At 55.5% G+C, this 65430-nt stretch overlaps 6 protein-coding genes across 6 annotated transcripts; 4 read left to right on the top strand and 2 right to left on the bottom strand.

The window, feature by feature from the left end:
* The first annotated feature begins 11638 nt into the window (after positions 1–11638).
* Positions 11639–14934, top strand: TMPRSS5 (transmembrane serine protease 5). The gene is made up of 9 exons (XM_054395557.1): positions 11639–11784; positions 12099–12212; positions 12353–12396; positions 12547–12709; positions 12809–12987; positions 13343–13441; positions 13563–13705; positions 14588–14740; positions 14926–14934. The coding sequence occupies exons 1-9, from the start codon at positions 11639–11641 to the stop codon at positions 14932–14934; spliced, it is 1050 nt and encodes a 349-aa protein (XP_054251532.1).
* A 1721-nt stretch (positions 14935–16655) lies between these two features.
* On the bottom strand, positions 16656–28735 carry ZW10 (zw10 kinetochore protein). Its single transcript, XM_054395522.1, has 16 exons — positions 28619–28735; positions 28211–28345; positions 27186–27287; positions 26995–27072; positions 26256–26415; positions 25202–25351; positions 24416–24607; positions 23685–23848; positions 22694–22876; positions 21538–21776; positions 20843–20914; positions 20073–20242; positions 19032–19162; positions 17988–18119; positions 17635–17837; positions 16656–16776 (listed from the first exon to the last, which is right to left on the bottom strand). The coding sequence occupies exons 1-16, from the start codon at positions 28733–28735 to the stop codon at positions 16656–16658; spliced, it is 2349 nt and encodes a 782-aa protein (XP_054251497.1).
* Positions 28736–29459: 724 nt separating this feature from the next.
* Positions 29460–32164, top strand: LOC128977842 (T-cell surface glycoprotein CD3 gamma chain-like). Its single transcript, XM_054395528.1, has 5 exons — positions 29460–29532; positions 30025–30234; positions 30843–30974; positions 31712–31755; positions 32102–32164. Exons 1-5 carry the CDS (start codon positions 29460–29462, stop codon positions 32162–32164), a joined length of 522 nt encoding a protein of 173 aa, XP_054251503.1.
* A 2152-nt stretch (positions 32165–34316) lies between these two features.
* Positions 34317–39538, bottom strand: LOC128977843 (T-cell surface glycoprotein CD3 epsilon chain). Its single transcript, XM_054395529.1, has 6 exons — positions 39490–39538; positions 37351–37371; positions 35929–36138; positions 35153–35305; positions 34646–34692; positions 34317–34373 (listed from the first exon to the last, which is right to left on the bottom strand). The coding sequence occupies exons 1-6, from the start codon at positions 39536–39538 to the stop codon at positions 34317–34319; spliced, it is 537 nt and encodes a 178-aa protein (XP_054251504.1).
* Positions 39539–41661: 2123 nt separating this feature from the next.
* Positions 41662–48407, top strand: MPZL2 (myelin protein zero like 2). Its single transcript, XM_054395526.1, has 5 exons — positions 41662–41716; positions 45072–45238; positions 46340–46550; positions 47304–47448; positions 48347–48407. Exons 1-5 carry the CDS (start codon positions 41662–41664, stop codon positions 48405–48407), a joined length of 639 nt encoding a protein of 212 aa, XP_054251501.1.
* A 3026-nt stretch (positions 48408–51433) lies between these two features.
* Positions 51434–58725, top strand: LOC128977865 (myelin protein zero-like protein 3). Its single transcript, XM_054395556.1, has 6 exons — positions 51434–51521; positions 52759–52925; positions 54051–54261; positions 55590–55746; positions 56845–56908; positions 58699–58725. The coding sequence occupies exons 1-6, from the start codon at positions 51434–51436 to the stop codon at positions 58723–58725; spliced, it is 714 nt and encodes a 237-aa protein (XP_054251531.1).
* Positions 58726–65430: the final 6705 nt, after the last annotated feature.

Below are 65430 nucleotides of genomic sequence, written 5' to 3'. Positions count from 1 at the left end.
ATTTTTCCTTCTCCTCAGTCCAGCTTTTCTTATTGCCTTGGTAGCACAGCAGCATCCAGACCCTTCCAGAGTGCAGCAGGGCAGAATTTCTTCATGCAGCCTAATACTGTTCTGAGAGTGCTTGGAACCAGGACTGACCTAAGCAATGCCCAGCTGGGACATCAGACAGCAGAGCAGAGCCAGAGGCATCACTGCAGCAGGCAGCACCTGCTCCTCAAACCCACTGCAGTGTACCAGGAGCCCTTCCATGTCCTCTGCCCCACTTTGCCCCAGGCCACTCATTCTCTGCTGGCATTCAGCTCTTGCTGCTTTGCATTAGGTTTATCTTCCAAAACATTTTCTTGGTGAGACACTGGCACAAGTTGCCCAGGGAGGTGGTGGAAGCCTCATCCCTGGAGGTTTTTGCAGCCAGGCTGGATGTGGCTGTGAGCATCCTGCTGTAGTGTGAGGTGTCCCTGTCCATGGCAGGAGGTTGGAACTGGATGATCCTTGTGGTCCCTTCCAGCCCTGACAGTTCTATGATTCTATGAAAGCAGCCTGGGTCACTTCTGTGCAGCTTCTGGGGCAACTTCTGCAGCACTTTGGGGCAAATTAGGATCTTTTAAACCAATGTTCTGTGATTCTCTGATGTTTACTCAACCAGATTAAAGGGCAATGAGAAGCTGCAGTGAGGAGTCACCCTCAGCTTCCCTCCTGCTTAGTCCATTTGCTTCTTTTCTTCCCAGTCTTTGCAGGAAGAGCACTCCCCTGAGTTCAGATTCTGGGGAGAGGCAATGAGCACACAGCCTCCCTCCCTTAGGAGAGGGCAGGGACTCCAGCTGGCAGGAGAAATCCAGGCTGAGAGCTGCCTTAGGGCTTTCCTGGAGATTTGGAGGAATTAGAGAAGGGAAAAAAACCCTGATCTCCATACTTGGAAATGTCAGGCAGTGTTTATCTGAAATTCTTCCCAGCTAAGGGGAAATGAAAGAAGATGGAGGAATAAAAAACACAAAAAGGAGGAATGTCAAACCTGGTGGCCTGGAAATGCTTTGGGTTTTAGCCATGAGCAACATCCAGCCCTCAGCAATGCCCCCACAGAGGACCAGCAGCAGGCAGAGAGGATGTGGCTCAGACACCACCAATGGGTTTTGGTGCCATGATTACCTGAAGGCACTTCAGATGCTGCTGTGCTCTGCTCCAGGAGGGCACCTCTGGGAGATGGCTGTGTCCCTAGCACAGGCACTTGGAGAAAGCCTCCTTGGCTGCTTTAACAGGGCCAGGAAATCCAAACTGCCACAAACAAATGCTGCAGGTTAGGGTCCTGCTCTTGTTCTCTTTCATGTGAGTGAGCAGCAGATGGAGAGAGCTGATCCTGCCCCTCTGCTCTGCTGAGACCTCACCTGGAGTGCTGGGTCCAGTTCTGGGGCCCTAAACACAGGAGGGACCTGGAGCTGCTGGAGAGGGTCTAGAGGAGACCCCCTGATGATCCGAGGGCTGGAGAACCTCTGCTGTGGAGGCAGGCTGAGAGAGTTGAGGCTGTTCAGCCTGGAGAAGGCTCCAGGGAGACCTTGGAGCTGCATCTCAATGTCTGAGGGGGACCTGCAGGAAGGTTGGAGAGGGACTGGTCAGAAGGGCTTGGAGTGATAGGACAAGAAGCAATGGTTTGAAACTGGATCAGGGCAGAGTCAGGTTGGCCATCAGGAGGAAGTTCTGCACAGTGAGGCTGGTGAGACACTGGCACAGGCTGCCCAGGGCTGTGCTTGAGGCCCCATCCTTGGAGACATTCAGGATCAGCCTGGATGTGTCCCTGTGCAGCCTGCTCTGGCTGGAGCTGTCCCTGCTGCCTGCAGGGGGGTGGCCAAGATGCTCTTGGAGGCTCCCTTCCAGCCCAATGCAATCTGTGAAGCTGTTGGAAACCTTTCTCCCATCCTCCCTCACCTTGTCCTCTGCCCACAGCACCTGCAGCCAACTGCAGCAGAGAATATTTTTTTGGTCTTCTCAGCACTTTTCTACTTTGTGCTGCTAAAAACTTTTGGAAGGTTTTTTGTCCTTAAGCACTTGGAATTCATCCTCTGCAGGAGCACAATCAGTCATTATCAGCAGCAGTTTCAGGCTCTAATCATAAAAGTGTGATTTCTGCTTAATCCTCACCATGCTAAACACTCATTTGGGTTTTAATCTCCTGGTACCTGCCCTTGTTGTGCTGCTGCTGCTGTTATTATTGTTGTTATTTGACACAGTGAGAGCCCAGCTCTGCAGTAATCACAGCATTATTTATTTACCTGGGCCTCCCTCCCTGTCTCAGAGAATCATGGAATGGGTTGGGTTGGAAGGGACCTCAAAAATCATCCAGTTGCAGCCCCCTGCCATGGGCAGGGACACCTCCCACCATCCCAGGCTGCTCAAGGGCTCCTCCAGCCTGGCCTGGAACACCTCCAGGGAGGAGGCATCCACAAAACCTCCCTGGGCAACCTGTTCCAGTGCCTTTCCACCCTCACTCTAAAGAATTTCTTCCTTATCTCCAGTCTCAATCTGCCCTCCTCCAGCTTCAATCCATTCCTTTTCATCCTGTCCTGAGTGGAGGGAACCCAAAAGAGCATCCTGGGCATACAGAGGAGTTGGGAGGACTCCTAACCCAAGGAGCAGGGTGAGACTTGCAAGGAAAGAGGCTGGCAGCAAAGGGGAGGGTCCAGGCATGTGGCCCCACAGCACTGCACCCCCAGAGCTCTAGTGAAGCAGAGGGCTGTGGGCACAGTGTCCAGAGGTGAGCCTGCAGCTCCTGCCCCCCAGCAGCCAGGTGTGGGTGCAGTGTCCAGAGGTGAAGCTGCAGCTCCTGCCCCCCAGCAGCCAGGTGTGGGTGCAGTGTCCAGAGGTGAAGCTGCAGCTCCTGCCCCCCAGCAGCCAGGTGTGGGTGCAGTGTCCAGAGGTGAAGCTGCAGCTCCTGCCCCCCAGCAGCCAGGTGTGTGCCCTGCAGGCTGTGTGCCAGGTCTGGCACTCACACAGAGTTATGCAGAGGTGCAGGTTGTGCCAGCAGTGCTGCAAGCCTGGGCCCTGAGCAGTAAATGGAGCCAGCCTGAGTCTTGCAGGCATCAGCTCCCTTGGGGTGAGTTCTTCTGTAACCTTTTGTGATGTGATTCTATGGGAGGGGATTTCTGATCCAGAGCAGGAGCAGCCCTCATTCCCCAGCACTAAATGGTGACTGTAGGACTTTGAAAGCTTAATCATCTTCCTTCCACAATGCCTTCTGGCTTGCAGGTAGTTGGGGGCTTGTTGCTTTTTCTGTGTTCCCTCATTTTGCTGTCAGTTCCAGCTTCATGTCATTAAAATTGCTCTGGTTGCCTCTGCTTAAAATTCCCCAGCTGCAGTGTGGTGGCTTGCTGGGGGTTTGGGGTTGTTTTTTAGAGAGAAGGGAGCAGTAAATTTCTTTCTCCTGTTTCTTATCTGTCTTTTATGGTTCCTTAGATGAGCACCTTTGGAATTGCCAGCAGGAAATGGGAGCCTGGTGTTAGGAAGAGGCTTGGAGAAATCAGTGGACAGCAGCTCTGCAGGTTCAGGGTGGTGCTGGGTCTCCAGGCTGGGCAGCTGATCTCCTCTCAGGACAAATCCACTCCAGAGATGTGTGAGGAGATGTTCCTGAGGAGATGGCACAGGCAGCAGTGGGTTGGAGACTGCATCCTGCAGCCTCTCTCCTGGCACAGTGATGGTCAGAGGCTTTTGCTCTCTGTTAGATGAAGGTGAAATCCTCACCTGAACCTCCCCTGCCTTGCCCAGGGGCTGTCTGTGTGCCACTGCCAGGGTGCGGTGAGCTCCTCCTGTGCCCCAGCCAAAGGCTGGACTCCCCTGAAGGAGCCTGGCTGGGCCCCTGTGGGGTCTGTGTCCTGGCAGCATAGATGGTGAGGGGTGTGGAGAAGAGGGCTGGGGAGGAGTAGCTGAGGGAGCTGGGGGTGGTTAGTGTAGAGGAGGCTGAGGGAGACCTCATTGCTCTCTGAAAGGAGGCTGCAGTGAGGTGGAGGTTGGGCTCTGCTCCCTAGTCTCAGGTGATAGAGGAAATGGCCTGAAACTGTGCCAGGGGAGGGTTAGGTTGGAGAGGAGGAAAAATTTCTTTGCTGCAAGAGTGGTCAGGGATTGGCACAGGCTGCCCAGGGAGGTGGTGGAGTCCCCATCCCTGGGGGTGCTCCAGAACCCTGTGGCCATGGCACTTGGGGCTGAGGTTTGGTGGCCATGGTGGGGTTGGGTTGCTGCTTGGACTCAATGATCTCTGAGGGCTTTGCCAACCCAAACAGTTCTGTGACTCACTGGGGCCAGGGGTGAGCCTCTGTGGAGGGCAGAAGATGCTCCAAAGCTTTCATCAGTGCCAAATGGAAAAGACAGAAAGCAGCAGGAACCTCCTTGGCAGCCCAGCCCTTCCCTGTCAGGGGGCAGAAGTGACTTTGCAGGACCCTGTGGCTGTAGGCTGTGTGGTTCCTGGCCTCAGGGCAATGTCTTCTCTGGGGGGCTGAGGATAACAGCAGTGCTGTCACACCAGCTGCTCCCCCTGCCCCGGGCTGTCAAAAAGCATGAGGCATGGCAGCAGCAGCCCTTGGGAGAGGAGAGGGAAGCAAGGAACAAAGATTGACAACTGGCTGGAATGAGAAGGGAGGAGGAGCAGCAGCCCTGGACCTGGCTGAGCACAGAGCTGGAGCTGCCCCGAGGCGCTCAGAGGCTTGGGTGGCGAAGGCTCTGAGCTCCATCTGGGCAGCTGCCTCCCTGCTGCCTGCGGGCACGGGGAAAAAGCAGTTCCCCAAAGCGCTGGGAAGTGCAGGCAGAGAACTTCTTTGCTTCCTCGCCTGCGACCGTGTGGCTGACTCAGAATCCTGCAGCCGGCAGCGGCAGAACTCTCCCTGGTGCTGGGAAGAGAGATGATGGCTTGGGAGTGCAAAGCATCTCCCGGGGGGTGTTCAGGGAGAGCAAAAGGTGTTCAGGCTAGAAGAACAGCAAATTTGTTGCACTGTTCTGAGAGGGGGGACTTGTTGGCAGCTGCTTTCCAAAAGGCTGCCTTTGAGTGAGGTAAAAGTGAGGGCTGGAGAGCAGCCTGGAGGAGAAGGACTTGAGGTGAGCCAGCAATGGTCCCTGGCAGCCCAGAGCCAGCAAGGTGCTGAGCTGCATCCAGAACAGGGAGAGCAGCAGCACGGGGAGGGGATTCTGCCCCTCTGCTCTGCTCAGACCTCACCTGCAGCACTGCCTCCACTTCTGGAGCCCTCAGCACAAGGAGGACCTGGAGCTGCTGGAGAGGCTCCAGAGGAGACCACAAAGATGATCAGAGGGCTGCAGATGATCCAGTGGGGACAGGCTGGGAGAGCTGGGGCTGTTCAGCCTGGAGAAAGCTCCAGGGAGACCTTAGAGCAGCTTTCTAGTACATGAGGGGCTCCAGGAGAGCTGGGGAGGGACTTTTGACAAGGGCTGGGAGTGATAGGATGAGATGGAATGGATTGAAGCTGGAGGAGGACAGATTGAGATTGGAGATTGGGAAGAAATTCTTTCCAAGGAGGGTAGGGAGACACTGGAGCAGGCTGCCCAGGGAGGCTGTGGATGTCCCCTCCCTGGAGGTGTTCAGGACCAGGCTGGATGAGGCCCTGAGCAAGCTGGGCTGGTGGGAGGTGTCCCTGCTCACGGCAAGGGCTTGGAACTGGATGAGCTTTGAGGTCCCTTCCAACCCAACCCCTTCTGTGTCTCTCTGAAATGCAGTAGCAGTGCTCAGGGTGCAGCAGGAGTCTGGGTTTGCACCCTCCTGCTGTGGCTGAGTCCCTTGCAGGCCAAGCAGCACTTCTTGTGCTGAAGTGGTCACAATCCTGCCCCCCCCTCGTGCCTGCTTCAGCTGAGAGGCAGCTCTGCTGAGGAGCTGCTAAACGTTGGAGCAGGGAGAAGCTGCTGTGCCTGGGCTGTGGGTGCTGGCTAGAGCAGCCCAGGGACTGACAGGCTTGGCTTGCAACACTTTAGCCTGGGGTTCATTAGCGTTTAATTAGGCACTAGCAGAGCAGCACCGCGCTGGGGTGAGCTTGAGTCACATCCCCTGAACTGCTGTGCAGCTGAAGTGCTGGGGAAGCTGAGGTGGGAGCTGTCAGCCAGCACTCAGCCCTGCCTGCAGCACAGCTCCCCTTCCAGACATCCCCCCCTCCCCCCCTCCCAGCTCCCCTTCCAGACATTCCCCCGCCCCCCCCCTTTCCTAGCTCCCCTTCGGGACCCCCCCCCCCCCTTTCCTAGCTCCCCTTCGGGACCACCCCCCCCCCCCCCCCTTTCCTAGCTCCCCTTCGGGACCCCCCCCCCCCCCCCCCCCCTTTCCTAGCTCCCCTTCGGGACCCCCCCCCCCCCCCCCTTTCCTAGCTCCCCTTCGGGACTCCCCCTCAGGATTCCCCCCCCCTCTTAGCTCCCCTTCGGGACCACCCCCCCCCTCTTAGCTCCCCTTCGGGACCACCCCCCCCCCCCTTAGCTCCCCTTCGGGACCCCCCCTCCCCTTCTTAGCTCCCCTTCAGGACCCCACTCCTGCTCCTCACTGCTTCTTTCTTCCCACGATGTCCCTCGGGCTGCCCCTTCCCCGTGGGTCTCTTTGGTGTTTTCTGGCTTGCTGAGTGGATTGGACCTGGCCAGAAGGCTTCTTGGAAGGGAGTTTTTCTTCAGCTGCATCTATACTTCCCTAACAGCTTCTCATGATCCTCTAATTGCTGTCAGCAAGTTTATTTACACAAGCAGGGGCTGTGATTGCAGTTAATTAAAATGTATAATTAGTTAATTAGGATCCATAATGTGGACTGGATAAGAGTGCTGGATGAGGGAGCTTCAAGGCAGAAGTGGTTGGGGAACAGCACTGGCCAGGACTTTGTGGCTGTGTGGAGGGGGAGAAAACCACCCTGAGCACACAGCCAGGAGGAATGAGGCTGCTGCTGCCTGGGGGAAGCTTTTGTTCCTCCTCCCCTTCCTCTAGAGGAGGTTGATTTTCAGTAGCCTCCACCTTAAGCATCTTGCAAGGCAAGGGTGGCAGCAATGTCCTCCTCCTCCTCCTCCTCCTGCTGCAGACTCCTTTTGCTTGCTGAGTGAGCAGCTGCTGAGCTGAGCAGTGGCAGAGTTGGATGCAGCACTGCCAAGTGAAGTGCACAGCAATGTGGAAGCTCCCCCTGAGTGCAGGGAGCTCACCTCATCAGGGGCTCAGCAGGCTCTGGTGAGAGCCAAGGACCTGTCTACCCTCACAGGTGGATCACTCCCTGGCAGCTGGGATCACTTTGCCTGCAGCTGGGTTTTGTACCCTCCAACCCCAGAGCCCTGCCAAGGATCTGTCCCCAGGGAAGAACACAACGTGAGGAGGTTCTGCAGATGAACACTTCTCTCCTTGGCCTTTAGAAAGAGCCAGAAAGGGAAAATTCTGCTGCCTCTGGCATGGACTTCAGTGACCTTCTGGGAGCTGGAAAGAGGAGTGAAAATTCAGGACAGGTAGAGGCCATGCCCTGCAGATACAGCTAGGAGCTGTCTGGGTGCTGCAGAGGGTGAGGAAGGTGAGGTGGGCACAGCCTAGCTCCAAAGAAGCCCCTGGCAGAGAGCTACCTCTGGGAGAAAGCAGAAGCAGCACTTGTTTGACAGCAGGGACTGTGCCACAGCTGAGGTGCTGGGAGCAGCCCCCTCCCCAGCTGAGAGGCTCAGGGGGGGTAAGAGACCTCATTGAGTGTTGTGCCAGAAAGCAAAGTGTCCCTGGTGGTGTCCCTGTGGTGCTCTTGGATTGCTCCAGGGGAGGATGTCCCTGCTGACTGCAGGGGGGTTGGACTTGATGACCTTTGGGGGTCCCTTCCAACCCATCCTCTGGAGAGCTGCTCTCCAGGGGACTTTCACACCTCTGGGGCTCCTCTTCCATTGCCTTCTGCCAGCCTTGGCAGGGCACAAGGTGAGAACTCCCTGCATGCTCCCTTGGTGCACCTCAGGCCACTCAAAGTCTAAGGAGCTGCTGGGAACTTCAGCGCTGGGCTGGTTTCTGTCCTAGGGTTGTTTTGTTGTTGTTGCTGGGGGAAGGAGTGGCTGAGGAGAGGCTCAGCTCCCTGCCTGTGCCCCAGCAGGCCAGACCCAGCAGCCCTTCTGCCACCATGACATCAGCTGGTGACTTCATCTGGGCTGGCAGAAGGAGCAAGTGGGCACCGTATATCCCAGCAGCCTGGCAGGCTGCCTGTCTGCAGCCACTGCTGGCACATGAGGCCAGCCCAGGGCACAGCTTGGCTCTGCCCAGGCTCCTCCTGCTCCTCTCCCTGTGTCAGCTGCAGTGGCAAATCCTCCAGCTGGCAGGTAGGGGCTGGGCCACTCCCCAGGGAAGGTGAGGACCTCATAGCTCTGCAGGTACCTGAAAGGAGGTGGGAGTGAGGTGGGGGTTGAGCTACTGGTATCAGGTGGTAGGATGAGAGGAAATGGCCTGGAGTTGTGCCAGGGGAGGGTTAGGTTGGAGAGGAGGAAAAATTTTCTTAGCTGCAAGAGTGGTCAGGGGTTGGAAGAGGCTGCCTGGGGAGGTGGGGGAGTCCCCATCCCTGGAGGGGCCCCAGAAGCCTGTGGCCATGGTGGTGCTGGGTTGCTGGTTGGACTCAGATGATCTCAGAGGCCTTTTCCAACCCAAACACTTCTGTGATTCTATGAACTGTGCTGCTTTGTCCTTCTCCTTCCACAGCCCCATGCTTGCCCTCTGGGTTCTGCTGCTCACAGCCAGGCTGCTTGCAGTGTCCTGACTGTGGTCTCAGCCTGTGTCCTCCTCTCACTCCTGTGGAGTTTGGCTTTCCAGCAGCCCCCAGCCATGCTTGGAGGGGAGATGACCTGAGCTGGTCCTGCAGTGACCTTGGGCTGCTGCTTGGCCGCAGGAGGAGAGCCCTGGGGGAGTCCTTCCCTGGGCTCTGAGCCCCAGGACATGGCAGCTGCCACCAAGGGATGCTCAGGCTGCTTTCTGCACACCCTGGCCGTTGGCACTCTTCCCACTGCTGCTCCCTAGTCCTCCAGCACCATCTAGAGTCTTTTGTAGACTCAGGAAACACTCAGGAGGTGCCACCAGGTGTTCCCTGTCCAGTGCAGCATGCCAGCTGGGGACTGGCAGCACCCAGTGACCTCGGCTGTGCCAAGTGCAGGAGCATCTGCAGGGAGCAGAAAGCACAGAGGGAGTAGCAGCAGCTTCTGCTCCTCCTCTGCCATGAGAGCTCTGCATGGGTAAGAGAAGTGTCTTGTGCCCCACATGGGGCAGCTGGCACCTAAGGCACAGGTCACAAAGTCTTCCAGCAGGGTGCCAGGCAGGAATCTTGCAGCAGCAAGGAATTACATGGGGGGAAAATCAGAGCTGAGAGCTGCTGCTTGACCTTCACTGCTCTCTGTGTGCTACATCCAGAGCACCACAGGGAAGATCCAGCACCTGGGGAGGTGGAAGCTGTGTCTCTGGAGGTCTCTGTGGTGAGGAGGAGCCTTGCTGAGCAATGGGAGCCCAGCAGCCCTTGCCAGCACATCCCTAACACAGCTGGCAGGCAGGAAAATTGTCCTTTACCCATCCCAGCAGGCAGGTGCTGGAGTCTCCTTCTCTGGAGACTTTCAAGCCCCATCTGGATGTGTTCCTGTGCTGGATCCTGTGGCCCTGCCCTTGTGTTGGACTCAGTGACCTCCTGAGGTACCTTCCACCCCCTGACACCCTGGGAGCCTGTGCTTGGCTGGAGAGCTGAGGGTGGTCAGAGCAGCTGCAGGCTCCTTCCTGCTCTTTTCCCAGCTCAGAACATTTCCTTGCTCCAGGTCTTGCCTCCCTGAGCACAGCTCTCAGGGGGTGGTTGCTCAGCTCGGTGCTTCTCATGTGGCAGGTGAGGGGGGAGGCAGAGGGCAGCAGGTGGAAGATGTGCTTGGGAGCTGAGACAGCTCAGCTGGGCTGCTGATCTCCCTTGGCACAGCACCAAGCAGAGCATTCCCCAGAGGAGCAGGGGCAGGGAGGGGGCAGCTGAGCAGCAGGAGGGGAGCCCAGAACAAGGAAGCTCCTTCAGCACTACCAGGAGCGTGCGGAGGGAACCTGAGCCTCACCCCCAGGAGCTTTGTGCTCAGCCCCAGCAGCTGCCCTGCTCCCTGCTGCCATGGTGAGAAGGGCTCCTGGCTGTGCCAGCCTGGGCACTGCTGCCATGGCCTCTTCCCTGAGACCTGGCCTCTGCTGCTGAACTGCTCCTGGACTCCTTTCCCTCACCTAGAGCCCAGCTTTCACCCAGCAGTTTCCTGCCCACCCAGCCCCTGCTGAGGACACCTTGGGAAGCTACAGGAGCCCAGCAGCAGAGCCTAGCAGGGAAGCAAGGAGGGCACAGAGCTCCTCAGGACACGGTGGGTGAGCTGCTTACTGCCTCTGGGAACAGGGAGGGGGGCTCTGAGTCTTGACCTCCTGCAGAACCCATGGCCTTATCTCACCTCCTCCTGTCTTGAGGGGGGAAAGGATGGGGTGAGCCCTAGAAATGGGCATTCAGTGCCCTGGGGGCTTCACCAGGGGCTTGATGGTGCTGGGAGGGACAGACAAGACCAAACAATCCTCTCTCCTTTCCTAAAGATTCTGCTGCTGCCTCTCTCCAAATCCTCTGCACCACCAGGAGGCTGCTCCTGCTGCTTGGGGTCGCTGGGCTGCTGGTGGGGACAGCGTCTGGGGCATGGCTCCTGGGTCAGTGCCTGCTCTGGGACAGCCCAGGCACCAAACTGGCAAGCTTTGGGGTGCCAGCAGCAGGGGTAGTGGGGATGGGAGGACTTTGCTGGGAAAACTGGGAATGGGGGAATGTGGCTGCTTGGGGCTCTGCTGCTGGTTGCTGAGGTCCCAGCAGCAAGCTGCAGCTGTGCCTCCTTGAGGCTCTTCAGTGGGCACTGCAGGATTGTTCCCTGCCTTGTGGTGAAATCCTGGCACAGGCTGCCCAGGTGTCTGCTTCAGGTCCCATCCCTGGAGACATTCAGGGTCAGCCTGGCTGTGTCCCTGTGCAGCCTGCTCTGGCTGGAGCTGTCCCTGCTGCCTGCAGGGGCTTGGACAGGATGCCCTTGGAGGGTCCCTGATGCAATCTGGGGAGCTGTGCACCTCTGGATGCTGCCCAGGCTGTGTGAATCCATCTCCAGCCTCTTCTCTTTTCTGAAGTGAAGCACCTGAGGAAGCCTCACCCAGAGCAGGGCCTGACGCCAGCTGTGCCCCCAGCCTGCAGCGACTGGGAAGAGGAGGAGCCTGTGGTCCGTGGGGCTCCCAGCCGAGGTTCAGATCTTTGCTGCCACGGAGGGTGGGGAGGGGAGGGGGCTGTGGGGTGCAGGGCAATGCCTGCCAAGCCCAGCAAGGGTAGAGAAGCTGCTCTCTAACAAGAAATATCTCCTGCTGGTCCAGCAGCTCCTTCCAGCTGCTTTTTGGGGGGTGCCTTGCTTGCCTTTGCAGCCCTGTCCCACCCCCCAGCAGTGATCCTACAGCCAAAAGGCAACTCTGGCAGGGCTCCTTGGCATGGAGGCACCCCGAGGTGCCAGGCAGGCACTGAGAATAAGCAGCTGGGGTTGTGTATGGTTTGCAATTGCTTCCAAAGGCTTTTCCTGATGTTTTTTCGGTTTTATCTTTTTTTTTTTTTTTTTTTTTTGCATGGTTGGCTCTGCACAAAGCACTGCAAGGAAGGGAACCTGCAGGTTGTCTCCAATGGGAATGGCTTCAGTGTCTTTCAGGATAAAGGCAGCAGACTCCTTGCTGGAGGCACAGGTGGAAGGCCACCCTGGATGGCTCCTGGCATGCTACGAGCGCTGGAGTCCTTCCCTGGGCACTCTGCTCTGTCAGCAGCTCGGGTACCTCAGGTGGGCACAGCAGAGGCAGCCACTGGCACCCACTTGCCCTTTTCCAAGGGGGGGTGATCTTGGCAAACAGTTGCCTGAAGGCTGGGAGGTTTGCCAGGGCAGCAGTGCCAGAGCAGGGAGTTCAGGGTGGGACATGGCACTGGGGCTGGCACAGGGACCTGTGAGAGGAGCTGCAGAAGATCCTGCCCAGGAGGTTCATTTCTGGCTGCCAGGGCAGCAGGGCTGTGGAGCATGGTTCCCAGGGCAGGGCTGCATTCCTGGTGCCCTCTCAGGCCCCCAGCCCCTTCCTGGGACGTTTGCTGTTGCTCCTGCAGGATGATCCACCAGAAAGCAGTGAACCTGAGGGACGTGAGGGTGCCTGGCACACAGGAGTTCCTGCAGCTGACAGCACCCCCGGAGGGCAGCCTGGAAGACAGGTGGCAGGTCAGGTAAGGACGGTCCTGGGGCACGCAGGGGCTGCTGGTGGGGCTGGGACAGAGACATTGTCAGGGTTAATACTGCCCTGGTCTGGGGCAGGAGCGTGGGGAGGTTGTTCCTGTGTGCCCTGAGCAGAGGCTGCACTGTGCAGGAGCAGCTGTGACTCGGGGCACGTCGTGGCTCTGCAGTGCTCAGGTGGGTGCCTCCCTCCTCCCCAACCCCCAGGAGCTCTGCTTGGCTCTGGCAGCCTTTCTGCTCCCCATCCCACCCCCTTCCTTCACGCCCCGGCACCGGGGGCTGGCAGCCAGGGCCGTGCCCGACGCCTGCTCCCCGGCTGCCCGGCAGAGTGCGGGCAGCGCCCCGGCGCTGCGCGGGTGGTCGGGGGCAGGGACGTGCCCGTGGGGCGCTGGCCCTGGCAGGTCAGTCTGTACCAGGGCTCCCAGCACCACTGCGGAGGCTCCGTGCTGGCCCCGGAGTGGATCGTGACGGCAGCTCACTGCGTGCACAGGTAGCTGGGGGCTGGCCCCTGCCCAGCCTCGCAGGCGCCGGGCACCTGCCGCCGGTGCCAGGCGCCCTGCCGCCCGTGCCAGGCTGTGTCTCTGCTCAGTTACAGGCAGCTGCCAGCCTCCCCCTGGCTGGTTGTCGCGGGGGTTGTGTCGCACAGCTCAGCCCCGCGGGAGGCTGGGGTGTCCGTGCAGAAAGTCGTCTCCCACCCCCTCTACAACGCCAGCAGCCTGGACTATGACATCGCCCTGCTGAAGCTCCAGGTCCCCCTGCACTTCTCAGGTCAGATGCTGCTGTGCTGTCCTGTCCTGTGCTGCTCCCGTCTCTGGAGCTGCCAGCCTTGTCCTGCAGTCAGGAGATGGCCAAGCACAGCCTCTTCTGAACCTGCCCCTCCAGAGCAGCTCTTTCAGGACAGCCTGGCTGGCAGCTGGCACAGCAGTGCTGCCCTCTGAGCTGTGCCAGAGCTGTGAGCTGCTGGGAAGGTGGCTGTGGGAGCTGAGGTCTCTAGAGAGCTTTTTTCAGCGTGCCAGGCAGAGTGGCTTTGCAGGCTGGGGGCTCCATGCCCCTTCCTTGGCTGCCCCCCAGCCTGAAGCTGTCCCTGCTGGCCTGGCACTTGCCCCTCTCACCTCCTCACCAGATGCCATCCGAGCTGTCTGTCTGCCACCCTTCCACCAGAACCTCTTCCAGGGCACACAGTGCTGGGTCTCTGGCTGGGGCTACACCAGGCCAGGCCAAGGTAAGCTCCCATCTTGTCCCTGCTGCTCAGCACCCTCTGGAGCCCTTTCCCTTTCTTACTGGCCCCATCCAGCCCTTTCCTTGTGAGCTGCTTCTTCCTGGCTTCTCTTTCCCCCTCCCAGGGCAGGTTGCTGGGACTCTGAAGGAAGCACTGGTTCCCTTAATTGGCACCAAGAGGTGCAACAGCTCCTGCATGTACCAGGGAGAGCTCACTGCCAGGATGCTGTGTGCTGGGCACCCCCATGGCAGGATTGATGCATGCCAGGTAGGGCAGGGAGCAGGTGCTGCCTGCTGAGGGTGCACAGAAGGTGTGGAAGAGGCTGGTGGGATCCATGTCCCTGCCATGCTGCAGCAGGTGCTGGGATTTGTGGCAATGCTGGCAGCAAACAGCCTGTGCAGGGCAGTGCTGGTCCCACTGTGCCCTGCCCTGCAGTGTGGAGCCTGCAGTGCATTGGTATTGAATCAGAATTGGTTGGGAGGGAAAAGACCTCCCAGAGCTTCAAGTCCAACCTTCAACCCAACCCCCACGTGGCTCCAAGTGCCATGGCCACAGGTTTCTGGAACACCTCCAGGGATGGGGACTCCACCACCTCCCTGGGCAGCCTGTGCCAATCCCTGACCACTCTTGCAGCAAAGAAATTTTTCCTCCTCTCCAACCTAACGCTCCCCTGGCACAATTTCAGGCCATTTCTTCTCCTCCTATCACCTGCTACCAAGGAGAAGAGACTTTCCTACAGCTTCCTCTCAGGGAGCTGCAGAGAGCAATGAGGTCTCCCTCAGCCTCCTCTTCTCCACACCAAACACCCCCAGCTCCCTCAGCTGCTCCTCCCCAGCCCTGTCCTCCAGACCCTTCCCCAGCTTTGCTGTCCCTCTCTGGACACCTCCAGCCCCTCAATGTCCTTCTTGGAGTGAAGGGCCCAGAACTGAACCCAGCATTCAAGGTGTGGCCTCACCAGTGCCCGTGGGTGGGCACCATTACTTCTGATGCCAGGCTGGGATTGAGCTCTCTATGGGAGGGACATGAAACCCTGCAGGCAGGGCTGCCTGTGCCCAGCTCTCAGCTTCTGGCTGGCTGGTGGCAGAAAGCAGCCTGTCTGCATCCCAGTGGAGCCCAGGCCACCTCAGCAGTGCTGGCTCTGCCTTGCAGGGGGACAGTGGTGGTCCCCTGGTCTGCCAGGAGGAGCTGACCTGGCGCCTGGTGGGCATTGTGAGCTGGGGGCAGGGCTGTGCTGAACCCAACCACCCTGGGGTTTACACCAACGTGGCTCAGCTGCTGCCATGGATTCACCACACCACTGAGGTAAGCTGGAGCCAGCAAAGGGCAGCCTGAGCCAGGGCCTGCACCCTGCTCTACCTTTCCTTTGCTCCCCTGTGCCCACCTTGACACAGCAGCCCCTGCACAGCCTCTTCTCTGGTGTTGCTGGTGCTGTTTCCCTACTTCCTTTGTGTTTTTGTTGTTTTGTTTTTTTTTTTTTTTCTCCCTAGATCTACTAGAAGTAAAGCAAGGAAAGACTTCAAGCAGCACTTTTGCCCTTTCCAAGTGAAGAGTAGCCCAGGACTTGTTGCTGCTGTGTTGCTGGAGCCCTGGCAGGCAGGAGCAGAGACAAAAGCCATGCTCAGTATATAAATAGTTTATTAAAGAAAACAGCAAACCCCAGCTCTGGGAGCAACCCCCCCGGGGCTGGGAAGTGTTTGTCAAAAGAGGGCTGAGCTGTGGGGTGCTGTGTGTAAAAAAGGACAAAAGATCCCATGGGATTCAGTTGCTGTGGGAACATAACAGCCTTCAGATCAATTACTGGGAGGTGAAAAGAAAAAAAAAATAAAGGTTTTTGAGTCTCAGTCCCCCCTCCTGGCTCCCTCTTCACCTTCTGGAGTCTCTAACTGCTGCTCTCACCCTGCCTGCCACCTAAAGCCAGGAACAGAGGGACCTCCTTGCCCCTTGCCAAGGCTGTGCCAGGCTGACCCAGCAGGCAAGGCAGCCACTGAGTTGTGCCATGACTTGGGTGTCACATCAAGGCCCAGCTCTGATTCAGGCCCTGCAGAACTGCTTTGGAAAGGTGAAGTCAGGCAGGTGCAAATGCAAAGGAAACAACAGGAGGGAACAACAGGGTGAAAGATGAAGCTCTGTGGCCAAAGCCTTTGTGAGCAGGCTGCAGGCACTACCTGGCAGGAGATGCTTTGTACTGAGGCCCATCTTGGCCCCTGGGCTGCTTTCCTGACTGCTGTTGGGGAGTTTCTCAATTCAAAGAAAGGGACATTTCTCCCAAGTCTCAAATACAGCTTTTTTTGAACTTCAAGAGAAGGCTCCGAGTGCTTCATTCCCTTTTCCTTTCTCCCAAAGGACAGAAAGTTTACTACCAGCAAAGCAAGAGGTGCCAGACCTACCCAACAGGCAAAGGAAGGAGCTGCTCTGGCTCCTACAGTTGCTACAGGGAGCCTGAAAAGTCTGTTTTACTTGCCAGGAGGAACTTTGTCACTTGTGCAAAGCTCTGCTTCACTCCCAGCAGGATCTTTTCCCTCCCACTCTCTGGTGGTCTCCTCTTGAGGTGGAAAAAGAGCAAATTTTTGGCACTTCAGCCTCCTTAGAAGGGTACCAAAAGCTACTGAGTCTGGGTTGTAATCTGCAGGGGTGCAAGAGGTAGGACACAAAGGGGCTGATGTGAAACTGCATAGAAAGGTTCAATATGGAGAAATAAAAATCCCTCTCCAGGACCTTGAAGCAAGCTTGAGATGAGAATAAAGAGCACCTTGGATGAGAGGCCATCTGCCAGCAGTGCCTGCTCCCACACAGGGATGCTGGACACAGGACTTGATTGATTGCCCTCTGCTGGCAGATGCAATGCTAGAGGAGGGTGAGTAGCAAACATCACAAAGAAGCCTCTCCTCTGCACAAAGGAAAAGCTGGAGCTGGGCACAGTACCCCCTGGGCAGCCTGGCAGGAGAGTGAGTTCTCATGCCCAAAGTCCATCTGCCTGGCAGACAGAGCATGAGCAGTCAGTGTCCATGTGGTACCCACCTTGGATTCTCTGGCCCCAGGCTGGCAGAGCCACCCCCTGTGCTCAGGGAGCTAGGGCAAGGTTCTCCTCCCTCCCTCAGGCCTCCAGGAAGCACTGCCTAGTGAGACACTTTCCCCAGTACAGATCAGAAGGCTCAAATCCACAGAACTATCTGAGAAGAGTTCAGTTTTCTGCTGGCTCCATCAGGAGCAGGCAGAGCTACTTGATCCTGGCCAGAGCTGCTGCTCTCCTCTCTGTGTTCTGGAACAAGGCTCGGATCAGGCTCTTGACTTCAGCTGCTGAGAACTCGGCTGCCAGAGGCCCCTTGCCATCTGCCCACCTACAGGGGAGAGAGAGAGCAGGAGTGAACCAAACTGCACAGCAATGGGATGGAAGACAACCCCCCCAGGCTGCTCAAAGGTAAAGCCAAGCCAGGGAGCAGCTCATTAGCAGCTTGAGGCCAGAGGTGTTCAGCCAGCTGGGTAAAGCAGCAGGTTCTGGGGTGATTTCTTTTTTTCCACCTTTTCCTTCTCCAAAATAAGCCTAAAGCCACTCTGCAAGACTCCCATTCAGCTCCCAAACCACAGGACAAAGTGGTTTATGGCCAGCTGGGAGCAGAGCTGGGAACCTTTGGTGTGTAACAGAGCTCCAAGAGCAGCACTGAGCAGGGCAGAGGCATTGCCCTCCCCAAGTGCTGTCTCCACAGCTGGGACCTTTCCAGCTCAGCCTGTGTGAGGAAGGGAATGTCTGGCTCCTGCCAGCTGAAGGACCAGAAGGAGTTCTGCAACTCCTCATGCCTAATTCAGGTGACTGCCCCTTGCAAGTTAAAAGGAGGAGGAAAGAGGTTCTGGAAAGCAGAGGGGGGACTGCAGCAGCCAGGCACAGCCAACAGCAAAAGCAGCAGGCAAGAGGCCAGGCTGCTGGCTGGGAAATGCTTCTCAGCTGAGAGGAGCCAAGGAACCAAGTCTGAGGTTGGCTCTCCCAATCCATTTGTCTCCCAGCAGTGCCTCCTCCTGGGCAGGAGGAATTCAGGAGCAGCTTTGGAAGGGGCTGCAAACAGCCAAGCCAGAAAGAGCCCCAGGAGCAGTGATCTGATCCTGAGTCATTGTCCTTCACCTCAGAGAGTCCCCTGAGGGCAGGGCCCTGCTGCTGGCACAGTCCCAGCTCCCTCTCACTGACTGCACAGGAGGACACCTACTGATCTACTATCTCCTGGAGGTTGGCTTGCAAGATGATCATCAGCTGCTTGAAGGTCATCCACTTCTGCACATAGACTGGAACCTCCTCCTGGTACTTCTTATTTCTCTCCTCTTCAGGCAGTGGGGTGAAAACCTGAGGCCCTTCCTCCACCATGGTTCTGCAGAGGGAGTACAACCTGTCTGCATCTTCTGCAGAGATGTCCTAGAGTGGAGCAAAGGGTAAGAGGGGAGCAGTTAGATTTTGGGGCTGTTAAGGTTATCATTTGTTGTGGGGTGAAAAAAAAAAAAAAGGTATTTTAATGAAGAGCTGGAATAGGATGGGCCTGGAGTGTCCTCCAGCTGCTGTAGTTACCTCCAGGGCAGCAATCCTGGTGACAACCTCAGAGAGAGCTGTGTTGAGGAGAGTCCCCATGGCCTTGCAGTACACATTCACTGGCAGCACATCCTGCCAGACCTTCCCCAGCCTCTTCAGCTGATGCAGGACCTGCAAGGTAACAGCTGTGCACCAGATGACCTTTGGAGAGGACCCTTCCACCCCAGACCATTCTGTGGTCTTTGTGTTATCAGCAAGAGGGACAGGGAACTGCTGGAACAGGTCTAGAGGAGGCCACAAAGAGGCTCAGAGGGCTGGAGAAGCTCCCCTGTGGGGACAGGCTGGAAGAGTTGGGACTGTGCAACCTGGAGAAGAGAAGGCTCCAGGGAGACCTCAGAGCAGCCTTCCAGTACCTGAAGGGGGCTATAGGAGAGCTGGGGAGGGACTTTGGACAAGGGCTGAGAGTGGTAAGATGAGAGGGAACGGATTGAAGCTTGAGGAGGGGAGATTGAGACTGGAAATTGGGAAGAAATTCTTGGCAGTGAGGGTGGGGAGACACTGGGACAGGTTGCCCAGGGAGGCTGTGGCTGCCCCCTCCCTGGAGGTGTTCAAGGCCAGGCTGGATGAGGCCTTGAGCAACCTGGGCTGGTGGGAAGTGTCCCTGCCCATGGCAGGGAGTTGGAACTGGATGAGCTTGAAGGTCCCTTCCAACCCAACCATTCCATTCCATCAATCTGCAAACACTGAGAGGCACCAAACTGTGGTGAGGAAGCAGCTGGTGAGCAGAGGCAGGAGCCCTGCCCTGGCATGGGGCAACCCTTCCAGTGTGCATGAAGGCTCCTCAGGGACAGAGCTTGCCCTGGAAGAATGAAAACCATGATCCAGGCACTGCCCACAAAGGATCAGGATTAAGAAGCTTTTCATTTCCCCTTGGAGCAAGGGGAATGATCCCAGCATGCCTATCAACTGATACAGAGATACAGCCCAGGGGGAAGAAAGTCCTGCCAGGAGTGAGGTGACTGCAGCTGCCCAAGGCCAGCAGCTCCAGCCAGGGGGGTGTGGGGCTCTGGCTGCCTTCCTTACCTGCCTTATTGCTTTGTTGGCTGCACAGTAATTTTCCTCATCATCCATGTTGGAAAAATTCCTGGCACTTGAGAGCCTCTCCAGGATTTCTCCTTTCTGCACTCTCATCTGGGCCAGGAAACACTCCATGCCTTCAGCAGCAACCACAACAAGGAGAGAGAAGCAATTAAACAATTACTAAATTTGCCCAGTTGAAGAGGCTGCCAGTGCTCAACAAGGAACTGGCTGCAATGTGCCAGGGCTAAAAGAATTCCCAGGCAAAGAAAGGACTGAGAGCAGCAGAACCCAAAATATGAGGACCATGAGCACAGGAGGGACCTGGACCTGCTGGAGCAGGTACAGAGGAGGCCACAGAGATGCTCAGAGGGCTGAAGAGCCTCTCCTGTGGGGACAGGCTGGGAGAGCTGGGGCTGTTCAGCCTGGAGAAGAGAAGGCTCCTGGAAGCTGCATTTCAATATCTGAAGGGAACCTACAGGAATGCTGGGAAGGGACTGTTCAGAAGGGCTTGGAGTGGGGCAGTGGTTTGGAACTGGAGCAGGGCAGAGTCAGGTTGGCCATCAGGAGGAAGTTCTGCACAGTGAGGGTGGGGAGACACTGGCACAGGCTGCCCAGGGCTGTGCTTGAGGCCCCATCCTTGGAGACATTCAGGATCAGCCTGGATGTGTCCCTGTGCAGCCTGCTCTGGCTGGAGCTGTCCCTGCTGCCTGCAGGATGCCCTTAGAGGCTCCTTCCCAAGCCAATGCACTCTGTGAGTATCTCCCTGGATAATGACCTGCCCTTGGAACTATGTGGGGGGACAGCAAGAGCCAAGAGTCAGCTTTCAAAGAGCCAACTCTCAGAGCCAGGCCCTGCAGGGCCACCTTGCTCTAACACTCTCAGACTTCCCAGCCCAGAAGCCATCCTTGCCCCTTGTCCAGCTCTCCTGGGGACCCATCCACTGCTCCGGCCAGGAGCAGCTGAGGTTGAGTGACAGCCCCAGCCTGCCAGGATTGATTCCCAGGTGCTGCACCCACACACTCCCCTGCTGGGAGGTGCAGTTACCAAGCCTCCTGAAGCCAGGCACCAGGTCCACAAAGGTGGCTGCTCCATCAGAGAGGATGTTGGTGAGGCGGTAGCGGAACTGGTGGCCCAGGGTGAGCAGGTGGTGAGCGATGTACATGCAGTTGTTGTGGTGGATGGCTGCCAGCTGGGGGAACTTCTGGAGGTTCTCCCTGGCCCAGGAAGGAGGAAGAGAGAAGAAACGGAGTTCTTTAGAGATGGCTCTCTTGGATAGTGCCATGCTGTGAGGATAGGGGGAGGGAGCTGGGGGTGGTCAGCTCGGAGAAGGCTCCAGGGGGACCTCGGAGCTGCCTGCCAGCAGCTGAAGGGATCCTGCAGGAAGGCTGCAGAGAGATTTTTGCTGAGGGTGTCTAGAGACAGGCCAATGGTTTGAAGCTGAGGGAGAGCAGGGTTAGACTGGAGCTGAGGAAGCTCTTCGGTAGCAGGGTGGTGAGACTCTGGAACAGGCTGCCCAGGGAGGCTGTGGCTGCCTCCTCCCTGGGGGTGTTCAAGGCCAGGTTGGATGAAGGCTTGAACAACTTGAGCTGGTGGGAGATGTCCCTGCCCACAGCTGGTAGTTGGAACTGGTCCCTTCCAACCCAAACATTCTATGAAGTATCTCCTGGCACAAGGCTGAGAAGCTCCCAGGCAGCTCTCCTGCAGCAGGCAGGATTTAGCAGGCTGGGAGTGTGGGGGGGCCCTGCAGGGCTGCTCCAGCAGAGCATTGCTCTCTCCTCTCTCCACACCAGGCCCTAGGTCACAGTCACACTCACCTGTGGTATGTTGGCACCACATCATAGAAGAGCTGGAATATGTTCCTCACAGAGTAGAAGAGCTGCACACAGCTGGAAGGAAAATGAGGATCATGTCAGTTTGTCATCTTCACAAGGGACCCTCAGCCTTCTCCTGACCAAGGTTTATTAAGTAGCAAAATAGTGGCACAAAGAGCAGCCTGTCAGGGGCAGGCCCAGACATGTCAACACAGGCAACATCCTGGAACCCTCCCAGGGTTTTGGTGACCTTGGAAGTGGAGTGTGGAAAGGACAAGCTGCAGAGCACCTGTCAGAAGGGAGAGGCCTGAAACCCCAGGAACAAAGGGGGCAGTGTCCCTTGCCCAGCAGCTGTGCCTGAACACCACACTGAAGGGCATTCAGTGCCTGAGCACCTCTCCCCCTTCAGGTCTGCAGCACAGAGCAAGCAGCAGGGCTGCTCTCAGCAAGGTTTAGGTTGGATATTAGGAAAAACTTCTTTCAATCAAGAGTAGTCAAGCCCTGGAACAGGCTGCCCAGGGAAGTGGTGGAGTCCTCATTCCTGGAAGGATTTCAAAGCCACGGAGTTGTGGCGCTGAGGTCCATGGCTTAGCGGTGACCTGGCAGTGCTGGGTTAATGCTTGGACTCGATGATCTTAAAGGTCTCTTCCAACCAAAGCTATTCTATGAGCAAAAGGAATCTCTGAGCAAATTCCTACCACTGCTCTGTGCTGGCTGTAGCCTCCAGCAGGGTCTGGTAAGCCAGCTCCATCAGCTTCTCCACCGAGGCGCTGATGCGGCACGTGGGCAGGGCAAAGGTGTGCTGGCTCAGCCTGGGCTCGGTCTCCAAGCTCACCACCCCAGCAGGAAGAGCCTCAGAAGCTTTCTGGGTGCTGAAGTGATCTCCTGCCTTTGGATCAGGAAGTTTTGGTAAGGGTAGGCAGGAATCAGGTGTGATCTTAGGGAGACAAGAGAAGAGGATTTCGGTTTTGGGCTCCTCCGCTTCAAGAAGGACATTGAGAGGCTAGGAGCAGGTCCAGAGGAGGGCAAGGAAGCTGGGGAAGGGTCTGGAGAACAGGGCTGGGGAAGAGCAGCTGAGGGGGCTGGGGGTGTTTTGTGTGGAAAAGAGACTGAGGAAAGATATGAAAGGGGGTTGCAGTGAGGTGGGAGTTGATCTCTTCTCCCTACTGTCAGGTGACAGAAAGAGAAGAACTGGCCTGAAATTGTGCCAGGGGAGGGTTAGGTTGGAGAGGAGGAAAAATTTCTGTGCTGCAAGAGTGGACAGGGATTGGCACAGGCTGCCCAGGGAGGTGGTGGAGTCCCCATCCCTGGAGGTGTTGCAGAAACCTGTGGGCATGGCACTTGGGGCTGTGGTTTGGTGGCCAGGGTGGTGTTGGGCTGCTGGCTGGACTGGAGGACCTTGGAGAGCTTTCCTCTATGACTTTATAATTCAGAGCCCACAGGAAGGAGGCTGTGCATGGCTGGAAAACACTGAACCACAGAGACTGAAGACCCAGGTTCAACACAAGGCTGCAGAAGACCTCTAAGACTGCTGGAGCTCTCCTGGCTGAACACCACAAAACTCTCTAAGTAGCCCTCTACCTTGCCTTGGACCTGGGACACAAACCAGCCCAGCCCAGGAAGGCAAACTCTTGAGTGTTTTAAGGCACATCTTGCTAGTGAAACAACCTGAGGCCCTTTAAAAATGGGGTTGAAACTGTTTGTTTGGGGCTTTTTTTTTTTTTTGGCCAAGATCCTACATAATCAAGAAAAATGGAGCAGCAGTGACTGTTCTGGGCAAGCTTTCTGCAGCAGCTGAGCTGTGGTTTCCCCCCACCACCACCAAAGCAAGCAGGGAGCTGCAGCAGGAGGCACCTTTACAGTGTTGTGGATCTCTGAGGTCATCAGGTTTCTGGCTGCCACGATGACATCCTGGCATTTCTTGTTGGCAAAGTGGGAGTTGACATTCCTGGCGTATTTCAGGAGGTCTGTCATGTCTCCCTTCAAAAACTTCATGTCCTTCAAGGCCTTCTCAAAGTCCTCTGTGGATTTAATCACCTGAGAAAAGCAGACACAGGTTCTGCACGAACACAGCTCAAGGGAAAAATGCAAGCAGCTGCAAGCAGAGGCTGAGCTTAGGGTTTGGTTTTGTTTTGTTTTGTTTTTTTTTTTATGAGGGCTAACCACCCAACAGCTTCTCTGCAATCCTGTCACAGAGGGGTAGGGACCTCTGAAGGTTGAGTCCAACACCCCCTTTGGAAAGAGCTGGCTCAGCTGGGAGCCACCAGCACACAATGACAGTGTCTGAACTGCAGGGTTGTGCCCCCTGGGCCTTGCTGCCAACCTCATTCAAAGACCAGAGGAGCAAGGGGTTCAGATTTCACTGCACTGGACCAAAGCTGGGGCAGAGGGGCTGGGAGATCTCTGCTGTGACTGCTGCTGTCTGAACCATTCCCCTCTCCAGGAAGAGCTTCTGGCCTTCTTTGCTGGCAGGAAGTTCTGGTTTCTGTTTGTGACCAAACAACTCAAGAGTGGCCTGTGCAAGAACCTCCTCTGATCACTAACCACAAACACAGCAGGCAGGCCTCAGGAAGCCAGCTGAGCAAGCAGCCTCCTCATCATCACCTTCAGCCTCTCACAGAGCCTCAGGCAAGGGACTTGCACAGCCTGGGAGTGTCCAGGTCTTGGTTAAGTGCAGCCTGAATTCCACAGGTCAGAGGCCTTGCAATGCTTTGCTAGGCAGGGAGAACCAACCCCAGCTTCCCTGGGAGACACAGACAGCTCCAGGTGAGCAAAGCTCAGCTTCCTCTGCAGCCTGCCCACCTGGCACTGCCACCAGGTGGATCTGAAAGGTTTGGAGGCCTACCTCTATGTACTGCTCCAGTTTGCTGCTGTTGGTTGGGATGGAATTCACCAGGCAGTTCTGAATGAGGCAGTCTGACAGCTCCTCCCAGATCAAGTCCCCCAGCAGCTCTGCCAGCGTGAGCCTGCCCTCCTCTGCCTGCTCCACAGGCTGCTCCAGGGGCACATCTGGAGGCAGAGAACAGAGAGGGGGGTGGATTCCCCTGAGCAGAGCCTTCAGCAGCTCACCCAGTGCCTCCTGCCACACAGCAGCTCCCCTCTGTTCTGGAGATGCTATCCTCAGCCAGGCTGGGGGCTGGGAATCACCCACCCCCCCCAAAGCCAGCTGAAGCTGTGTGAGCTGAGCCTGCTTGCCCAGCACCTCCATTCCATGCAATGCTCCAGCAGCTCAGCTTGCAGCCAGTGGAAGATCCTCCACGTGACCAGCCTGGACTGCAGCAGGACTTCCACCCTCCAGACCTGTGGCAGGCAAGGATTGGGTTTGTAAGATGACCTCCACCAGGAAATGGACTCCTTGATCCCTCACACCCAAAAGACTTTCCTCCTGCATGCTCCCAGCTCTGTGGCTGCTGGGTCAGGCTGCCAAGGTGCCAGGCTGTGCAAGAGCAATCAACACTGATTGCAGCTTAGACCTCTCACATCACACTGCTAAACAACCAGATCTGCTGGGAAGCTTCTGCTCCAACCCCATGAACAAAAACCTCAGCCCAACTCCAAGAGGCAGAAGCCACCTACTCAGCAGGTACTTGTGGAGCACTTCAAAGACAAGTTTGATCTTCTCAAAAACCTCCACAGGGGAGCAATGATCCAAGCCAGGCCCCTTGGACTTGAAATGTAGGATGAAGACATCTGACTGCTCCTCTGTGAGTGGCTGCAGAGAGGGGTATGAGACCAGAGGCTTCAGGATGTACTTCAGCAGCAGCTGACCTGAGAAACAGACAGACAGAAAGGTGTTTCCCATAGCAGGAGGCAGGCAGCTTGCTGCAGTGAGGCCCAGCTCTGACTGCTTTGGGTGCATCTCCTTGGCATGGAGTAGAATGAAAGCAGGAATAAAGTGGCCTTTAGTGAAACCACTTCCTCATGTGAAGCACAGCTGGAGGCCTAAGTAAGAGCAGTTTGTTTAATCTAAAGTGAAAAGCAAACATCTGGAAGCATAAAATCCTGTCCTAGCACCTGCCACACTTCCCAGCTTCTCCACAGCCAGGAATGCTGAAGGTCAGTGGCTACCTGAAACCAACAGTCTTGCTCTTGGTAGGTGAGGAGGCTGGAACTGGAGCAACTCTTTAAATACCAGGCCATGAAATCACACAGGCACAGAGGAAAAAAGATGCTAAATGAAGAGGAAAGGATAAATAGGATAAATAAAGTATAGAGCTTCCTGTTAACAGGAACCAGAGATTCGCCTCGTGCTCAGAGGTGCCCAAGCAGTCTCCCAGGGCACTGACTTTGATATCCACCTTACAACAAGAATGAACTTTGGGGCTCCCCCAGCTGCTTTTATCTGGATCTGTGCTCTCTTACCAAATATTTTCAGCTTGGCCTGCAGCTCCCCCAGGACAGCAAATGCCTGCAGCACAGAAGCAACAGGTGGGCCAGCAACCTCCTCCTCTCTGGGTGGCACCGTGTGGAGGTGCAGCTCTGAATGCATCACTGACTCCAGGCTGCTGCTCTCTGAAGGGGGAGAAGAAGCACCTCTGGGTCACAGTGAGCTCTGAGACCCAGCAGGTTTGAGAAGCTACTGCTAAGGCAATGTTCTGCCTCTCCCCAGGGCCACAGAGCAGCCACAGGGCATCAGCAGAGGGTTATGGAGTCCTCGAGCTGCAGTGCAGGACAACAGAGGGAGGCTTGGCCTCTTGCAATCAGAATTCTCATTTTGGACACTTTGCACTTCAAAGATTTAGTAATAATCTCCTTCCTTCTCCTCCTCCTCTCCCCATTTCAAGTCAAATCCAAAGGCAAAGATGTTTTCTTTTCCAGAGGAAACGTTTGTTTCAATGAAGACAGCAAGAGAGAGACTCCTGAGCAGTTCTTGTAGTGCTAGGATGAGAGGGAATGGATTGAAGCTGGAGGAGGACAGATTGAGCCTGGAGATGAGGAAGAAATTCTTGAGACTGAGGGTGGGGAGACTCTGGCACAGGTTGCCCAGTGAGGCTGTGGATGTCACCTCCCTGGAGGTGTTCAAGGCCAGGCTGGATGAGGCCCTGAGCAGCCTGGGCTGGTGGGAGGTGTCCCTGTCCAGGCAGGGGGCTGGAACTGGATGATCTTTAAGATCCCTTCCACTCTAACCCATTCTATCACTCCAAGAACTCTTTTGAGTTCTGCTTCAACATTTTCTCAGAAGCACCACAAATGCAGCAGGTGAAGCTTCAAAGCTGTGTTTAAAATCCACCAATCCAGTGCAGTCAGTGGTGGTAGCACCCAAAGTGATCTCCAAAGAACACTGCCACCCACCACTGCAGAAAGAGCTCCTTAAACCAACCCCAACTCAGGGCTATCCCTACACTTCCCATCTGGAAACCAAGGCCCTCCAAAGAGTGAAGCCAAAGCAGTGAACCCCAGCCAGAACTCTGAGCACCTTTTGAAGGAGGAAGCTTCCACACAGCCAGCTTCTGCCACTCTTCTCCCAGATGGTAGAGCATGTTCTGTGTCTGCACTGTCAGCTCTGTGCTGAGGGCTTTCAGGATCTTCAGCTCAAAGCCCCTGCGGGATTCCAGCGTTCTCAGGCTGCTCCGTGCCTGGTGGGAAGGATCAGGCACAAAACACAGGTAAGAGCTGGTCCTGCAGAGACCAACAGTGTGGTCAGGCCAAACCTCAAGTACTGGGCTCAGTTCTGGGCCCCTCACTCCAGGAAGAACATTGAGGGGCTGGAGGAGTCCAGAGAAGGGCAACAAAGCTGGGGAAGGGTCTGGAGAACAGGGCTGGGGAGGAGCAGCTGAGGGAGCTGGGGGTGTGCAGTGTGGAGAAGAGGAGGCTGAGGGGAGACCTCATTGCTCTCTGAAAGGAGGCTGCAGTGAGGTGGAGGAAGGTCTCTTCTCCCTAGTCTCAGGTGATAGAAGGAGAGGAAATGGCCTGAAATTGTGCCAGGGGAGGGTTAGGTTGGAGAGGAGGAAAAATTTCTTTGCTGCAAGGGTGGTCAGGGATTGGCAGAGGCTGCCCAGGGAGGTGGTGGAGTCCCCATCCCTGGAGGTGTTCAAGAAACCTGTGGCCATGGTGGGGTTGGGTTGAAGGTTGGACTGGATGCTCTGGGAGGTGTTTTCCTGCCCAAACAATTCTCTGAGGCTAGCACTGTCAGACTCTTAAGAAGCCATTCCCACCTTCTCCAGCTGCTGAGCTGCCTCCACATACTTCTTTTCCAGCAAGGCAGTGTTGTACTCTTTAATAGCTGTATCAAACTGCAACACAAGCAGATGAGTTTGTGTTACTGCACAGCCACTCTCAGCCCATGGCTTTTAACCCCATGCCTAGAGACAGAGGAGCAGAGGATGACTCCTCCTGCTCTCCTCACCTCCTGCAGCTTCTTCAGGACACTCAGCACCAAGGTGTCTCTCTCCAGCTGCTGCTTCAGCTCAGTAAATTCAGCCACAGCAATGCTGAGATCTCGTTGAACCTAAAAGCACCAAAACTTTGCCCTTCATTTACAGCCAGCAAATGTCAGCAGGAACAAGAAGTGGTCACAAGAGGAGATTTAAAAGATTTCTGTTGTTAGAATCACTTAGTGAGGAGGGAAAAATGCTCCATCCAAAAGTAAGATCCTTATAGGCAATGGGAACACTTAGAAACTGGGTTCTCTTCTTTTTTTCTTTCTCATTCTTTTTCCTTTCTCTTCTCTTTTTTTGTTTGCTAGGTTGGTTGATTTAGGGTTGGTTGGTTGGTTTGGGGTTGGTTTTGTTTGTTTCTTTTGGGTTTTTTTTTAAACATTGCAGCTTTGTTTAAAAGCACTGTGAGGAAATCCAGCCTCAAAAACACTGCAGTCTTCCTTTAACACAGTCATTTAAAATGCAAGAGTGCCCAAACTGACTCCCTGGAGTCAATTCTCCACACTGCTACACAGCCCCAGATGCTGAAAAATCAACCAAAGCAGCAAAAGCCAGAGGGTGGGTCTGAAGAAGAGCCTGCAGGAGCTGCTCCCATCCTTCTCAAAGACTTCAGTGAGGCTGCACAGCTATGATTTGGGCTCCCATTCTGCCCACAGCTGTGCCACACCTTACCACACCATACCAGGCTCATCTTTCTGTCTTTTTCCAGGATCTGTGCCACCCTTTTTGCAGCTCTACAACAGTGAGCAGCAAGCTCTGGCAAATCCCTTCATCCCAGTTCTCTCCTTCCAGCCCTGATGTGACACACACCACTGCAGCATGTGTCACCCAAAGCCATTTCTTGGGGGTGATATCATCCAGGGTTGGTAGTCTGGCATCCTCCTTCCCCACTCCTCTCCCAGCAGCCCATGGAGGGGGGAGGTAGAGGTTTGGGAGGAAGCTGAATGTAGCCAGCAGCAGCCGGCAGGGCAGGGCAGGGCAGGGCTGGCCTCACCTCGTTCTCGATGCCTGCTTTCAGCAGGTCGATGCTGATGGTCAGCCCTTCCACCTGCGACACCAGCTCCTCGGCGCTCTGCATGCTGGGCAGGAACTCGTTGTACTTCTTGTTAATCATGTTGCAGACTTCTCCCTGAAGAGGAGGAGCATTGGGGCACCGTCACTCTCGGGTGGCCCTTCGGCAGCAGCGATAAGAGGCCGTACCAGGGCTGCGCTGGGGGCACCCTGCTTCGGGTAACTGACAGGGACCCCAGCCAAGCGCGCCCGGGGCAGACTCTCCGCTCAGACCGGAGCGGAGTCAAAAGCAGCAGGGTCAGCCCCGCTGCCAGACGGCCACCTCGGGCCCACCGCCCCACCCCGGGCTCTCCCCGGTCCCTCGCAGCAAGCTCCCCGCTCCTGGCCTTGCCTTCAGGTCCTCCACGCGGCGGGACAGCCGCCCGATGCGAGTGCCCAGGTCCTCCTTGTCGAGACGGCCCGAATGGGCCAGCACAGCTGCCACCAGCGAGCCGCCCCGCGCCGCCATGCTCCCGGCTCTGCTCCCGCCCCGGCAGCGCCCGCCGCCGCCGCGCGGCACCACGGGACGGCCGCGGCCTGGACGGCTCTACGGCGGCCGGCGCGGGACAGGATTGCTCGGCGCGTTCCGCTCCGTCTGCGGGAGCTCCCGCTGCTGTGCGGTGGTACCTGCGGGTGCTGGAGGGCCGTGGGTGCTAGGGTGACACCCGTGGGTGCTAGGGGGGCTCCGTGGCTGTGAAGAGAGCGGTGGCTGCAGAGGGACCCGTGGGTGCTGGTGGTCCATGGCTGTGAGGAGACCAGTGGTTGCTGGCGGAACGCTGGATGCTGGAGGTTCTTCGGCGGCTGCTGCGGGTTGATAGCTGTGAGGAGACCCTTGGAGGCTGCATGGCTGTAGGGGGACCCGTGGGTGCTGTGGGGTTTCGTGGCTGCGAGAGCACCCTTGGCTGGGGGCAGACCATTAGATGCTGGGGGGGACCCTTGACTGCAGGGAGGCTGCTGGAGGACCCCCGACCTCAGCCCCTGCTGTCCTTGTCCTCCTCTGCCTTCCCGTGGGCGTTATGGCTGGGGCTGGGGCGAGAAGGCAGGGCTAAAGCACCCGAGGCATCACCCCGCTGCTGGGGAAGGGAGGGAGGCTCCAGCCCCCAGCATCCGGTACCCGACGGAGAGCTCGGGGTGGGTGGCGGTGAGGAGCTCTCTCCACCGAGCAGGGCGAAGAGCCGGCACCGCTTTGTGCCATGTGGAGGGGGAGAGCCGTGGGCACCTGGGTGCTCCTCGCCAGCCTGGCCGTGGCCAGCTGGGGTGTCCGAGGTAAGTCCCCGGGGTGCCAGTTGGTGTCGGCAGCCGTGCCCGGGGGGCACTCACCGTGGTCCCTGCACTACCACCGGTGTGGCTTACACCGCAGGTGTCTGCGTGGGGCTGGGGGTGGCTGGGAAGCATCTCCCGTGGCTTGGGGGGCTTGGAATGGTGGTACCTTGATGGAAGGTTTGTGTTGGTGATGGAACTTGAGTGGCTTGGTGCAGTGGTGCATGAGGACAGGATTGCTCTGCTGGCTTCACCTCTCCTAGCCCAGTGCTGTGGCAGTCTGGAGCTCTGTGTGCCACCAGTTGAGCACTGGGCTGCTTCTCTGCTGCCCACCCTGCTTTCTGGGCAGTTGTTTTGTGTGTGATGTCCTTTCCACTGCTCGGGGACAGCTTCCTGGGATGCTCTCTACAGCACTCATCCCCCTGAGTGGGACTCTCAGGATTGAGCACTCAGCTGTGAAGCTCTCTGCCCTCCTTTTTCTTGTCTTTCTTTTTACAGGACAGAAGGTAATTGTGAAAGAGATCAGTGGGAAGGTGTTCCTGGAGTGTGAAACAAAGAAAGGGAGTGAAATCACATGGCTGAAAGATCAGGAGAAGAAGGGGAATGAAACCCTGCTGGAGTTGGGGACGGCTCACAGCGACCCCAGAGGCAGATATGCCTGCGAAGCAAACGGCAAGAGAAGCCTCTACCTGCAACTGCACTACCGAAGTAAGTGCTGCAGAGCTGCTTCCCAGAGCCAGAACTGCTCAGAGCTTGGAGTTCCTCTCCTGTGAATCCAGGCTGGAAGAGTTGGGGCTGTTCAGCCTGCAGAGGAGATGGCTCCATGGAGATCTGAGAGGTGCATCGCAATATCTGAAGGAGACCTCCAGGAAGGCTGGGGAGGGACTGCTCAGAAGGGCTTGGAGTGATAGGAAGAGGAGCAGTGGTCTGAGACTGGAGCAGGACAGAGTTAGGCTGGACATCAGGAGGAAGTTCTGCACAGTGAGGGTGTGGAGACACTGGCACAGGCTGCCCAGGGCTGTGGTTGAGGTCCTGTCCCTGGAGACATTCAGGATCAGCCTTGCTGTGTCCCTGTGCAGCCTGCTCTGGCTGGAGCTGTCCCTGCTGCCTGCAGGGGGTTGGCCAAGATGCCCTTGGAGGCTCCCTCCCAGCCCAATGCCATCTGTGAGCTCTCCCTCTGGACTGGCAGAGCTGGCTGAGCACTTTGGGCTCAGAGTGGCCCTGCCTGCAGGGGGCAGGTGTCAGAGGGGCAGGGCCCTGCTTTCAGTGTCTTGCCTTGCCCCACTTTCAGTGTCTGTCTCCTTTTGGGCTTCCAGTGTGCCAGAACTGCATCGAGGTGGACGCTGCTACCATCTCTGGGATCGTGGTGGCAGATGTTGTGGCCACCCTCTTCCTGGCAGTCGCTGTGTATTGCATCTCTGGCCAGGACAGGAGGCTTGTGTCTCGAGGTGAGAGCCCTGCTCGCTGCCCAGGGCTGGGGATGGCAGATGCCTGGGTGCCTGGGGAGGAGCAGGAGGCACCAGTACAGGCCAGGGGTCTTCCTGCTGGGAATAAAGAAATATCTGAGGGGTGGCTGTCAGGATGGTGGTGCCCAGTAATAGGACAAGGAAAAAGGGATGCAAGCTGGAGCCCAGGAGGTTCCACCTCAACATGAGGAGAAACTTCTTTGGTGTGAGGGTGCTGGAGCCCTGGAACAGGCTGTCCAGAGAGGTTGTGGAGTCTGCTTCTCTGGAGACTTTCAAGCTCCACCTGGATGTGATCCTGTGTGAACTGCCTTGGGTGCTCCTGCTCTGGCAGGGGGACTGGACTGGATGATCTCTGGAGGTCCCTTCCAACCCCTGCCATTCTAATTCTGTGTGGCACCTAGGGGCTTTCCATCCCTGCCCACACAGCCCAGTCACTGCAGGCAGCAGCCAGCACAGTGTGCCTGGGGTAGGTGACTGTGAGGACTCCCTGCACCCTTCCTGCCCCTAGCTCAGCTTCTCAGGGGAAGGCAGAGAATGCAAAAAGGTCACCAAAGCATCACCCCAAGGACAGCAGCTGGGCACACAGAGACATCTGAGGCCTTGCAAGGGCTTTCTCCCCTGAGCACTTGAAGGCAGGGGGCTGAAAGCAGTTCAGCTGCTTGGGTTGGATTGCAAACGTTCATAACACTGATCCTTGACCACCTTCTCCCTTCCTTTAGCTTCTGACAGGCAGAACCTGATTGCCAACGAGCAGCTGTACCAGGTGAGTGTGGGCACACAGGGGTGGGCACCTCTGGGGGGTGCTGGCTGGGTGTTGGGACCAGTATGGCCATGCTGACAGGGCTGCTGGGGGGCTACTCAGTGCCTTGTGGCACTGAGCTGCCTTGGGGACTGCAGGCTGCTGGGGTAGTCGCAGCATCTCCTGAGCCACCCAGGGGGTGGGCAAGCTCACCTGCCCCCTGCCTCTTATTCTGGGGGGTTGTTGAGCTCTGGGGTGAGGGGGAGGGAAGAAAAGCTTGGCAAAGAGAGGGCTGGGCCAGCTTCCCCTGCCCCCTCTCTCCAGGGCTGGCAGACCCAGCTGCAGCTCCTCTCCCCTCTGTTTCCTGCAGCCCCTTGGTGAGCGAGCTGAGGGACAGTACAGCCAGCTGGCATCTGCCAAGGCACGCAGGTGAGGTGTGAAGAGGCTGGGCCCTGGGACTCCTTCCCACCAGAATGCCCAGGAGCACCAGGACCCTGCCCTGGCACTGCTGTTGGAAGCTCACAGCTGGCAGCAGCACCTCTGCAAGCTCCTTGCCAGGATGTGCTGCCTGTAGCCCTCTGCTCTTCCCTCTCGCCCCTCTGTGTTCCTCTCATTAAAGATGAGCCTGTCCCATGCTCTCCCTGCCGGTGTCTTGAGGTCCAGGAGCTGTGCAGTTGCTGGGGAAGGTGCAGGCTGGATGCCACCTGCCTGGATGCCTGCAGAGCTGTAAGGCTCCCTCTGTCTGTGCCACCTCTCTGTGCCAGGATCTAAGTGGCACCCGGGTCCATTGCTGAAGCTGAGGATGGGGGAGCTTGTGAAGGGAGAGGGCTGCTGCCCCTGGCACTGCCAGAGTCTCATTTAACTCCTCTTCCAGAGTGGGGAGTGGGGTCTCCAGGGGTCTGGGTGCCTCATTGCCCTGGGCAGAGCTGGGGGGCTGGCAGGAAGGAGGGCAGGATGCTGCTTCCCCTGCTTGTGCAGGGCCTGGCATTGGGTTCCTCCCAGGAGCAGGACAGTGTCTGGGTGTTTTTTAATGCTCTAACCTGTTCCAGGGGAGGGTGAGCCTGCTATGGCCACTGCAGTAGGCATATGCCAGCATCTGGTCTCCAAAGCCACCTTGGGTAGGACCTGTCAATAAAAGTGGCCAGCAGCCTGCCAGCTTCATGGCACCTTTGTCACCATCAGATCTCAAAGCAATGAGCAAAGGTAGCTAACCACACCCAAAGGGCAGGAGAAACCAGGAGCCAGAGGGCTTGGGTCTGCCCTGCACAAATCAAAGAGCCTGCAGAGGCAACAACTCCTCTGTTTGTGAAGCTCCTCAGCACCTCCCCCTTGGGGGGCCAAAGGAGCTCCTGTAGGGCAGCCTAGCACAGAGGCAAAGAGCTGCTGCCACTGGGTGGGCACTGATGCCACTGAGATAAGGAGAGTGTGGGCTGGCACTGCTTGGGGCACACAGGAGGCAAACAAGCAGCCCCAGAGGTGGTGGCAGGAAGCATCAGGGTGTAGCTTGAAGTCAGGTTTAGATCAGAGTGAGCCAAGCTTCTCCCATCCCACTCGTGGCCCTGGGCTGTGAGCAGGCATCCCTGGAGCAGAGCTGCTCTGCAGAGGCTGAGAAGGTGACCCAGGGTGGGTTTAGAGCTGCTGGGGGTTGGCAGCCTTCAGAGCTGGCAAGCTGCTGGGTGCTTAGTGCCTTGTATGGCACTCCCAGCTGTGCTGCCTTTGAAACCACATCCTGCAGGGTAAGCAGAGCACTCTGAAGCCATGAACCTGCTGGGGCTTCAGCTCCCCATGTTGAAACTCAGGGGTGAAACCACCCCCAGCCCCCATCGCTGCTGCTGTTTCCTTTCTGCAGAGCTGTTGCTCTGAAACCCAACAGAACTGTGGCTCACTCAGCCCACGATGGGCCAGAAACCTTCCCAGGCAGCACAGCCTCTCTTGGACCTTTTGCAGATCCATTGCTGCTGCTTTGGAAACCAAAGCATTTAGGATCAGGCAGATTTAATCTCTAGCTGTTGAGTGCAGGGCACCTCAGCTCTTTCTCTTGCCCCCAGACCCACACCCAGCTCCTCTTGCCCCTACTCTCCTAGGCCTGGCAGTGCATTTTTGTGTCCCCCCAACCCTGGCACAGTCTGCTCCTGCCCCTCACTCCCCAGCTGGGCTGCTGCAAGGTGAGTCAGCACAGAGCTGCTGTGCCAGCTTCAGCTTCCACCAGACCCACAGAAGCTCTCCCCCTGTCTGAGACTGCTCCTGACCTGAGAACTTCACAAACCCAAAACTGTTTAAGAGACAAAACCACAGAGGAAATCATCTCCAGAGCAGAGCTGGGGGTGCTGGCTGTCATTTTATTACTGTTAGAGTCTTGAAATGTGTAGGAGAGACTCAAAGCAGACAAGTCAGAGATCAGAGGATGTTAGGGACCTCTGGAGATCGTCGAGTCCAACCCCCCTGCCAGAGCAGAAAATCTGCCACCTTGCTAGCAGAACTCACCCCCACATGCCTTCTGGCAGGGCATGCAGAGAGCCCCTGCTGAGCTGGGCAGCAGCTCCTGGCCCCTGGGTGCTGTTTGCCAGGTGTCCTGCGTGGGCAGCTCAGAAGCCCCTGGCCTGCAGCCCTGCGTACACCTCCCGCTGCCCCTTCCGGATGGGCTGTGGGAGCAGCACAGAGGTCAGCCTGGGAAGCCACACTTGGCCTTGCATCACACACAAACCCCAGGAGCAGACCACACCAGAGAGCTGGGGCAGGGCTGCAGGGCTGCATCCTGCTCCCCACCCCTGCAGCAGCACCAGGAGAGGAGGCTCCATCCCACCCTCACCACCCCTCTGGGCTCGGAGGGGAGCTGGGTGCTGCAGATTCCCAGCTCCTGCTTCTGCCTCCCCAGCCCCCCAAGGGAGAGGGGAAAAGTGCAGCTGTTCCTTACCTCATAGTCTGGGTTGGGGACAGGGGGAGGACGCTGCATCTTCTGACCTGCAAGACAGGCAGCCAGAGGTCACCCTTGGGGATGGCCCAAACAGCACAGCATGAGGGACTTCCACGGGGGGCATCCCCAAGTACTGCACACCAGGGGCTTGTGATGGGATGAGAGGCAATAGATTGAGGCTTGGGGAGGGCAGATTGAGACTGGAGATGAAGAAGAGATTCTTGACAGTTGGGAGACACTGGAACAGGTTGTGGCTACCCCCTCCCTGGAGGTGTTCAAGGCCAGGCTGGATGAGGTCTTGAGCAACCTGGGCTGGTGGGAGGTGTCCCTGCCCATGGCAAGGGGTTAGAACAGGATAATCTTCAAGGTCCCTTCCAACCCAAACCATTCTAGGGATCGATGGGGAGGTCTTGGAGGGAACAGAGGATGCTTCATCACTCAGCTGGGGCAGATGTTCAGTGTTTGGTGGACATCACAGGGAGCAGAGTCACCTGGGACAGCTCTTACCTCGTTGCCGGCTGCCAGCGCTGCTGCTGGTTCTCCCCTTCCTGTCTTTGCTGAAGTAATAGACCAGGATCAGCACTCCAAGAGTGATGAGGAGATCTGCAGTGATGATCCCTGTCACTGCCAAGGCATCCAGCTCCTCACAGTTGGTGCACACTGCCAGGAGGAGAGGTGGAGATGCTGAGAGGCAGGCACCCTTCCTTCCCAGCCTAGCAGAAGAGATGCAGCTGTGGGTGGGAAGGAGAAAACAGCAAACAGAAGGAAGGGAACAGCACAGACCCAGACAGGGGGCTGGGGTGTGCAGCCTCCTTCCCTACCTTCTGCTCTTTGCATGGTGCAAAACACCTCCCAGACCACCCCCTCCCACCCTCTGCCTGTGCTGAATGCAGGGCAGCTGCCAAAAGCTCAAAGGGTTCAGAGGCTTCAATCCCTCTGTCAGGGCTGGGGGAAACTCCTCCTGGCTGCTGGGTCACACAAAGCAGGCTGTGTGCTCCAGGTGTCCACTCTGCAAGGTAAGAAAAGCCTCTGGCCTTTGTGACAGACACTTGGAGCAGGGCAGAAGCTGTGCAAAACAAGAGGGAGATGGAGGAACCATTGACATGCAACCAGCAGGAGGGGGAGGGGGGGTTCCTTTTGCCAAAAACGTCCTCCTGGGCTCTTTGACTGCCCTCACAGAGCAGGAAGGACCTCAGCAGCCCAGCACCCTGAGAATCAGCTCTCAGCTCCTAATGTCTGTCCCTGAAGGTGTGCAGCCCATCAGCAGAGTGCTCTTCACTCACCTCTGGCATTCAGGTACATTGCATACTTCTGAGCACCTGAGGCACAAGTCACGTTGACAGGAGAGCTGTCATGGTTCTCTATGGTGTACTTCCCCCCAGTTACAGCTGCTTTTGTCCCAGATAGCTCCCAGCTTGTTGACTCTTCATCCAAGGGACAGGTGATTGTCACTGTGGTTCCAGAAATCTCCACCAGGAATTCCTCGTTGGAATCTGGGACAAGGAGAAGGGAAAGCAGCATCAGCAACAGCTTCTGAGCAGCCCTCCCTGCCCACCCTTCAACCCACCGTGGTGGTTTGCTCTGCAAAATCCTGGATTGCATTGAGTCATGGCTGCTACAGGGACAGGCTGAGGGAGCTGGGGATGTTCAGCCTGGAGAAAAGAAGGCTCCAGGGAGACCTCAGAGCAACCTTCCAGTACCTGAAGGGGCTCCAAGAAGGCTGCAGAGGGACTGCCCCCAAAGGCCTGCAGGGACAGGACCAGGGGCAATGGTTTGGAATGGGAGCAGAGCAGATTGAGATTGGATGTGAGGAGCAAGTTCTGCAGCAGGAGGCTGCTGGAACACTGCAACAGGTTGCCCAGGGAGGTGGTTGAGTTCCCATCCCTGCAGATATTCAAGGTGAGGCTGGACATGGCTCTGGGCAAGCTGATCCAGTGGAGGATGTCCCTGCTGCCTGCAGGGGGTTGGACTGGATGCCCTTTGGAGGTCCCTTCCAGCCCAGCCCATTCCAGGATCCTATGTAAATTCCCTCTGTCTGTGTGTCCTGCAGCCATCCTTTAGTTTTTCCTCACTGATTCTCTCCAAGTGCCCTCAGGGAGTGCTCAGCTCCGTGTCACAGAGCCTGGCTGCCTGCTAGTCACCCCTGTGCTTGCTGGGCCCTGCAAATGCAGACCACTAGCAGTAATCAGAGGCAAACTGTAGCTGTTTTTCCCCCTGATCCATGATGACAATAGCAACTAACAAACAGGAAAGTTTTTCCTCCTGAAATCCTGCTTGGGCTCCAAGATTTCTGTCTCCCCTGGGAGGCTGTTGCAGTCTTTATGTTGTGCTAAATAATGAAGAGTGCTGGCAAGTGGCACTTACCTTCCTGTGCTTCATTATCACCTGCAAAGGAGAGAGGGAGAAGTGTTAAGAAATCAGCTCACAGGTCCCTTCCTGCTGGTTGCTGTTGGACAAGGGCCAGCCCTGCTCAGGGAGCAGCAGCAATAATTAGGGACAATTGATGCCAGCTCAGTTTTATCAGTGGCAATTAATCAACAGCAACACTTTGCCCCTTGTAGAATTCAGATCTTTTCTGTCTGACTTGAAAAGGTTTGGTCCTTGGGGTCCCTTCCAACCTGGCACTCTGAGTGTCTTTAACTCCTCCTCTGTGAGGTTCTTTTTACCACACCAAAGGGTTAAGGATGCAGGTGAAATGCACTTACCCTCCTGAGCCATGCTGCCAGCTACAAAAGAAAGAATAATCAGTGTTAATTGATTTAATCAGTGTTAATTGATTTAGCCACTGGGCTGCACCAACAGGAGTGTGGACAGCAGGGGAAAAGAGGTGATTCTGCCCCCTCTGCTCTGGTGAGACCTCCCCTGGAGTGCTATGTTCACCTCTGGGGCCCCCAAAACAAGAGGGACAAGGAAAGGGTCCAGAGGAGGCCACAGAGATGATCAGAGGGCTGGAGAACCTCTCCAGTGGGGACAGGCTGGGAGAGTTGGGGTTGTTCAGCCTGGAGAAGAGAAGGCTCCAGGGAGACCTTAGAGCTGCATTTCAAGATCTGAAGGGGACCTGCAGAAGGCTGGGGAGGGACTGTTCAGAAGGGCTTGGAGTGATAGGACAAGGAGCAATGGTTTGAAAGTGGAGCAGGACAGAGTTAGGTTGGCCATCAGGAGGAAATTCTGCACAGTGAGGGTGGTGAGACACTGGCACAGGCTGCCCAGGGATGTGGTTGAGGTCCCATCCCTGGAGACATTCAGGATCAGCCTGGATGTGTCCCTGTGCAGCCTGCTCTGGTTGGAGCTGTCCCCTGCTGCCTGCAGGGGGGTGGCCAAGATGCCCTTGGAGGCTCCCTTCCAGCCCAATGCAACCTGTGAATCGTGAACTTTTCCCACTCCAAGGTTGTCTTTTCTGGCCTCAGCAGCTTGAAAGAGATGTTTAGATGCCTCTGGCTGTGCTGAAAGCATGAGAAGCATGCTGGTAGCTGGGACAGGATGTTGATTTCAAACAAAGCCCTGTCCTCTGGAAGCCATTTTTAAGAGAGAATGACATTTTCCCATCATTTCTGAGCCAGCTTAGCATAGGCAAGCTGCACACTCCACAACTGGGGTTTGTTGTCATGGGCCTAAGGCTGCTGGAAAACTCCTGCCTGGTGCCTGCAAGGTAAGGGTGCTGGAAAAATCATTCCTGGTGCCTGCAAGGTAAGGGTGCTGGAAAACTCCTGCCTGGTGCCTTCAAGCTAAGGGTCCTGGAAAACTCCTGCCTGGTGCCTGCAAGCTGAGCTCCCTGCAGCGTTTCTGGTTCCTTTGTTTATTCCCTCCTGTGTTTTAAGTTGGTTTGGACTTCAGAAGCACTCACTCTGGAAAGCTGTTGGATGGCAAATCCAAGCACCTGCCCTCTGCATGAGTGGATTCACTGGAGGACAGAGCCCTGGTGCTTGGTTTAGTTCCCTAAAGCAGTTTGTCTGAGTGATTTTTCTCTCTTGGAGGACACAAGGAGCTCTGCTGAAGTCTTTGGATCTGGGGTAGTACAGAAACAGTTCTCAGAGAAATCATTTGGATAGACAACTGTTAGAAACATGGAAAGCTTTCACAAAACCCAGTCTGAATCAGCCTTGTGATTGGCTTGAAAGACTTTTGTTGGTAGAAGCAAATAAAGGAAGGACCTCAGTGCTGTTGTCCCAGCCCAGGTGTCAGAATGCTCAGTTTGAAATTCCGCTTGGCTGGAGCAAAGGTGACCTGATCCTTGATGGGAGAGGGATTTAAATGTGGCTAACCCCAAGGTTTTCAACCTCCTCAAACCAACAGCAGTTGGTGTTTGCAGCACCTTGGCAGAGAAGCCTTCTGGAAGCATCTTTTCATTGCCTTTCAAGCTCATCTCTCATAGTTAGCAGCTCCTTGAGAGTCTTGACAGATAACTCTGCCCTTCATCCCCAACCAGCTCTCTAAATGCTGCTGCTCAGCTCAGCCTGCTGGGAACTGGCACCACTCCCACCCTGTTACAGTCAGGCTGAAGTTATTTCCCCACCATCACAAAATGAGGCAAGAAAAGTCCACAGCCAAAAAAAAAAAACCCACATGTGGAAGGACCATTATGGGCTGCAGAAAGCACTGCATCAGGTTCCAGCCCTGCTGCATGAAGCTTGGAGCCCAAGTGTCCTGGGGAAGCAGCTAGAGCACTAGGGAGCTTGGGGTTTTCTTTTTCTCTCTAGCCTGAGAGGGTTGGAGCAGCAGCTCCTCAGGCAGGTAGGTGCCAGCTGCAGGACCATGTGGCTTGCAGGTACTTTGCAAATCCAGCCCCACACACCCCTGGGTTTTGTCCTGGGGCAGCCACCCTCCTGCTCCCCTGCACTACTCACCCAGACACAGCAGGAGTCCCAGGAGAGGCAAGGACCTCTCCAGCCTCATCCTCACGTTGCTCCTTCTCTTGCTCTTCTCTACCACATCAGATTGGCACCACCAAGGGAAAGAGGAATGAAGATGTTGGCTCCTCAAGTTCTCACAAGAAAGAGGCCCAAGGCTTTCCCCCAGCACTGTGCAAAGCAGCACAGTGAGCAGTGCTGGGGAGACTCACTGCTCACTGTTTCCAGTGAAACCTGCAAGCAGCCAAGAAAGCCACAGAACACGTCTGACAAAGTGAGCACATGCCAGGAAGTGTGGAGGCTCTAAACCTCTTCATGGAACGTCACTCACAGCAAGTGGTGGCTGCTCTGCACCAGCCCAGCCCAGCTCGAGCCTCAGAAGATCTGCCCTAGGAGCAGCAGGAGAGCCTGGATTAGATTTGCTTTCCAACAGCTTCTCAAAGAGGCTTTGAAGTAGAAACTACTGCAAGCAATAGGAGGGAATGAACAAAGGAGCCAGAAATGGAACCAGCTGAGCTTCTAGAGGCACTGTAGAGCCAGCAGAGCTCAGCCTGCAAGTGCCAGGCTGTAAAGTCCACACTTTCAGTCAGCCTCTGCCCTGAAGGTGATGCTCTGCTCCCAACAGGCACTCCAGGACATGCTGTCCCACCACGCTGCCTACAAGAGCAATTCCACATTTTCACCAATTGCACCCACAATAAAACCTCCTTTATTTCTTCCTAGCAGCCCTCCAAAAAGGTAAAGGTTTGGGGAAGGCTGAGGCTGTTTTTGGAGAGAGCTGCCAAAAGCAGGAGGGAGCAGAGTGTAGCAAAGAGATCCCGAAAACCTGAGCCATGCAGAGCCAGGGGGAGTCCAGAGCCCCTTCTGGACTCAGAGCTCAGCCCCCTCTGCCCCTGGCCCGCTTTGGGCTGGCAGTGCCTTTTTCGAAAGGGTCCCAAGGCTTTGCCGCCCGTCGAGCCGCCGGCAGGCGTGGAGCTGGCCTGGCCCCGCTAGAGGGCGCTCCTGCCCCTTGCAGCCTGCTCTGCTCCCACCGCCGCCCACCCGGAGCCCTCCCGCCCCTAACCTGAGCCTGATGCAGGCGAAGACCCCCACGGGAGTGGGGCAGGAGCCTGTCCAAGATGTGCTTCCAGCGTGGGCAGAGTGGGAGCTCACGGTCCTGCCGTATACCTCTGCCTGGAGCCGACAGAGCTGTCAGAGCTGCCCGTAAGGCTGTGAGAGCAGAGGGGATTTGAGAGCACACTTCGTAGATTCACAGTCACAGAATGGTAGGGGTTGGAAGGGACCTCTGGAGATCATCAAGTTCAACCTCCCTGCCAGAGCAGGGTCATCCAGGGCAGGTCACGCAGTAACACATCCAGGTGGGCTTTGAAAGTCTCCAGAGATGGAGATTCCACCATCTACCTGGGCAGCCTGCTCCAGGGCTCCAGCACCCTCAAGGTAAGGAAATTCCTCCTCATGTTTAGAAGGAACTTAAGTTGATGCCCGTTACCTCTTGTCCTGTCACTGGGGACCACTGGGCAGAGTCTGGTCCCATCTTCCTGACACCCACCCCTTAGATATTTGTTAAGTATTAATGAGATTCCCCTCTCAGCCTCCTCTTCTCCAGGCTAACCAGCACCAGCTCACCAGATCAGTGATCCCTGCAAGGTATCTGTTTCAGGAGGGAATTTCCATCCTCTGGCTGCATTCCCACATCGCTGCTATTGGCTGCATGGTCTGGGTTGCCTCTTTTTTTTTTTTTTTTTTTTTTTTTTTGGGAGGTTGGGGGGTGGGTTGCAGGCTTTTGTCAAACGATTGCCCCTCGTTCCTTCGGGCTATCACTAAACACCTTCACCCTTTCTTCCAGGAACAAAAATTACCTCCCCCAAGAGGGGAGTGGTTTCAGGTGGAAGTTGGGAGGAGGGATGATTGCAACACAAAAGAGCAAAGGAATATGGGAGGCAGAAGAAATTAAACTTGCCTTGAAAAGCCACCTCTTTCACACCCAGAGGTGAGCTGGGCTGGCCGCACCTTGCCTTTGGGAGCCGGGGCAGGGAGTGCTCCGAGTAAGGAATCTGCTCTACGCTGCTGGGAAGACTTGGAGGGAAACTCAACTTTCGTCGGGGTAGTGAGAACCTGATACGAGTGCCTGGTGCGGCTCAGCCTGCGCAGTCCAACCTTCTGCTCCCAATGCTTGGCCCCAGCTGGCTGAGGGCTGTGCTCTTCCTGGGAGTGCAGCTGCGAGGTAAGGACACCTGGAGCCGCCCGGCCTCTGTTGCCATTTCGCCTTTCCTCTTCTGATCCCTTAATTATCATCCTGATCGAGCAGCGGCTTTGCAGGAGTCGCAGGCGCGGGGGTTGGAGGGGGGCTGCGGCTCTCTGGGTCCGGGGCTGGCTGCGAGCGGCACGAAGTGATTGAGTTGGGTGGACAAACAGGTTTAGGTGTGTTCAGGAGGAAAGTGAACACTGAGCTCATTCTGAGCTCCGGTTACACATCTTCTCTCCCTCCAGGAAGATGGACTTTAGTCCTAGATATCTTTTTGTTCGCTATCTTTGTTACTAGACAGTTAGAGATTATTCAAGAGCGGCGGCTTGAGATCGTTCCCACCGCAGCAATCCCGGGCGGGCCGAGATCGTTCCCACCGCAGCGATCCCAAGCAGGCAGCAAAGCTGCTTTTTAGGCTGTCAGGTAGTGATAGGACTGGGGGGAATGGAGCAAAACTAGAAATGGGGAGATTCAGATTGGATGTTGGGAAGAATTCTTCCCCATGAGGGTGGTGAGACACTGGCACAGGTTGCCCAGGGAGGTGGTGGAAGCCTCATCCCTGGAGGTTTTTGCAGCCAGGCTGGATGTGGCTGTGAGCAACCTGCTGTGGTGTGAGGTGTCCCTGCCCATGGCAGGGGGGTTGGGACTGGATGAGCCTTGAGGTCCCTTCCAACCCTGACAATTCTGTGATTCTATGAATTTCCTGTGGCAAATAAAGATGGAATCGAGGAAGACCATCTTTTGAGTAGGGTTATCGGTTGGACTCGGTGATCCCGAGGGTCTTTTCCAATCTGAATGTTTCCGTGATTCTGTGATCTCCTCCTTTCCCAAACCCATCAGCACATGGATACCCTGGGCAGGGGTTGGAAGCAACCTCTGGAAATCATCGATTCCACCACTACCATCCTCCCTGCCCCCACCAAAGCAGGATCACCTCGGGCAGGTCTCATTTCCCACCGCTTTTTATTATTAATTTTTTTTTTCCTTCTAAAGGAGTTAAAAATGAAAAGATTTGGCTCTGAATCTTCGATGGCTGCCAAGGAAGTTTTTTTTTTTATTTGTGAACACCTTCAGTGTTGTGGCGTTCCAAAGGTTCATTTATTTATTTATTTTCCGTTGGGAAAAGAAATCTGGCCAGGAAGTCCTTGGCTGTAAATGATTTTCAAGCACAGGAAATGCAGCGATTGTCCTTTTACGGGGCCGCATTTTACAGCCCCGGATTGGTCGGGGTTGGCTTTGGGATTTTTTTGGGGGGTCGTTTTGGTTCGGTTGGGATTTTTTGGGGGGGGGAGTTTTGTTTGGATGAAGTTTTTTTGGAGTCGTTTTGGTTCGGTTGGAATTTTTGGGAGCTCGTTTTGGTTGGGTTGAGTGTGGGGGGGTTGGGCCAATTGGTTTGGGTTGAGGTTTTTTGAAGGTCGTTTTGGTTGGGTGAGGGGTTTTTTTGGGGGGGTCGTTTTGTTTGCTTGGGGTTCTTTGGGGTCTCCTTGTTTGGGATTTGTTTGTTTGGGATTTTTTTTTTTTTGGTGGGGGTGTTTGTTTAGTTTTGTTCTTTTTGTTTGTCGGGGTTTGGGGTGTTTTTTTAGGTTTTCTTTAGGAGGTTTTGGGGTTTGTTTTGTTTGGATGGGGTCTTGGGGGTCTGTTTGTATTTTTTTTTGGTGGGGTTTGGGTTGTTCGAGTTTTTTTGAATTAAAGTGGGATGAGTTAATTCCTCTCCCCAAGAGCCAGGAATTTATTAACGCCTTCTTTTTCTGCTGGGTTAATTTGACCACTGAAGAAAAGGAAACTCCAAGGGAGCACAGGATTGAGAACAAGGAAGAATGTCCCTAGCAGCAGTAAAATGTTTAGCACAGCCCTGCTCGGTGGAAACCAACCCAGTGAGAGTTGAAGTGGACAGAGAACCAACACAGTGACAGCAGAGGCGGGGAGGGGAAGTGGGAAATTGAAGCATCACCGTTCTGGTTTTCATATTTTTCACTTTAATTCCTCTTCTGTCCTGCTGGTTGTCTCCCTTCCAAGCCAGCACCGAGTCAGTGATGCTAACTTTTTTTTTTTTTTTTTTTTAAGTGGCAGCTGTGGTGGTTTGGTTAACAGAAGCTGCTTCTTTGATAAACAAATTCTTAAATTTACCTTGAGGATTTCCTGTGCAGCTCCTCTGTGTGATTCTATTTCACCAGAGCTGTCTAGCTGGGCTCTTGACCTCCTAATGGGTGCTTCTTATATCAATGAGAGCAGTTTGCATGGCACTCAGGCTACTAATACAAAGTGCCTCAAGGAAAGCTCTAGCAAGGGAAACAGCAATTGGTTAATGGGGCTCAGCAGTTCCTCTGGAAGCTGCTTTGCTGAAGAAATCTGCTCCGGGGAACTGAGTGCAGTCCCCTGGCACTTGTGAGAATGTGACCAGCACAAGCACATGAAAAGTGGTCTGGGATCTTCAGTGCCAGTCAGCAGCAAGGGTGTGTTTAAAGGGGGGTGGTGTTCACAGCAGCGTTGCACCCGCTAGGTGTCACATTTCATAGATTCATGGAATGGTTTGGGTTGGAAGGGGCCTTAAAGGTCATCCAGTTCCAATCCCATGCCATGGGCAGGGACACCTTCCACTAGAGCAGTTTGCTCAAGGCTCCATTCAAGGCCTTGAACACTTCCAGCTCCACAACCTCCCTGGGCAGCCTGTTCCAGTGTCTCCCCACCCTCATTGTCAAGAATTTCTTCCTAATCTCCAATCTACATCTGCCCTTCTCAAGCTTCAACCCATTCCCTCATCCTATCACTCCCAGCCCTTGTCAAAGTCCCTCCTCAGCTCTCCTGTAGCCTCTTCAGGTACTGGAAGGCTGCTCTGAGGTCTCCCTGGAGCCTTCTCTTCTCCAGGCTGAACAGCCCCAGCTCTCCCAGCCTGTTCCCACGAGGGAGGTTGTCCTCATCCCATAGGGGCCTTTGCTCATGCCCTCCTCCCCCCGTCTAACTCTATTGTTCCTTTAGACAATTCCTCCCCAGTGGTCCTTTCCCAAGCAGTTATCAGATCTGTCAGTGTTTAACTGTGAAGCCACAAACCCACAGCTGCTGTAGCAGCAGCTCAGGTGAATGCAAGCTTTAAAAGCAGCATTGTGTAGCTTGCACAGCACCTGGCAGCAGCCACGAAGCACAGGGGGGGAACCTCTTGGATCCTGCATACCCAGGATCATCTCCCTCACTATCTGTGTGCTTCTCACTGTCAGGTTAAGCATTGACAGGGATAGATAAAGCAGGCAGCCCTGCAGTCTACTAGCAGATAAGAAGTGATGAGCTTACTCCTGGGCAGGATTCATCACCTCTAACCTCTTTTCTTTCCCCCCTGCAGTGCTGTGGCCTGCAGCAGCCGTGGAGGTTTACACTGCCAAGGAGGTGAACGCTGTGAATGGCACCAACCTGAGGTTAAAATGTACCTTTTCCAGTACCAGCCCCATTAGCCCAAACCTGGCAGTCACCTGGAACTTCCAGCCAGAGGACCAGAGCTCTCATGAGCCTGTAAGTGAAGCCTTTATGCTGCATTTCATCACTGCATGCTTACTCAAGTAAAGCAGTCCCAAGACTCAGCACTGGGTCAGCTCTGTGACTGCCCAGATTCCAGGTGTGGGCTTGGGCAAGCACACAGCACAAGGAACTGTCTTTAGAAACAGCCTCCTGGGAGCAGCTGGGTCTAGGCAGCTCTGCTGCCCCACTTCCATGTGCTGCTCCTACCACAGACTGCCTGGTGTCCAGCACTGACAGCTCCATAGAGTGCCAGGTTGGAAGGGACCCCAAGGATCATCTGCTCCAACCTTTCCAGGTGACAGCAGAGTTGCAATGAGCTGGCCCAGAACCCTGTGAGCTGAGTCTGAAAACTGTCCAATGGAGGGGAATCCACAGCTGCCCTTGGGAGACGATTCCAATGTCCAACTGTTCTGACAGGGAAATATTTTCTTCTGGATTGCAATGGGAGTGTCCCCAGCAGTACCTTGTCCCCATCACCCCTTGTCTTCTCCATAGGACTCTTTGTCAGAAGGGAGTCTCCATCCTCTTGCTAGCCTCCCTTTATGCACTGCTCCATGGTGATGAGGTCTCCCCTCAGCCTTCTCTTCTCCAGGCTGAACACACCAAGCTCTCTCAAGCTTTTCCTCCGGTCCTCAGATCATTATCCTGGCCCTTCTCTGGACAGCACAAGGCACTGTCTTCAGAAACAGCCTTGGAGTTGCCCTGGGATCAGCTGGGCCAAGGCAGCTCTGCTGCCATACTTCCAGGTGCTGCTCCCACCCTCTCCAATAGATCATAGAATTGTTAGGGTTGAAAGGGACCTCAAGGATCATCCAGTTCCAACCTCCTGCCATGGGCAGGGACACCTCACACTAGAGCAGGTTGCTCAGAGCCACGTTCAGCCTGGCCTTAAAATCCTCCAGGGCTGAGGCTTCCACCACCTCCCTGGGCAACCTGTTCCACTGTCTCACCCCCACGGGGGGAAGAACTTCTTCCTGACATCCAATCTGAATCTGCCCACTTCTATTTTTGCTCCATTCCCCCAGTCCTCTCACACCCTCAGCAGTGCCTGTCTGGGCTGCCTGGTGTCCAGCACTGACAGCTCCTCTCTTCCAGGTGTTTCGCTACCTGAAGGAGCCCTACGAGCCCCCAGCAGGGCGCTTCAAGGAGAGGGTCACCTGGGACGGCAACATCGAGCGGCAGGACGCCTCCATTGTCATCTGGAACCTGCAGCCCACGGACAATGGGACCTTCACCTGCCAGGTGAACAACCCCCCAGACTTCTACGGCACCATCGGGGAAGTGCGGCTCAGAGTGGTGCAGAAAGGTGAGAGGCCAAGAACCCAGCACAGAGCCACGGATGGCATCGGGCTGGAAGGGAGCCTCCAAGGGCATCTTGGCCAACCCCCTGCAGGCAGCAGGGACAGCTCCAGCCAGAGCAGGCTGCACAGGGACACAGCAAGGCTGATCCTGAATGTCTCCAGGGATAGGACTTCAACTGTCCTGGGCAGCCTGTGCCAGTGTCTCCCCACCCTCACTGTACAGAACTTCCTCCTGATGCCCAACCTAAATCTGTCTCCTGATGTCCAGCCTAACTCTGCCCTGCTCCACTTTCAAACCATCACTCCTTATCCTATCACTCCAAACCCTTCTGAGCAGTCCCTCCCCAGCCTTCCTGCAGCCCCTTCAGATACTGATACAGCTCTAAGGTCTCCCTGGAGCCTTCTCTTCTCCAGGTTGTGCATCCCCAACTCTCCCAACCTGTCTTCACAGGGGAGGTTCTCCAGCCCTCTGATCATCTTTGAGGCTTCCTCTGGACCCTCTCCAGCAGCTCCATGTCCCTCTTGTGTTGGGGAGGTCAATGTGGTTTTGCCAGTGTGAAACACTGGATGGTCTTCCATGTTTGGGAAGAATATATGGAAGAAAAGGATGTATAAAGAGAAAGCCTGAGGGCTGTTGATGGATACAAGGAAAATGGAGCCTGAGGAAAAGTGATGTTCGTGGGGGTGTGCTCCCAGGCTCATAGCAAGAGCCCCTCTGTGCGTCCTCCATGCCCATGTCTCTGCTTCTCTCCACACAGTGCAGCTCTCAGAAATCCACTTCCTGGCAGTGGCCATCGGGTCTGCCTGTGTCCTGATGGTGGTGGTGGTGACAGCTGTGATCATCTGCCGGCACCGGCGCAAGAAAGCGGAGGAGAAGGGCATCGAGGTGGCAGACACCGAACTGTAAGGACAGAGGAGAAAGGCTCCTGAGGAAGCTCCTCAAGTATCTTTGCAGCTAGCCTGACTCATTGGCTTGGACTAGACACTGAGCGTCTGCAATGCAAAGCTGCCGGCGTAATTAGCGCTAATTGGCTGCTGAGTTGCAGTCAGAACAGAGCCCTGGGATGGGTGAGCTTTAGGAGACCTCATTCTGCTCTTGCTCTTCAGTCTCCTCACCTGGAGAAGGATTCAGTCACAGATTCATAGAATGAATCGAAGTTTAAATTTGAAGGGACCTTAAAGCTCATCCAGTCCCAGCCCCCCTGCAGGAACACCTCCCACCAGCCCAGGTTGCTCACAGCCACATCCAGCCTGGCTGCAAAAACCTCCAGGGATGAGGCTTCCACCACCTCCCTGGGCAACCTGTGCCAGTGTCTCACCACCCTCATGAGGAAGAATTTCTTCCTAATCTCCAGTCTCAATCTGCCCTCCTCAAGCTTCAATCCTCAAGCTTCTCATCCTGTCACTCCCAGGAGTCAAAAGTCCCTCCTCAGATCTCCTGTAGCCCCTTCAGGTACTGGAAGGCTGCTCTAAGGTCTTCCCAGAGCCTTCTTCAGGCTGAATAGCCCCAGCTTTCCCAGCCTGTCCCCATGGGGGAAGCTCTCCAGCCCTCTGATCATCTTCATGGCCTCCTCTGGCCCCTCTCCAGCAGCTGTGGTGGCAGTGGGCAGATGATCACTTTATGAACCTGACACGGGGGTCTCCATGCATGCTTGGTATCTTATCTGACCATGTGTGCCAGATGTAACTCAGAAGGTGTCTCTGCTGCTTGAAATATATGATGCTGACTTGGCCTTTTTCTAACTTTCCCCTTCGCCCCCCCCCTTTTTTTTTTTTTTTTTTTTTTTTTTTTTAATAACAGTACAGAAAAGGAGAATCTGAAGGTCCGAGAAGAGAAAGAAGCTGCTCCCTTAGAAGAGTAGAGATCTTTGATGGTATGTACAGTGCAGGTGTTCACTCAAATATTTACTAATTCATATCTTAGAATCATAGAATTGTTAGGGTTGGGAAGGGACCTCAAGGCTCATCCAGTTCCAACCCCCCTGCCATGGGCAGGGACACCTCACACCACAGCAGGTTGCTCACAGCCACATCCAGCCTGGCTGCAAAAACCTCCAGGGATGAGGCTTCCACCACCTCCCTGGGCAACCTGTGCCAGTCTCTCACCACCCTTATGGGGAAGAATTTTTTCCTAAACATCCAATCTGAATTTCCCCATTTCTAGTTTTGCTCCATTCCCCCCAGTCCTATCACTCCCTGACACCCTAAAAAGTCCCTCCCCAGCTTTCTTGTGGCCCCCATCAGACACTGGAAGGCCACAAGAAGGTCTGTTCAGAGCCTTCTCTTCTCCAGACTTTTCTGACCAATCTTTCAGACTTTCCAGACTAATCTTGCTGTTACTGCAGACTTTTAAAGGCAGTTTTAGTTGGGTATTTATTTTCTGGAGCCATGGGAGCCACAAACAAACATCTGAGACCACAGCCACACTTTGTTCCTGAGGAGCCTTCAGAGAGACAGAAATGAACAGGCAGTGGTGGAGACTTTTTTTCCCCTCTCTCTTAACAGTGAAGGTTTCTCCACCCTAGTTGTTGTTGCTGCTTTCCCTGATGGGTGCCTGCCTTGTGGAGCAAGAGGGGTGAATTACTCTCACCAGTTCTGAACCTGATTTTTCCATTCATTTGATCTCAGTTGTTTTCAAATCGCCACAAGAAGACCAAAATTCCTTCCAGATTTGCTGACTCTGCTGGAAGGTTTCAGCATCTTTTTTTTTTTTTCCTCCTCCCTCACTCCATTTGTGAGGTCAGCAGTTGCCTCTAACTATTTCTGTTTTCAACAATAACCCTGAGTAATGAGGTCTGGTTTGTTTTCCCTTCTGCTCTTTCTTCTCAGGTCCTTCTAAAGCAGATGGTGAGAGGTTGTAATTTGGAATGTTGGAACAAAGCTGAATTACAGACGCCTCGTGCTGCCAGTGTGGTATCCCTGCTCAACCTGAAAGTCCTGCAAGGAAGGAGGGTGACAGTACCACAAGATGTAAATTTCCTTCGTTGAAGGAAAGCAGGGAGGACCTTGACCCATGAACAAAGAACTTTCCTTTCATCTTCACACCGGCAGAGTGTGGAGAAAGCTGCTCTGAAGACAAAAAAGAATAATGCCAGGATAGCTGAGTGAGCAGAGATTATTCAGTGGCTGAGCAGACAACTCTTGCACCTTAAGTGCTGCAAGGTGCTTTATGTGTTGCCCTGTGTTTTTTCCTCCCTCAAGTTTCCCTTTGACATCACGAGAAGGGAGATGGACTGAGAGGGATCACAGGAGCAGCCTGTGGCTACAACAGGCTTTCAGTCCCTTTGCTGCTGTAAAGGGCAACTCTTACAGCTAGGGAATTTATGCTGCTTTGTATTAGGGGGTGCTTTTCATGCTGATCTCATGCAGCTTTGCAACCACAGTAGCTGAGGTCGGTGCCTTCTGTGCAGCCACACACTTCAGCAGCTCTTCCCAGGAGTGGGAAAAGCTCTGCTGGCACTACCCCACGCTGACCTCCTTTCTGCTCAGCTCTCCACTTCCCACCGCCATGCAGGACGCTGCTTTCCCCTGCTCAGCAGCCTCCTGAGCGCCCTTGCAGACACTCCAACCCTGTAGCTGGCTGCAGTTCCAGCTCAGAGCCTGCCCTGTGCAAGTGCTGCTGGCCATGCTGAGGCAACCTCCTGCTGCTCTTTGGGGTGTCAGCAGCTGGCAAGCATCAGCCTTCCAGCAACAACAGCAACACCCCTGCCTGTGGGTGCTGTTTGTTGCCCAGGTGCCCCCCAGCACATCTTGCCTGATGATAGATTGGTTCTCCTTCACATCTCTGAAACAAAGGGAGCCCCTTGATCTAGTTCAATATGGCAAAGCCTACCTGATCCCTGCTTGCTGCAGGCTTCTCTCCCACCCCAAATCATTCACTTTGGTCAGGGATTGGCACAGGCTGCCCAGGGAGGTGGTGGAGTCCTCATCCCCGGAGGTGTTCCAGAAACCTGTGGCCACGGCACTTGGGGATGTGGTTCAGTGGCCATGGTGGTGTCGAGTTGAATGTCAGGCTGCAGGATCTGAGAGGCCCTTTCCAACTCAAACAATTCCACGATAAATGAAACCACAGCACTGTTACGGTGTTTAACCAGCACCAAACCAACACAACCCCCCCCCGCCTCCTTCCCCAGCCTGTTTGTTTAAAGACTATCTTTATGGCTTTATAACTCTCCTCTGTGTCGCGCCGGCCACGTTGTCTGTGGCGATGTTTTTGTTTTCAATTGTGTGCCATAAATAAAGGAGCCACGTGGAGAGCAGCGGCGGTGAGCTCAGCGCTGCGACGCAGGGATGTGCGGCGCCGGCCGGAGCTTTGCTCTGAATGCGGCCCCCGGAACCGGGGTTTTCGGGGTGCCCGGCTGGGAGGGCAGGGGCTCCCTGCTCCCTCAGAGGGCAGAGAGAGCCCGCCGCCGGAGGGTCGGGTCCTGCATCCCAAACCGGCGCCACCCCTCTAGGGCCGGGGTACAGGGCTGGGGCCGCTCCAGGGCCCGGGGAACGGAGCTGGGATCGCTCCCGGAGGCGCCGACCGCGGCTAGGACCGGTCCCGGGGCCGCGGAACAGGGCTGGGGCTGCTCCCAGAGGCGCCGACCGCGGCTAGGACCGTTCCAGGGGCCGCGGAACGGGGCTGGGACTGCTCCCGGAGGCGCCGACCGCGGCCAGAACCGCTCCAGGGGCCGCGGAACGGTGCTGGGACCGCTCCCGGAGGCGCCGACCGCGGCTGGGGCCGCTCCCGGGGCACTTCACGGCCAGGCCCTTCGCGGCGGCCCCAGGTAGGCGCCGGCCGTTGCCATGGCGACGCGGGGCGGCCATCTTGCGGCTTGTCCCCGCCCTCACCTGCGCCGCCCGCGCGCAGGTGAGCCGCCATGTTGCGGCCGTGAGCCCAGCCGGGATGCGGTGTGGCGGCGGCGCGGTGGCGGTCGGCGGCGGCTCCCCCTCATCCCTCTTCCTTCTTCCGCGAGGGTTCCTCCTTCTGCTCGGTAACGGGGCCTTCCATCTCCGGGGAGTGCCGCGGCGGCGGGAAGCCTCGCACGGAAGGCGGTTGCGGAGGTGGCGGTGTCCCGGCGGGCTGGAAGCTCCGGGAAGCGCCGAGCAGGAGTGCGGCGGCGGCGGCCGGCCGGGCCCCCGCGGGGCTGTGCGGTCGGTTGCCGGTGCGGGGAGTGCTGGCAGCGGCAGGAAAAGCCATGGGGTGCCGTGGGGCGAGCGAAGCCCCCCGGCAGGGCAGGGCAGGCGGCTGGCTGCGTTCGTTTGCTGTCTACAACTCCCTGAAGGGAGGTTGTAGCCGGGTGGGAGTTGATCTCTTCCCTCAGGCAACCAGTGACGGAAGGAGAGGACACAGTCTCAAGGTTTGGGCTGGATGTTAGGAAGAAATTCTCCCCAGAAAGCGAGATTGGCCATTGGAATGAGCTGCCCAGGGAGGTGGTGCAGTCACCGGCCCTGGAAGCCTTTAAAACCGGACTGGATGAGGCACTTGGTGCCATGGTTTAGTTGATTAGCTGCTGTTGGGGGATAGGTTGGACTGGGTGACCTCGGAGGTCTTTTCCAACCTCCTTAATCCTGTGATTGTGTTACCCGCTCTGCTCGCTGCCCGGCACTTGGCTCCCGCTGGCTTTGCTGAGGTCCAGCTGCTGCCCTCGGGCTCTCGGTGCTCTCGGTCGGGAGCAGAAGGAGGTGTGTTTGGTAAGACCCCTGTTTGATACTGGTGGTGGTGGAAACAGGGTGTGCAACGCCGGAAAGTCACCCTGGGACTGGCAGGTGTGAGTAGGAGCAGCAGAGGAGTCAGCTGGAGCAGGTAGAGCAGAACTTGCTGCAGAGCATCCCCGGGATGGGGTCCAGGAGGATGGGGCCAGGCTTTTGTCAGCGGTGCACAGTGCCAGGACAAGGGGTAACAGGCACAGGTGGAACGTCAGAAGCTCCATCTGAACATCAGGAGGAGCTTCTGTAATTTAAGGGTGGCAGAGCACTGGAGCAGGCTGCCCAGAGAGGTGGTAGAGTCTCCATCCACTGGAGATGTTCGAAACCCACCTAGATGTGTTCCTGTGACCTTGCCTTGGAGATCAGCTCTGATCTCCAGAGGTCCCTTCCAACCCAACCCATGGTGAGGAGGCAGTCAGCATTGTGCTGCTGTCTTTGGGCTTGCACCTTTGGGTTATCAGCACCCCAGTGCCTCACAGCTAACTGGAATCTAATCCTTGTCTTCTGTGCTTGTTCCATCAGGTGCCTGCAATGTCCTTTCCCTGGAAATCACAACCAGTCCTAAAGTGAGAGCCTTCATTGGGGAACAAGTCTTGCTGAAATGCTCCTTCAAATCCACTTCTCCCATCACTGAGAGCCTGATGGTGGACTGGACATACAGGCCCCTCACAGGTGGTCAGATTGAGACAGTAAGTGACACAAGGACTTTTCTTCTGGTGGAGGTTTCTGTGCATGCAGAGGATCTGATGGGGCTTTTCATGTCTGCATTGCTGTGCTGCTTCATCTCTTCAGGTTTGGGACTCTCATCATCACCACCACCTTTCCCATGTGATTTTTTTCGAGTGTTTCTTAGGCAAAAAAAAAATGATGGTGATGTTAAAGGAGATGAAGTTTGGGTTTGGGTACCAGGGCTGCACTGGGTGCTGGAGCTTTGTGTAGAATGACCTTAAAGCAGTTGTTTGGTGGCTTGCTTGAAGGCAGCTGTACCTGAGGAGCTTTGTGGTGCAAGTCTGCAGCTGAAATATCTTGGTGTGAGAAGATGTGTGCAGGGACAGTCTGAAGATGATGATGGCAGCCTCTGAGGGTTATGGGCTGCTGCTTGCTGGTTTGTTGGCAGTGTTTTGACAACCAAGCATAAATGCTTCAGTCTGAAAGCCCTCTGGAAGTGGCCCATTCAGAGTGGGAACAGAAATGCACATCTACTGTGAAGGTGAGGATACACCCAGGTTGCCCAGGGAGGTCATGGATTACCTCCCTGGAGGTGTTCAGAGCCAGGCTGGATGAGGCCTTGAGCAACCTGGGCTGGTGGGAAGTGTCCCTGCCCATGGCCCCTTCCAACCCAAGCCATTCTATGAATCTTCATGGCCTGTCAGCAGCTTCTGCTGCCCAAAAAACTTTGAATTCTTAGAGGAGTGTCCTCATATCTGGCACAGAAGGGTGGTGCTTGTATGAAGTGAGGTCTGCTGAGTCTCTGCTCACAGGACAGCAAGAGCAAAAGCTGAGGAAGCACAAGGAGGCAGGGAGTCTGTTCTGCCCTGCTGCAGATCTGCAGAGGGGACCAGGCTGGTCAGAACGGTGATGATGGCGTCTGAGGGCTGAGGATGAGAGCCTGGGAGCTGTAATGAAGTGGAGCTGACTCAAGAGTTTTCAAAGTGGGACTTGAAAAGGCCTCCTGCATTAGCAGTGTTGTGACTGCTTAACCTGCATTCCTCTGCTTAGTACCCAAAAAGTGCTTTGCTTTGCTCCTTACTCAGCACTTGGAGTGTTTGATTGCTGCATTGGTTTTTTTTTTTTTTGTCTTTGCCTCCTTGTAGATTTTTCATTACCAGTCTGTTCCATACCCAACAACAGTGGGAAAGTTCAAAGACAGAATATCCTGGCTTGGGAATGTTGCCAGGGGTGATGCTTCCATTGCTATCCAAAACCCAGGGATGAGTGACAATGGAACCTTCATCTGCAGCGTGAAGAACCCTCCAGACATGTACCACAACATCCCCCTGACAACACTGGTGGTTACAGAGAGGGGTAAGCAGCTTTGGCAGGAGCTTAAATGAAGTTCCATGTTGGAATTTCAGCAGGAGTTACCTCAGGAAGGCTGCAGAGGGACTTTTCATGAGGGTGTCTGGAGACAGGACAAGGGGGAATGGTTTGAAGCTGAGGAGAGCTGGAGCTGAGGAAGAAGTTCTTCAGTAGGAGGGTGGTGAGACTCTGGAACAGGCTGAACAGGAGGGCTGTGGATGCCTCCTCCCTGGAGTTGTTGAAGGCCAGGCTGGATGAGGCCTTGAGCAACCAAATCTAGTTGAGAGATGTCCCTGCCCCATGGCAGGGGGGTTGGAGTAGGTGATCTCAGAAGTCCCTTCCAACCCAAACCATTTTGTGATTCTCTCTGAGTTAAATACACTGAAAACTGCTGAATTTATCTGGGGACAGGAAGGGACAAATGGAGGCTGTGCTGACAACAGCCATTCAAAGTGTGCACTTGCTCAGGAGTTCCAACCTCCACACATGAGAGCAGAAGAGCAAGTGAAATGTTTTGGAAAGAGTGAGCTAAAAATAACCTGCCCCACCACAAAGCTGCTCAGTGATGCTTCATCTCCTCCTCTGCCTCGTGTGCCAGGCCTGCCCCAGATCTGCAGCTCAGGCTGTGGTGGAGCTGTGTCATCAGCTGCCTGCCTTTGTAGGGTTTTTTTTTTTTTGCACATGCAGCACTCTGTGGTGCTGGGGCTGTGCTGGGAGTCCTACAGTCAAGCTGCCTCCCATGTGTCACCTCTGTGCTTTGTGTGACAAGGCCAGCAGGCTGTGGTCTGGGTGGGTGTTTGCCACAGGGGCTGACAGCTGGGCTTGGTTGTATTTTACACTTATTTGTGTCCAGTTCTGGGCTCCTCAGGTCAAGAAGGACCTCAGGGAACTGCTTAAAAGAGTCCAGCACAGAGCCACGAAGCTGCTGCAGGCAGTGGAACATCTCCTGTGAGGCCAGGCTGAGGGAGCTGGGGCTTGGAGCAGAGGAGCCTGAGGGTGACCTCATTGCTGGGGATAAAGATGTGCAGGGCTGGAGCCAGGCTCTGCTCAGGGATGGCCAAGGACAGGACATGGGGCACTGGATGTTCCTTGGGAACTGAAGGGAGGGTTCCAGAACCCTGGAGCAGGCTGCCCAGAGAGGTTGTGGAGTCTCCTTCTCTGGAGACATCCAAAACCCCCCTGGCTGTGTTCCTGGGTGCCCTGCCCTGGGTGCCCCTGCTCTGGCAGGGGGGTTGGACTGGATGATCTCTGGAGGCCCCATCCAACCCCTACCCTTCTGTGACTGTGTGATTTTAGCAGTGGCAGAGCTGGGCTGTTCTTTGTCTTCCCTGCAGGCCTTTCCTTCCAGCTCACCTCAGCAGTGCTGCTGTCCATTTTAGTGTTCCTCCCTTCCATCTTCGTGGTGGTTCTGCTGTTGGTGAGGATGGGAAGGAAATTTGGAGTGCTGAAGGAGAAGAAAAAGTCTGGCTGTAAGAAGTCCTCCATTGAAGTGTCTGATGAGTAAGTTCTGGCTGGAAGCTAGAGCCTGTATTTCTTCTTTTGCCTGTTGGCACAAGCCAGAGGATGCTTCCTCCACTCTTACTCAGTTCACAGCTCTCAGCATCTGCAGCTCAGCCACTGAAATCTACTTCTCCATATGCATGATTTAGCCAGTGGTGAGAAAGCTTTGGAAAATCCCCATGGTGGAGCATAAGCTTAACTGCTGTAGATCCTCTTTTGCTTGGAGTGAAGCAGTTTAGGCTTAGAAAGTCTTTCACTTCTGTAATTGGATTTATTTCAGCCTCAATCAGGAAGATATTCTGCTGATGTGAGCTCTCTGGGTTGTGTTTTGCTCTGAAGGATCCCTAACAAGAAAACCAAACTGAATAATGGAACTACTACCCCTCTGGTGGCCTCAGCAGAGGTGCCAGGTACTGAAGGAGCCTTGGAGGCTGAATTCTCTTCTGAACTGGAGAGGATTCTGTTCAGGAGTGAGGATTTTGCTCTGCTGAGACCTTACCTGCAGTGCTGGAGCCCTCAACACAGGAGGGACAGGGACCTGATGGAGCAGGTCCAGAGGAGGCCACAAAGATGATCAGAGGCTGGAGCAGCTCTGCTGTGAGGACAGGCTGAAGGAGCTGGGGATGTTCAGCCTGGAGAAAAGAAGGCTCCAGGGAGACCTCAGAGCAACCTTCCAGTACCTGAAGGGGCTCCAAGAAGGCTGCAGAGGGACTGCTCCCAAAGGCCTGCAGGGACAGGACCAGGGGCAATGGTTTGGAATGGGAGCAGAGCAGATTGAGATTGGATGTGAGGAGCAAGTTCTGCAGCAGAAGGCTGCTGGAACACTGCAACAGGTTGCCCAGGGAGGTGGTTGAGTTCCCATCCCTGCAGATATTCAGGGTGAGGCTGGACAGGGCTGTGAGCAAGCAGGGCACTTCAGTGGAATGGCTGCCTTCAAAATGAAGGAGCTGACATTCTGTGTCCTGTTTGGTTTTGCTCTGCAGAACCAGGGCTTTTTCTCATGAAAGCATCAGCTCAGTGTGGCAGAACTAGAATGCAGAGGAGGTCTGTGGGGGGAGAAGTCCAACCTAACCCTGTGCTTTTCTGCAGGCCTGAACAGCCAGAGAGAGGCAACTGCTTGGGCAAGCTCAAAACCTGGTGCCTGAACTGTGTGGTAAGTGAAAGCTGCTGTCAGCAGGCTTGGCTCTGTCAGCTTGGGTGCTCAGAGGAGGTGCCAGGAGCAGCAGGTAGAGCTTGTCAGACACCCCTGGATGTCAAGGAAGGCTCTCAGGTGGCTTTGCTGTGTGAGGCTTTCCAGGTAGGGGCTGCAAGGGGTGAGAGCTGCCTGGGGGGGAAGCTGTGCTCAGATCCAGCAGCCTGCTTTTTTGTGTGACTTCACTGAAATCCAAGCTGGCATTTCAGGATGACAATTCAAGGGGGCAGAGGCAGCAATCCCTCAGTGCTTCTTGCAGCCTTGGCTCTCTCCTGGAGATCCTCCCTGCTTCCTCTGCTCTCAGCCCAGCAAGCTGCTGCCAAGCTCCCGTGCTTGGTTTGTTGCTGGCTTTGTGCCTGTTTGTTTTGTGGTGGAAGTGGTGGTGGTTGTCTTCTGGTCCTGCTTGCTGCCCTGTCAGCAAGCTCCTGTGTTGTGCTGGAAGGGCTGAATGCTTTTGCCACCTGCTGTGCTTGTTTCCTGCAGTGTGTTGGCACTGCTCTGGCACATTCCAGACTGAACTCGCTGAGATGCCTAATTTGAGAGGGTTTTCATCTTTCCCTGATGTGTCCTACAAAGCAGCCTTACCTCAGACACACCTTTTACACCTTGTCTAGAGGCTCAGGAAGTAACACTAAGGAGGATTTAAATATGTGTTGCTTGATTTCACTCTTCTCAAGGCAGTGATTGAGCATCTCCTGCACACAGGAGCCTTCAGACAGGTGTGTGCTGGTGGTTTCTGGGCTTCAGTAGGCACTGAGTGAAAAACAAGCAATTATTGCAAGCTGCATTTGAATGTTTACAGTTCTGCAGGAGCCACAGCAGTTAAAACACAGCAGAGCAAAGCTTCCAAGAGGTGCAGGCTGCAGAAAGTGCTTTATGCAAAGAGGGAGAGTTGCTGTGGGAGATGGAAAGGCTGGTGCAAGTGACATGCTAGAGGCACCACTTCTTTAGTGCTGGTGGAGAGAGAGAGAGAGAAGGCTTAGCCAAGCCCAGAGGTGTTCTGGAAAGCATGTAAGCTGCTGTCAGAAGCATGGGAGACTCAAATTCCTAGAATGGGTTGGCTTGGAAGGGATCTCCAAAGCCAGCAGGGACATCCTCCACTAGATCAGGTTGCTCAGAGCCTTGTCCAGCCTCACCTGGAATGGGTCCAGGCATGGGGCCCCAACCACCTCCCTGGGCAACCTGTTGCAGTGTTCCAGCAGCCTCCTGCTGCAGAACTTGCTCCTCACATCCAATCTCAATCTGCTCTGCTCCCATTCCAAACCATTGCCCCTGGTCCTGTCCCTGCAGGCCTTTGGGAGCAGTCCCTCTGCAGCCTTCTTGGAGCCCCTTCAGGTACTGGAAGGCTGCTCTGAGGTTTCCCTGGAGCCTTCTCTTCTCCAGGCTGAACAGTCTCAGCTCCCTCAGCCTGTCCTTGTAGCAGAGCTGCTCCAGCCCTCTGGACCTGCTCCATCAAGGCCTGTGTGGAGGGCTCCAGAGCTGGCCCCAGCCCTGCAGGTGAGGTCTCCCCAGAGCAGAGCAGAGGGGCAGGATCCTCTCTCTCCAGCTCTGGCCACACTGCTTTGGATGCAGCCCAGGCTGCCATTGCCTTTCTGTGCTGCCAGTGCCCACTGCTGGCTCCTGTCCAGCTTCTCCCCCCCAGCACCCCCAAGTCCTTTTGTGCAGGGCTGCTCTCAAGTGTTGTTGAGTTGATGATGTGGTTCCTGTCTTGGTGCTCAGCCTCTGTTTGTCTCTCTGTCCTCCCTGTTTAGGACACGGATGAGGACGATCCCTACTGATGAAAGGTCAGAGCTGTGGATAGCAGAACAAAGCTCCAGCCATGGCTAGCTGGGTAGGAAGGCTGCTGGAGACCCAATGCTGACTTCAGGACCTGCTCTGGTCTTGGTAGATTGGAAGAAGAATGCTGATAGCATCATTCACTTTGATTGAAGCACAAAATAACCATTTGGGAAATCTTTCTAATAGACTGAGGGGGAAAAAAGGAATCTCTTAACCTCCCTTCTGCAGTGCCTCCAGAAGAAACCTCAGTGCCTGCAGCTGTGTTTGCTCCCAGCAGGCCCACAGGACATGGTTCTGAGTTGACTTGCAAACTCATTCCTTTGTGATTGGTGAATTCCCCCTTTGCTGTGCCCTTGGATTTGAATTGCCTGAAGCTGCAGAGCAGTGCCAGCTCCCAGCAGTGCTCAGCACTGGGCACTGCCAAGCTTCTCCTCTCTTTTTTTGGGTAGCAGCTCAGATCAAGTTGGTGTGTGGCATCCTTTGCCTTGGAGCAAAGAGAACCTCTCCTGCTTTTTCACTCCTCCTTGGTTTCCTCTGCCACTCGATTCCAAGACCACTGTGTTGTTCCTGCTGTCTTCTGCTCCTCAAGTCACAGTGGGGTCACCTCACATTGCCAAGGTTCATCTTTCCTTTTATGTTTCAGCTGTCCACCAGCTGCAGCACCAGGTCCAGCTCTTTCTCCTTGCAGAAGTGAAGCACAATTCACATCAAACTGGTTTGGTTTTGCAGTCAGAAATGGGGACTCTGTTCCTGGGGACACATAACCCCATCTACCTCAGCCACTGCCTCCCATAGTGTCCAAAGGAGCTTTCCAGGGGCAGCAGCCGTCCTGTTCCTCCTCTTTTCTTTTTGGATGTCTTTCTAGGGAAGAAGCTAAAGGTGCCTCAGTTCTGCCTGGGAACAAAGAGTATTTCCTCCTGCAGCAGCAGTGGACAGCAGAGAGCAGTGGGCTTCAAGCCCTACTCTAAGCAGCTGCTGTTTGCTGCTGACCAGCACTGCTCAGGCTCTCACATGTGGTCCAAGTTTACTGTTGGCTTTGATGTGCCCTTACCAATAAATTGCTTTGTTTCTTTCTGGGCCATGGCTTTTATTTAGCTAAGTCACAGAATCGTAGGATAGGTTGGGTTGGAAAAGGTCTCTGAGCTCATCCAGCCCAACCAACAACCCAACCCCACCATGGCCACCAAACCCTGGCCCCAGGTGCCATGGCCACAGGGTTCTGGAACACCTCCAGGGATGGGGACTCCACCACCTCCCTGGGCAGCCTGTGCCAATCCCTGACCACTCTTGCAGCAAAGACATTTTTCCTCCTCTCCAACCTAACCCTCTCCTGGCACAATTTCAGGCCATTTCTTCTCTTTCTATCACCTGAGACTAGGGAGAAGAGCTAAATCTGGCCCATTGTAGTTGAACTCAGAGCTGCCAGCCTGAGTGGCTGCTCAGCTATAGAAATTGTCATCTGCTGAGGGCTGAAGGTGCTTGGGGACAGATTTAACCCAAGAGGGAACAGGTCCCCAGAGGTCTTTAGCAGCTCTATGACTGCAGCTCGACTGAGCAGCCTGCTCTAGCTGGAGATATCCCTGCTGCCTGCAGAGGGGTTGGACAAGATGCCTTTGGAGGGTCCCTTCCCACCCAGTGCAATGTGAACTTGTCAGGGCTTCAACTGCACAGAACTTCAGCTGGAGGTGTGCTGAAGGTCCTGGCTGCAAGGCAAGTCAGCTCTGGGTCTCTATTTTGCTTCTGCGTGCAGCTCAGATTTCAGCAGCTGCTGCTCCCCCAGCCAGAACTTTCCTGAGAAAGGATGTTGGTGGGTTCTGCAGCCTGAGGAAGTGGCTTTGCTGCTCCCCTCTCAGTCCTAGCACATCACTTGGGTTCTTTGTGGAAGTGAAGGAGACTCTGTTGTCAGCATGGGGCTTTGCCTTCAGCCTGTGTGAACAGTGGGCTGCATCCTGGGCAAGTCCTTCTGCTGCACAGCTTAAATGTTCCCCTGGAAGCTAAGGGCATGCAGGTGTTGAGCTTCACTTCCCCTTCCTTTGCCAGCTGTGTGAAGATGCTGTGTGTGCCATCAGAACTGATCTGGGGTAGAGAAGAGTGGTTGGGGGATGGAGCAAAAATAGAAATTCAGATTGGATGTTAGGAAGAAATTCTTCCCCAGGGGGGTGGTGAGATGCTGGTAGAGGTTGCCCAGGGAGGTGGTGGAAGCCTCATCCCTGGAGGTTTTTGCAGCCAGGCTGGATGTGGCTGTGAGCAACCTGCTGTGGTGTGAGGTGTCCCTGCCCATGGCAGGGGGGTTGGAACTGGATGGTCCCTGAGGTCCCTTCCAACCCTGACAATTCTGTGATTGCTGTGGTACTCCAGAGGAAGAGGAAAGATGAAAATGAGCTTTCAAAGTGGCTGGGGTGGGCTGGGGGTTTGTGCCAGCTAAAAGCAGTCCCTGCTGTCTGGTCTGTGTTTCAGAAGGGGTGAAAAGCCCCTGGGGTGGCCCTTCTGCCAGGTAGGTGCCTGCTAACCTGTGGCCCCCAAGAGCATTGAGGGCAAGGCTCAGCAAAGAAAGAAACTCTGTGCTGTGAGGGTGGGGAGACACTGGAACAGGTTGTGGATGCCCCCTCCCTGGAGGTGTTCAAGGCCAGGTTGGATGAGGCCCTGAGCAAGCTGGGCTGGTGGGAGGTGCTCTGGCCATGGCAGGGGGTTCTGTACCAGCCCCTTCTCCATTCTGATGTGTCAGGACCTCCATCTAGCTTTTAACTTCCTCAGTGAAAGTGACCATCAAGCTGAACCTGAGATGTGACTTGAAACCAGAAGCTGATGAGATAAGTCTCAAGCAGACATCCTGAAGGAGGCTTTAGCAACTGGTTCAGAGACTCTGAATTTGTCACTGAAGAACCTTTTGCTCAAGAGGCAACTTGGCTGCCCCAAGCCACACTTGGGTGAGTGTCTTTTTTTGCCATCATATTTACTTTTTTAGCTGTGTATTTTCTGAAAGGAGAGTTAGGGAGGGTTCTGATGCCATAGGAAAATGTGGGGGCAGGATTCAGAGATTCAGAGAATGGTTTGAGTTGGAAAGGACCTTAAAGATCATCCAGTTCCAACCCCCTGCCATGGGCAGGGACACCTCCCACCAGCCCAGGTTGCTCAAGGTCTCCTCCAGCCTGGCCTTGAACACTTCCAGGATGGTATTTGTGTATTCCCTCCCCCCAGATCTGTTTAGCAAAGGCAATTACTCTGGGAAAGGATTTGGATGTGTCAGCACTGCAATAGACAGAACAGCCTGGCTGAGTGGGTGCTGTCTTCAGCTGCTGCATGGCACAGAGGGAAACCCTGCAAAAATCTGTTCCCAGACAGAGCAGAATTTATTCTGAGAAACAGCGTAAAAAGTCCAGGAAGGACCTGGTGGCAAATAAGGACCTCGGTAGCTCAGGGGCAGCAGCTCGGAGTGCAGCTACTCTGCTACACCGAGGCTCTGCGTGCTGAGGGCCTGCTTTGAAGCTGCTTCCTCTTCTAGGTCCTGCAGAGGAGTGGTCCTGGGTGGGTGCAGCTCTGCTCGAGTCTTAGAGCTTTGAACAAAGCAGGAGGCTGTGCCCTGCTGCAGTGCAGCAGCTGAGAGCTGTGGAGCTGAGCACAAATTGTGCTGTTTGTAGGTTACAGCAAAGTGTGGCATGGGAGAGCTGCAGGCAGCAGGCAAAGCACACAGCTCTCCCCTCCACATCCACCCCCACACAACCCAGCCCTCAAGCAGGTCATGGGTGATGAAAGGCAGATCTGAGAGGATTCTAAAAGTCCCTCCTTGCCACTCTTCAGGATCTTGTGCGTGAGAATGGGAGGGTGGTGAAAAATTGTTTCCCTACTAGGAACAATTTCTGTGCTGCAAGAGTGGTCAGGGACTGGAGCAGGCTGCATGGGGAGGTGGTGGAGTCCCCATCCCTGGAGGGGTTCAAGAAACCTGTGGCCATGGCACCTGGGGACATGGTTTGGTGGCCATGGTGGGGGTGGGTTGCTGGTTGGATTGGATGATCTCAGAGGCCTTTTCCAACCCAACCAATTCTGTGCTGTTCTGAAGGGCTGAGCTGCTCTGCCATTGCTGGCTGCAGGCCATGCACTGAGTGGAAAGCTGTGGGGACTGTTCCTCAGCCTGGAGCAGAACCATGGCTCCTCTAGCAGCTAATTCTGGGCCTGCAGTCCCTGTCTGAGCCTGTCTCAGGGTGCTTCTGAGAAAAATGCACTTGGAAAGAACAAGGAATTAGAGAACATGCCTGGCCCTGCAGAGAGAGGGAGGCTTTCCTGGGGGCTGAGCAGTGATGGCCAGGAGGAGCGGAGCCACTGTGGCTGTTCCTGCCGCTCCCTGGTGTGGGCATGGAGCTGGCATGGCCTCTGTCACCTCCCTGCTGCCCTCTGCACCTGGTGGCACTGTCACTGCCAGTTCTGCACTGAGTGCCAGAGCCAGAGGTGCTGCCCCAGGAAGTTTGGTGTCGCAGGAGCACAGATCCTGGAGCTGCTCCAGAGGATGGAAGGGACAGGAGCAGATGGACACCTTGCTTGTTCTTTCATACAGGCTCAGAGCATGGCTTGGGTTGGAAGGGGCCTTAAAGATCATCCAGTTCCAATTGGTGGCCAGGGATACCTTCTACTAGCCCAGGTTGCCCTCCTCCAACCTGGCCTTGAACAGCTCCAGGCAGGGGGCTCTGTCTTCTGTGGCTCTCTCCAGCACCCTGCAGCAAGGGCACTGATTTTGGTGTAAGGGCTCCATGTTTTCAGGGCCAAACTCCTCAGAGCAGGCAGCACAAGCAAACATCTCACTGCTTTCTGAGCTTGTCTGTGAACATCTCGGTTCAGATGCAAGAGACAACCCCCACAGGAAGGATTCATTACTTGGGGGGGAAAAGCAAAGGTGTTTCAGGCTGAGCCCTCCCCCAGCTCACTCTTCCTCCCCAGAGCGTTCTCAAACCAAGACCTACCTGACATCTGTGCTTCACTGAGTGTCAGGCTCCCAGCTGACAATGGCTGACCCAAGAGGCTGAACATCTGAACAGCAGAAGAACTGAAGGAAGCCTTCTCCTGACCTAGGGGTTCAGCTTGGTTGCCAGCTCTTGGTGTCCTGCCCCAGGGGAGCCTGACGCATGCCTCACCTCCCCTCTGCTCTTCTTTCTAGAGTAAGATGAAGGTGTTGCTGAGCCTGACTCTGGTGCTGACATGGCTGGGTAAGCTGTAAGTCATGCTGGTGGGTTTAGTGTCCCTGCCTGCTTTCCCCTCTGCTTTTGCTGCAGGTCCCACTGGTTCCTCTCTTCCCATGCTGAGAACCCCTCAGGGTTTGGCGTGGAGCTGGCAGCAGTAGTTGGGCTCCTGGGCACCAGGAACTCGCTGGGTGCTGCAAGGTCTTTCCCAAAGAGCTCACAGAGACAGGCTGCAGAATGCAGTGGCATCCCTGGATGGATCCTGTCCTTGTTCTGCCAGGCTGTAAGGCTCTGGAATTCCTTTGCCAGGTCTAAATACAGGGAGAGCTTTCCCAGGAATTGGTTCTGGCTCTGCTTGAGGCCATTGGCTCCTTCGATCTTCTCCACTGGCAAACATTTGTCATTTTCAGCTGCACAGCTGGTCAAGACCCAAAGAAACTAGTTTGGGAAGCTGTAGCACTTTGCATCTATAATTTACAGGGCACTGGACAAATAGTTGGTGCCTTGCCAGGGCCCAGCCCGCAGCGGCTGTGGACAGAGCGAGCAGAGCTGGGAGGCAGCACTAGCAGCAGACCTGTCGGAGCAGCTCCCTCTGAATCACCTCCCCCAGTTCCTGACAAACAACTGCCTGAGCTCAGCTTCTGTCAGTGCATGCAGAGTCTCTCTGGAGGAGCTCCAGGGACCTTTTCTCTCACTCATTTCCCCTTCCTGCTGCACACTCTGCAGCCCACCACAGCAGCCTGCTGCTGGCTCTGCCAGCTCCGTACCCTTTGATGCTGCTCTGCTGTCTTTGTTCCCCCGCTGCCCAGCTTCTCTAGCAACCCCTCAGCAGCACTGCAGAATCACAGAACGGTTTGGATTGGAAGGGACCTTAAAGATCATCCAGTTCCAACCCCCCGGGTTGCTCAAAGCCTCATCCAGCCTGGCCTTGAACACCTCCGGGGGGGGGGGGGGGGGGGGGAGGGGTGTCCACAGCCTCCCTGGGCAACCTGTGCCAGCCTCTTGCCACCCTCACTGTCCTAATCTCCAGTCTAAATTATGTGGCCAGACAAGTCCAATGCCAGGTCACAAGCCTGTGAGCAAGGGGTAAGGAAGCCAAATGGGCAGGTTGGGAAGGAGGAACTGAAGTTCATGTGGAGCAGCTGAATTGCCCTTGGCCTGGTGCAGATGAGCGCGGCGCAGGTTCTCCCAGCTGGTGACTCACAGGAACAACCCTGCAGGAGCTGCAGGCTGTGGCTGGGAGACGCAGAGGGCTGGGGTTGTGCTTTCCCACTCGCTGGTCGGGCGAGCGCAGCGGCCCCGGCTCGGGCGGCTGGGAGGATGAGCTGCCCCCCATGCCGGGCACGCCACGGGCAGGGCTCAGCCAGAGGCTTTGCCTGCACGGGCGGCAGGGCCTCCCCGCTCGGAGCCTCCCGCCCCAGCGTTATCCGCAGAGGAGACAGCCCATGGGCACGGGCAGGCTGCAGCTGGCCGTCCTGCCGGCGCTCATGCTGCTGTCCCTGTCCCCGGCAGAGCCGTGCCGCGCTGGGGCTGCCT

Source organism: Indicator indicator, chromosome 34, assembly GCF_027791375.1.
Source record: "Indicator indicator isolate 239-I01 chromosome 34, UM_Iind_1.1, whole genome shotgun sequence".
NCBI classification, from domain to species: domain Eukaryota; kingdom Metazoa; phylum Chordata; class Aves; order Piciformes; family Indicatoridae; genus Indicator; species Indicator indicator.
The sequence above is the reverse complement of the archived record's forward strand: the minus strand, read 5'-3'. Positions and strand labels throughout refer to the sequence as shown.

What these genes read in the sequence shown, in the direction of transcription:
- TMPRSS5 (XM_054395557.1), top strand. Translation starts at nt 11,639, where the DNA reads ATGGCTTCAGTGTCTTTCAGGATAAAGGCAGCAGACTCCTTGCTGGAG. An exon ending in GCAGCTCACTGCGTGCACAG is followed by an intron (nt 12,710 to 12,808) that starts GTAGCTGGGGGC and finishes GTCTCTGCTCAG; the next exon opens with TTACAGGCAGCTGCCAGCCT. An exon ending in GCAGGATTGATGCATGCCAG is followed by an intron (nt 13,706 to 14,587) that starts GTAGGGCAGGGA and finishes TCTGCCTTGCAG; the next exon opens with GGGGACAGTGGTGGTCCCCT.
- MPZL2 (XM_054395526.1), top strand. Translation starts at nt 41,662, where the DNA reads ATGCTTGGCCCCAGCTGGCTGAGGGCTGTGCTCTTCCTGGGAGTGCAG. An exon ending in CCTGGGAGTGCAGCTGCGAG is followed by an intron (nt 41,717 to 45,071) that starts GTAAGGACACCT and finishes TCCCCCCTGCAG; the next exon opens with TGCTGTGGCCTGCAGCAGCC. An exon ending in GCTCAGAGTGGTGCAGAAAG is followed by an intron (nt 46,551 to 47,303) that starts GTGAGAGGCCAA and finishes CTCTCCACACAG; the next exon opens with TGCAGCTCTCAGAAATCCAC.
- LOC128977842 (XM_054395528.1), top strand. Translation starts at nt 29,460, where the DNA reads ATGTGGAGGGGGAGAGCCGTGGGCACCTGGGTGCTCCTCGCCAGCCTG. An exon ending in CCTGCAACTGCACTACCGAA is followed by an intron (nt 30,235 to 30,842) that starts GTAAGTGCTGCA and finishes TTGGGCTTCCAG; the next exon opens with TGTGCCAGAACTGCATCGAG. An exon ending in CAGGAGGCTTGTGTCTCGAG is followed by an intron (nt 30,975 to 31,711) that starts GTGAGAGCCCTG and finishes CCCTTCCTTTAG; the next exon opens with CTTCTGACAGGCAGAACCTG.
- LOC128977865 (XM_054395556.1), top strand. Translation starts at nt 51,434, where the DNA reads ATGCGGTGTGGCGGCGGCGCGGTGGCGGTCGGCGGCGGCTCCCCCTCA. An exon ending in AGGGTTCCTCCTTCTGCTCG is followed by an intron (nt 51,522 to 52,758) that starts GTAACGGGGCCT and finishes TTGTTCCATCAG; the next exon opens with GTGCCTGCAATGTCCTTTCC. An exon ending in ACTGGTGGTTACAGAGAGGG is followed by an intron (nt 54,262 to 55,589) that starts GTAAGCAGCTTT and finishes TCTTCCCTGCAG; the next exon opens with GCCTTTCCTTCCAGCTCACC.
- ZW10 (XM_054395522.1), bottom strand. Translation starts at nt 28,735, where the DNA reads ATGGCGGCGCGGGGCGGCTCGCTGGTGGCAGCTGTGCTGGCCCATTCG. An exon ending in GCTCCACAAGTACCTGCTGA is followed by an intron (nt 23,849 to 24,415) that starts GTAGGTGGCTTC and finishes CTCTGCCTCCAG; the next exon opens with ATGTGCCCCTGGAGCAGCCT. An exon ending in AACTGGAGCAGTACATAGAG is followed by an intron (nt 22,877 to 23,684) that starts GTAGGCCTCCAA and finishes TGCTTTTCTCAG; the next exon opens with GTGATTAAATCCACAGAGGA.
- LOC128977843 (XM_054395529.1), bottom strand. Translation starts at nt 39,538, where the DNA reads ATGAGGCTGGAGAGGTCCTTGCCTCTCCTGGGACTCCTGCTGTGTCTG. An exon ending in GGGACTCCTGCTGTGTCTGG is followed by an intron (nt 37,372 to 39,489) that starts GTGAGTAGTGCA and finishes TTTCTTTTGTAG; the next exon opens with CTGGCAGCATGGCTCAGGAG. An exon ending in TCCCCAACCCAGACTATGAG is followed by an intron (nt 34,374 to 34,645) that starts GTAAGGAACAGC and finishes CTGCTCCCACAG; the next exon opens with CCCATCCGGAAGGGGCAGCG.